The sequence below is a fragment of the Adiantum capillus-veneris genome, chromosome 8 (assembly GCF_014529385.1).
Source record: "Adiantum capillus-veneris isolate H3 chromosome 8, ASM1452938v2, whole genome shotgun sequence".
NCBI classification, from domain to species: Eukaryota; Viridiplantae; Streptophyta; class Polypodiopsida; order Polypodiales; family Pteridaceae; genus Adiantum; species Adiantum capillus-veneris.
The window spans coordinates 59,293,802-59,365,890 of NC_140938.1; the positions used below are offsets into that span (position 1 = coordinate 59,293,802).

At 41.8% G+C, this 72,089-nt stretch overlaps 2 protein-coding genes across 2 annotated transcripts; both read left to right on the forward strand.

The window, feature by feature from the left end:
* The first annotated feature begins 16,302 nt into the window (after nt 1–16,302).
* Nucleotides 16,303–18,617, forward strand: LOC147452203 (protein LEAD-SENSITIVE 1-like). The gene is made up of 2 exons (XM_086517976.1): nt 16,303–16,514; nt 17,772–18,617. The coding sequence occupies exons 1-2, from the start codon at nt 16,421–16,423 to the stop codon at nt 18,458–18,460; spliced, it is 783 nt and encodes a 260-aa protein (XP_086374102.1). The 5' UTR covers nt 16,303–16,420; the 3' UTR covers nt 18,461–18,617.
* Nucleotides 18,618–42,592: 23,975 nt separating this feature from the next.
* LOC147452204 (uncharacterized) lies at nt 42,593–50,077 on the forward strand. Its single transcript, XM_086519217.1, has 2 exons — nt 42,593–43,867; nt 49,928–50,077. The coding sequence occupies exons 1-2, from the start codon at nt 42,593–42,595 to the stop codon at nt 50,075–50,077; spliced, it is 1,425 nt and encodes a 474-aa protein (XP_086375343.1).
* Nucleotides 50,078–72,089: the final 22,012 nt, after the last annotated feature.

Genomic DNA, 72,089 nt, shown 5'->3' on the forward strand with positions numbered 1-72,089 from the left:
AGTTCTTCCACAGGACAGAACTTAACATATCTTTTTAGTCGTAGGGCTGTCTTTCTCATAGATTCCCCTTCTTTCTGTTTGAATTTGTGGATTTGTGAGACAGTATTATGAGCTATTTCCCTTTGTGAGAATTCCTCAATAAACTCGTCAAACACCTCCTCCATAGACTCAAAGTCTCTTCGCTCCAGAGAGTCAAACCACGTAGCTGCATCATCCTCTAGGGTTAGTCCAAACCCTGCAAATTGGGTAAGGAAGTCTAACACCTCTTCAGCTCTAATTACATGCACAAAGGCTGCTACATGATCCCTCGGATCCCTGTTTCCCATGTATTTCTTGTTTACCCATTTTTGCACTTGAGATGGTCTAATTCTACGATGGTCTACAAATCTCATCATTGGATCTCCATGTCCTAGTCGATATACCTCCTCTGGTCTTCTGTAGTGGCCAGGTTCCTCTCCCAGTGTTGCTCCTAAGCCATAATTTCTAATAGTTCTTGCAAGAGATGGTTCATCTCTTCGAACTCGTTCTATGGGTGGTCTTCCAGGCTCTGTTGACCCTTGAGTCTTTGGCTTACTCTCTCCTTGATACCGTGAATAGAGTGGTGGTTCTTGTAAATCCCTTAGCCCTCATGCGGCTTGATAACCATCTCGGTTTTGGTCTTGTTCTAATGTTGCACTCTGTCAAAGCCATGCCTGCAATGATGGCTGGGTAGCTGGTTGGTCCTGGTAGTTGAACGTCGGTTGTCGGGTAGAATGTGAGGTCGCATCATACTCTTCTGAAAATGGATTTGTCGATTTGCTAGGGGTGTAGGTGGCTCTTGGTATTTCCTCGGGGGCATATGTTGATGCTCCTGGAACCGTTGCCTTTTCTACCTCCTCTTGGAGAACACGTGTGTATTCTCGCCCGTACCTATCAACAAAAACAATACCGTTCCCCATAGCACTTTCATAAGAGAATAAGTAAAGAACCTTGTCTTTGCTTAATTCGTTTGGGTAGGGTTCTTTGCATCGGAAGTAAGAGACTATTCCCTCGCTCTCATGCTTGTAAATCCCCACATTCTCATTATAGGTTGAGACCCTGGTTGTTCTCTTATCATACATAAAAAGCGCTCCAGGTCGATCAATGTTTGGAGGCGGTTCTTGGGTTTTTGAAACCATTTTCCCTTTTGCCACGTTATCTCCATATCTGTTGTAATCCTCAGGGTTACTAACTATCAGATAGTGGTTCCCCTTTTCATCTCGGAATCTATCTCCATCATCATAGACTCAAATTATCTCCAGTCTCTGAGTCGGTCTTTCTTCAATACAAATACACTTGTCCTCGATAGTCAGAATAAACTAAGGCTCCCCTCGATTTTGTTCCTTCTAAGAAGATTATAGTGAACTTGGTATCGTTTAAAGGGTTTTGGGAGGTACTTCCTCCTAGCATTGGTCCTTCACCGTAGAAACCTCCTGGTTGTTGACTCCCCATCATGAAGAAGGACTTATCTGATGAAGTGTCAGTATCACTATCCTCCTCAATGATCGGTGCTAATGGGTCTAGTCTTGTCTGAGTTACACTCTCCTCAGTGGACGTGGTGCTTACTTGACTTTTGACACTTTTAGCTCCTGACTTAAAAAAGGCTCCTAACCTTAAATACATAAGAATCAAATCTGTATTGCAAACTTAAAGCTTACCTGGACTCCTTCTTCCTGTGTAGCTCTGTGATGATCTCCTTCTGGGATCTACATAGGTATGGTTAGTCTGTTCACAAGGGTTTTCCTTGAACCACGAAAAATATTTCAATTATGTACAACAACCACTTTTTTTTATGACAATTGGTCAGTCTTCTTGTGGTCCAATTTCAAATGTGAAATGATGGTTGGGATCTATGTGAAGAGTATGTCCTAGCAGTATAGTCACAATTTGCAAAAAATTGTCTGAATCACCCCTTTCTGAGTCTATCGCGATAGACTGACAGATTACTCAGCATAAGTCAATTTAAAATTGTGACTTTACCTTTGAGTTCCCCTTACTCTCTAGAGTCTATCCCTCAAGTTTTATGAAGTTTGGACGCTTGGTTTGGGTTTTGGGCCAATTTTAGTGTTTTTGTCAGAGCCTGATTCTCTATCTGGGCCTTAGATTCACTTTCAGTGATCTAAACACCTTGAAATTTGGTGTGTATGCTATTTAGGCTCTGCTTAAGCTCTCCCTAGGAGGAATTTGAAAAATAAGGTCCCTAGCCCCTACTTCCCGACTCTATCGCGATAGACTGAGGAATTTCTCCAGTGTTGGCCTTTTTCACAAGTTCTCCCCACTACTGGTTTCCCCACTCCCTGTATAGTGCATTGACAAGTTTGTGCACTGTTTGGACATTTGGTCAAAGCCTTCTTACCACACTGTCTCTGAATTCAGACTCTAACACCAATCTTGGGGTTTGGTGGTCAAGATGGTGTTCAAATTCACTCAATTTTTGTGAGCACCCTTGTATGGATGTGTTCAACCTGTGGTATAAAGGTTTTTTCCAGATTGTTAGTCTATATCCAAATCACTAGTCTATCGCGATAGACTCACCAGAGGGCAACTGGGATGTGATTTTTTTACTGTTTTTGGACAGTTGTGTTCCCTGTGCCCATATAAGTCTATCCCTTGAGTTTTACTAAATTTGGACTCATTTTGACCTTGGACTCAAACACTTGACAAATTTCACCTTTCTATGGAAATTCACAACTCAAATGCACTTAAAGTGATGCAACTTTGATGACACTTCAACTTAATCTTGTGAATATCAGTTGTACCTCATGACACAATCAGTTTACCCCAGGCTAGTGGTTATATCTCTTTTGGCCTCTCTAGGTTCACTTAGTGTTTTCTTATGGCAATCCCTTGTTTCTTTTTGTTGGTTTTGGTCGCAATTTTAACGTTTTCTCAAGCGTTGGATCATAAATTCAAATGTCTACTCTTTTCACACACTTAAAGAGTATATGGTGTGGGTTTTTCTTTCAAGGCAAGCAAACAGCCTTATTGTTTCTTCTTTTTGTTTGTTTTGCGTTTTTACAGCGTTTTTCTACACTGTTTCTACACAACCATAACAAGCACTCAAAACCATAAAACCATAACTCCACATTATCCTACCTAACTAAATCTAACTAGTCACAGACCCTCGGCAAGACACAGGCTTCCTAGCTATCCACTAGACCTCAGGATACCCTCTCCTGGATCTTGTTGTAAAAGTTTAAGCTCTCTCTAGTCGAAACTAAAGTAAGCTAACCATCACACGAGTGACATAGATCTCCCTACTTAAGGTCCTGTGTCCCCAGCAATGGCGCCAATGTTTTAGGACAACCTACTCCCCTGTTCATGCTCACAAGCACGACACAGACAACATACTTGTCATCTGGTGACACGACTAACCCGTAGGTGCACAAAGGCAATCTCGTTAGCTTGTCAGGCTAAGACCAACCTACACATATGCACTTCTATGATGCATTAATCATTAATCCTTGTTAACGTCAACCCACTCTATCCCTAAACGCCCATTGCACCGTTTGCACATCCAATGAACTCAGAATCGCTTCAAACTTGCTAGGCATTATCCCCTTACTAGGATACACTTACCTATAAGTCCAATCTCACCAGATTATAACCCTAACTACCTCGAATACAGTCATGATAGACTCACAGGTCATAACCTAAAAGTGTGCGAAACCTAAGTCTATGAACATCTATGCGTAGCTAGTCTCGCCCTCGTTCCATAAAGTACTTGATTGTTGAAAACAGACACTGTTTGTGCTACTTACAAGCAAAACAAGATCATGAAAGGGTCGCTCGCGAATAGCTCGAAGATGCGAATGCGTGGCGTGGGCGCGGAGCTCTCGAAGAGGCTACCGCGATGGTGTGGTCGCTTCGTGAATCCGGTGAGGGAGATGCACGTAGCGAAGAGGACAAGATCACTCTCTCTCTCTCTCTCTCTCTCTCTCTCTCTCTCTCTCTCTCTCTCTCTCTCTCTCTCTCTCTCTCTCTCTCTCTCTCTCTCTCTCAGACTCGTACGACACAGGATTAATCATTCAAATGTTATTTAAAAAATGGTTCTAAGGTGACCTTTATACTTTAGTCACCTTAGCTCAAAATGTACATGGGGTTTTAATTGAGTTCTACTCATCATAATTACAAAGTGGAAACGCATCTGGGTCTCGGCCGACTAATTAATCTTTACATAATCCAGACAAGTGGATCAAAATGATAAGACGTCTTTGACATAAAAATGGAATTTGATAGGCTTTACAAGGTGGGCTCATTACAAAAGTTGGACAAGTTGGGCTCCAACACCGACCTAAGCTTCAGGTGCTTGTTGTGCTTGATGACTAAGGTGCTTGAGGTGCTTGTCATGCTTGATGACTAAGGTGCTTGAGGTGCTTGTCATGCTTGATGACTAAGGCGCTTGAGGTGCTTGTCATGCTTGATGAGGAAGGTGCTTCAGAAGCTTCCTATGCATGTGGGGTAAGGTGCTTGAGTAAAAAAGAGACCCTACAAAGGAAAGGGAAAGCCCCAAAGTTAGGGGAATCTTTGACTTAACCTCCCACTCACCCAAAGGGCACCCTTTTCTCAAGGGGCACCTCGGACACGTGTCAGACTCTCCCTATGCTTAGCCACATGGTGTGCTTGAATGCTATTGGTTGGGCTAAAGAGGGGTCCAATGAGCTTCAAGTTCCATCCAAAAAATATCTAGATATTTTCAAGCTCTCTCTCTCTCTCTAAGGGGTAAGGAGAACACTTGTCCAAAGACTACCCATGTACTTGAATGCATGTTGCATGTGATTGGCTAGGGGGAGAGGGGTCCTATGAGCTTGAGGCATGAACAAAAAGTAGAACTCTTCCCAAGTAAGCAAGGGCTGTACTAGGGGGATATACAACTCTCACACACTCATTTTGTGGATTATTCTCACTTGGTGAAAGTAGAGGAACTCCACCTCCTTCTCCAAGCTTGTGAGAAGTGAGAGCCTACACCAACACTCTTGGCTATGGAATGCAAATCCAACCAAGAGCCATGCTTCAATGCTTAAGCGTGACATCTTCTCCATCTTCATTACTATGCTATTATGTATGCTAGCAAGAAGAGTGATGATAAGTGAGGAACTATTTTTTTCTACTATGGAATGTTTCTTCCTCCTCTTCCCTACCCTCATTCCCCGCTAGCTATCTCCACCTTCTAAGGTGTTTGAGGCCTTGGGACTGAGGCTTGGGATAGTTAATGCTTTCTACAAATTTTATGTTATGCTTGTGATGCATGAATCGTTCCATCTTCATTGCATCACCTAGATCACAAGGAACACAAAGATTGTATTGTACCAAGTCTCTCTTGATGGGAGAAACTATAATACAAATGCCTATTGGAGGGGGGCCCGGCTCCGTATGAATCCGGTCCTCAACTGTTGTCATGTTCTCTAAACTCTCTCTCTCTTTTGCAAAAGTATTGTTCATGCCAAGTTAACTAAGTACCATGTTTATGCTGCTACCATCAATTAAGTTCACCCGCTATGCTCCCCGGGGGGGTCACCTAGTAAAAACGTAACCTATCACGTGAGTTCAACAGAAGGGTATTTAAAGTTCTTGAAACTTACAGAAATATATATACAGAAGGGCATTATTTTTTCAAATTTGAAAAAAAACTTACAGATTTTAAAAGAAAAGGGTACATTATATTCCTAACAAAATTCACAGATAAGGGGTTTTACAAACATGTCTTGAACGCACATGATATGATAGTTTTACACATAGTGAACCCCCCGAGCTATGCTCACAAAGTAATCTCACAAAAGTGCTTTATCTAATTTCCTAATTCCACTGCTCTCAAAGTTCTTAGGCCACTTTTATTATAGCAGCAAACTCCTTTAATATGGCTAGTGACTTTACTCGCGATGATGATCCATGTTTGGGTCATTATCTATTGAAGATGTCATTGTTTCATTTGCTCTTCGCAACATAGTTTTCTAAAGTATGATATGGACAAGCTGATCGATTTGTTCATTGACTAGCATATTTTTTTGTGTGTACTCTGTAATATACATCTCCAAGTCCTCGTTGCTTTGGATGAGATCCCTTGTCTGACACTCTACGAAGTAAGAGTCTGTTCTATTATCAGGGGATAGAAGCTTGGTCTCTCTCTGAAAGCATACATGATGTAGCAAGATGTTATAGAAGAAGGCCTCTGTGTGGTGTCTTGGATGGTATTCGATGAACGTGAACAATCTTTTATGATGTTTGATGGCATTGCCATAGTTGTCCACCAAAGGTGTAAATTGTGCACTTTGTGAACATTTTTCGACAATGTGGTTTTTGTGGTACTCAAAGAATATCAAGTTTTCAAGGGTGGTTGGTCTAGCACAATAGAAATCAACAGGGTGCATCACAACATTGTGTGATTTGGACATGATATGTTGTCTGAGTTTTGGAGGCGATGAATCTATGTAGAACACAGCATCGCTTTTTGTTATGATTGGAATTTGTAAGCAGTCCCAATGCAGCTTCTGTGGCAGAAATTGACTTAGTTAAAAGAGCAGCAGCTATCAGTTGTAGTTTAATCTTTTTAAGTCCTTCCAAACCCAATTTTGTGGCTGCTTCTGTAGATATATTTAATGGTCCATTATCTTTAGTCTTCATTGTGTACTTGAGCAGATAATAAGATAAAGATGAATTTGTGACACATTGGATATTCATATGAGCGCCCCAAAGTAGAAGAACGGCTACATGGTAAGGAACCACATTTCGATCATTGTGAGTTGGTCAATAGTACATCCACTTCAAGGAATGGGGATCTAGAGCTGGATAAGGGTTTGGTTAAATGTCATATAGAAATTCATACTTGCATTTGTCATTGTTGCTGTGCACGCGGCATGCATCGCGACATACATGCATCTGTTTCTTGAGGATAAGCTCACGAAGTGTGCTTACATGCATTTCATTAGCAAGTGCAATAGGGATACGAGCAGAAATCTTTGATGCTCTTTGCTCGATGTTGTTTTCATCCACCCATAGGATGACATGGGCATGAAGAGATCCTTTGTTTTGAATCTTATACCGTACAAGGTGGTGATGAATTTGGCCTAGGATCTGGCTTCCTTGCAAGATATAGCGATTCATGAATTGTTTTAGTCGATTGTAAAAGAGCAATGCGCATTCAACTGGGCAATCTTTCCAAGAGAACTCTGCGTTGAACATTCAACCTATCCTCTCGATTGTACGGATCTCATTCCATTTTGTGGTGATCACTTCATCAGCTGTGAATGTAATGAATATGTTTGGAAAACCCCATACATCAACCATGGTAATCAAGTCCTTTAATGAATGTCTATGCCAGGATGGACTGCCAGCAATAGTCATTGAGAGGTTGAAGCAAAATATGTTCCTTATGGCTTCCTCGTCGTTTGCATTCTTGTGTGCTCTTTTGTACTTGTCAATATCTCTCTGCAAAATAGTAGTTGTTGTATTGTTCACGATCAAAATTGCCTGCTTCAGTTGGTACATCAGCAGGAGATATGGCTTGTACAATGTATACAAAGAGAATAGGGTGTGGATTCTCATTCGAATGTAGTCACTGAATCAAATCTGTCCATTGTACTAGCCATGTCCATAAGGAAAAAAGAATGGAAAAAGAGCTGACTTTATTATGATGTCTTTGAAATCTGATATCCAGCTTGGCAAGCCATTGTACATGAAGGAAGCAACACGATTGAGAAACATATCTCCATTGCGGAGCTGTATGGAACCAAACTCATGCGTATGTGGTATATTTGTGTCGTCTTGATGGCTCAGCCAATGTTTCCAAAATTGAGAAGCTGTTTTCATTCTGGGCTTGCTCCATCAAGTCAAAGGGTTGTACCTTTGAATGACGATGGATCATTTTGCCTAGAACCTCTTCAGGCAATATGCACAATCCTATTCTTTTGTGTGGTCGTTCGGCCATGCACTTATATCTCTGCAATATGGGATTGTTCTTGATATTGAAAGCTAGGACATCTAAAATGGTTGAGGTGGACAGTTCATGACTTGTAGAGTGTAGGCTAGCAGCACTTGACCAAGTTACTAGTGGGTTATCTAGCAATGACCTCCGCTCTAATGATCCTCGTGCTATTGCACGTGTAGTTTTTGTCACACTGATCAATACATCTATAATGCTAAGCAGCTGTGTGTATAGTTGTGAAGCAGAGAGAATACGTTGTATGTAGTCAAGTGCCTGGATGACAATATATCTTTGATGGAAATTAGTTGTTTTAGAAGAACTACAAGCCGTCCATGAGTATTTGACTTTTGCATGTTCCAAAGCGCTCAACAATAATACTGAAGTAAGTGCAGCAGGACTGTCTATTTCATTTGTCTCATAGCCTCGTTTGTCGTTGTACGTGAGATTTTCCGCCGTGCAATAGGGGGGACACAATTCTAGATTGCGATAAAGGATGTCACATTGCATGATCCAATCTTTATATAATGGAATAATTTCAAACCATGACCTAGCATATGGACGGTGAGCTGCTTTCAACTTGGTTGCAGTTCGCTCCCACTCTTGGATTCTAACCTTGTAAGCCTTGAGAACTTCATATTGACACCTAGTATGGGAGAAATGAGGACAAATATAGTATAGCATCAACTGTTTAGGTCTAAAGTAAAGATGCACAAAGTGCATTTACGATTACAATATACTACATGTGTTTGCTACTTATACATTTAATTATTTAATACACCACATGTTAAAAATGTTATTATGTGTTGCCTACCTACCTTATGAAAAGAGTTGTATGTATAATTAGCATATATTGTGAGATCCCCAACCCGTCAATACCAAGATTGGGATGGGATCCTTGACAGGTCTCTAGGTCTGATAAAAATCAGAGTCTCTAAACAAGAAAAATCCAAGGAATAGACCTTTACCATTGACAATGGCTTGGGTCTATAGCCTTAGAAGCAGACATAGTCCTGTCTCGCAACGGAAACAGGACAACATAAAGTCCGAAGAAACTATTTCGGCCCTATATCTTTCACAAATTGGGCTAAGGTATCCTCAACCAACGCTTTTTTCCCCCTAACATATGTGAGGGCACAGCCGCCGCTGGTGGACTCCTCTTCCAAGTGAAGAATTTTTTTAAATTTTATGGTGAGCAGGGATGGATAGTAACCTAACTTATCAGGTCCACCCGTCCGTGATTGACAACCTTAGTCAATCCCCACTTACCACCCCTCACTCACACATGATTCTTTTTATTATTTAATTACTACGACGTTCTTATCACAATTAAAATAATGATTCCTTTTATCCTTCATAATAGGATTTTATTAAAACAGCCCTTGAAAACAGTATTGAAAACATTCTTTTAGCAAACAGACATCTTTAAACTTAAGAGAGGGTACTGTCAATCAAAACATTGTCCATAATAACCATGACCAGTACTCTTTTTGTCTCAAGGTCACCTAAGGGTGAAAAAATGGCACCCATTTCTTGTTCACAATCCGGAGTAGATAAACCCTCACCCAAGGTTCCGGGTGCCCATACACCAAACAAGTTGCCCATACAACCGGGCGGCTCCCCTATGATAAAAACGGTATCCTAACTTATGTAGAAACATCAAGACATGACACGGAGTAGAAACTCAACGTTCATGGGGGTAACCGACTTATCTGTGGCTGGAAAGCCATCATTATCATCAAAATATACCAAGGAGTCGAAGGTGTCTTGAAACAAACTGTCTTAAGGATGATCCATCATATCTTTCCTAATTCAATCAGTTTTAACCCAAAAAATTCTTTTCTACTTTATAAACAAATGCACGTTGATTCTTGGAAGTTACCTTTCATTTTTTACCAACTATTCCTTTTCTGATTCTTACTCACTCCTTACGTATGCAATGTTAACTTATAAAAGAACTTAAACTATTTAAAGACTTAATTGAATAATGGGAAAACCCATATGGGATTGATTGGTCATCTGCTGCTACGTTAGCGCCTGAAGACACTTCTTCGTATACCTACTACTAGGCCCAGCTTCATCGTCGTGCGACGCTCTTGTTCGTTTTGGAGCTACGTCCTCAACATCAGATGTAGGATTTGCTCGGGTCCTTTTAAGTGCCATAACTTCTTATCCTTATAAAAAGGATGTCTAATCATTAGGTAAATTATCCAAAAGCTAAACTTAACCTTTGTATCCAATTTTATCCAAATCTAGGTCAAATTTATAGTCTTAATTGGTAAATTCTTGACCTAGTAATTTCTTATTTTCCTATATAGGTATGATAACTTTTTCCACCCCTTTCCTAAGGGTTTTCTAAGCTATCCCAATTTTCTTATAATTTTTTATATCTTTTTTCTAATTTCCCCATCAAATTTTATGCTTGGAATCTACTTATTTTGAGCTTAATATTTATTCTATTTATTTTCTCTTAAAGAATTCATTTCCTCAACTTTATATCACAGGTTTACACTTACTAGAATTTTCCTAAAAACTTTTGACCGCAAAGTTTATTTACTTTAATTGATCTATTGCTAAAAATAGGACTTTTGGTCAATTATAATTTCCTAACCTCACTAACTAACTATGGTATAATTACCACAAATAGATAAAAATATTTTTTACCTATGGTAATTATCTTAATATTTTCCAACTTGATTATATAATTTCTATCTTCAATTTTTAGCTAAAATTAGGATAATTTGACTTAAATAAATATTTATACTACTTTTCTAACCTTGACATAATTATCAAGGCCTTTTCATCATGTAATGTAGCTATAATAAATAGCATGTAATCATATAGCATGATTTACTAATTTTTCGCTTTAGTCTTTAGCTAGATTTAGTATAATTTGACTTAGATAAATATCTATACTACTTTTCTAACCTTGACATAATTATCACGGCCTCTTTATCCTATAATATAGCTCTGATAAATAACATGTAATCATATATAATAATTTATTAATTTCCCCCTTTAGTTTTTAGCTAGAATTAGTATAATTTGACTTAGATAAATATCTATACTACTTTTCTAACCTTGACATAATTATCACGGCCTCTTTATCTTATAATATAGCTCTGATAAATAACATGTAATCATATAGAATGATTTATTAATTTCCCCCTTTAGTTTTTAGCTAGAATTAGTATAGTTTGACTTAGATAAATATCTATACTACTTTTCTAACTTTGACATAATTATCACGGCCTCTTTATTCTATAATATAGCTCTCATAAATAGCATGTAATCATATAGCATGATTTACTAATTTTCCCCTTTAGTTTTTAGCTAGAGTTAGTATAGTTTGACTTAGATAAATATCTATACTACTTTTCTAACCTTGACATAATTATCATGGCCTTTCTATCCTATAATATTGCTCTGATAAATAACATGTAATCATATAGTATGATTTACTAATTTCTCCCTTTAGTTTTTAGCTAGAATTAGTATAATTTGACTTAGATAAATATCTATACTTTTTTTTTAACCTTAACATAATTATCACAACCTCTTTATCTTATAATCTAACTCTAATAAATAGCATGTAATCATAGCACATGATTTACTAATTTCCCCCTTAAATTTACTCTCAAAAATAGTGTTTTTCTACTAAGATAATTAACTAAACTAATTATCTGTGGTTAAGATAATTATCACAGGTTTTTTAAGATGTGATTTACTTTTGATAATTATCTCAAATCATTTTGAATTAATTTTCTATTTTCCCCTTTTTAATTTTCCCTAAAACAGTATAATTATACTGAGATAATTAGTTAAAATAATTATCTGAGGTTACGATAATTATCAAGAGTTTCATAAGATGTGATTTACCTTTGGTAATTATCTCAAAGAATTGTGAATCAATTTGCTATTTTCTCCTTTTAATTTCTCCTAAAAATAGTGTAATTATGCTGAGATAATTGGTTAAAATAATTATCTGAGATTAAGATAATTATCATGAGTTCCATAAGATGTAGTTAATATCTGATAATTATCCTAAAGAATTTTGAATCAATTTTCTATTTTCCCCCTTTTAATTTGTCCTAAAAGCAGTGTAATTCTACTAAGATAATTAAGTAAAATAATTATCTGAAGTTAAAATAATTATCACAAGTTTCTTAAGATGTAATTAACCACTGATAATTATCTTAAAGCATTTCGAATCAATTTGCTATTTTCTCCCTTTTAATTTGTCCTAAAAACAATGTAATTCTACTAAGATAATTAAATAAACTAGTTAACATCATTATCACGGATTAAATAAGATGTAATTAACCTCTAATAAATAACTCAAAGCATTTTGAAATAATTTACTATTTTTCCCTTTTTAATTTGTCCTAAAAATAGTGTAATTCTGCTAAGATAATTAGGTGAATTAATTATCTAAGATTAACATAACTATCACAGATTTTCTAAGATGTAATTAACCTCTAATCAATATCTCAAATCATTTTGAATCAAGTTGCTATTTTCCCCCTTTTAATTTGTCATAAAAACTGTGTAATTCTGCTAAGATAATTAGGTAAATTAGTTATCTGAGGTTAACATAATTATCACGAATTCTCTAAGATGCGATTAACCTTTTATAAATAACTTAAAGCATTTTAAATCAATTTGTCATTTTCCATATTTTAGTTTGTCCTTAAAAAAGTGTAATTCTGCTAAGATAATGAGGTAAATTAATTATATGAGGTTAATATAATTATCACGTGTTCCCTAAAATGTGAGTAACCTCTGATAAATAACTCAAAGCATTTTGAATCAATTTTTTATTTTTCCTATTTTAGTTTGTCATATAAACATTGTAATTCTGCTAAGATAATTAGGTAAATTAATTATCTAAGGTTAACATAATTATCACGAATTCCCTAAGATATGAATAGCCTCTGATAATTATATTAAAACATTTTGAATCAATTTGATTCTTTTTCCCTTTATTTTTCTCTCAAAAATAGTGTAATTCAGCCAATTTAACACAGCTCTGATAATTATCTCAACTTAATCTAAACTTAATTAATATAATTTCCATTAATTTATGGTTAAAATAGATAATTTCAGTCCTAATATGAAATAATAATAAATTAGCTTAATATCCCTAAGCTTAATCACAATAATCAGCAGAGAATATTTAATTAAGAGAGGATTTTTGAGTATACATAGGATTAATCTTTAATCTATTAAGAAAATAGGTTAACTTAGCTTTGCTAATTAAGAAGGATTAGGCTAATTACCGTTTAATTAACCAACTAGAGCTTGATCTCTAGTGATTTCTACGTAGCGGTCTCTCTAGATGAGAGAGAGAGTGTGCCAAGGCTCCGAGTCTGTCTGAAATTGTGAAGCAAGGGTCATATTTATAGGTTTCTGAGCACTCACAGGCTGGAAAATGGCAGTAACTTGCATCCCAAGCAGCCCTACAGGTCAAAAAATGCCCCTTGCTGCTAAATCTAGTCTGGGAGAGTTCATCATTACCCCACACAGCCCCTCAGATACACAGAATCGATTTCTACTAGTTTGTTGACTTTTTAATGATTAATTTTGAAAATATCTGCAATTTCTAGAACCTTAGGATAAAAAGTCTTTAGCAGTAATAATTACTCAAACCATTCAATTTTACTTAACTAATCAAATTCATAGTATAACATTTCAGAGCCCGTAACTTTTCCAAATTTTATCGGAATTCTGGAGAGACCACACTGTCAACTCTCCACCATACTTTTGTATGGCACTTCTGTATGCCGTGCACTATATACTTAACATCTTCAATTTATGACGCTTCATTGCAGGATGAAATGTTTAGCTATTCACATTCCTTTTCTGTAGCTTGAGTCAAAGATCAGCGTGTAGCTTGGACAATCCAAAAACATATGTACAACATTTCAGGTCAGTAAAGCACTTCATTTCAAATTGCAATCCATTGATGCTTTATCAATTTGCTTATTCTAGAATTTTGTACATTGCTTCCTTCAGTTTGCTTTATTTGCATGATGCTTTTAGAACTATACAATAGATGTCGATCAACATCTATATATGTAAGGTTTCCAGTTTCTGAAACCTTAAAGATTGTATAAAGCTTAATCAAACTGATATGATTAAGAAACGAAAGTTGTACCCTGCCCCGTAGCATTTATATGTTGCGCCAAGCAAACGCATAGTCATGGGGAGTTGGATAAAGACAATGAACCTTGCAGTGTAGTCCAGATGGAGTTATGCATGTGCAATCAAAATGTCCAATGTTGTGAGTATATGTTCTCCCTGCCAAACACAAAATACGCATTAGGATAAATATAGGGAATGTAGCATATTAATTAAGCTTAAATAGAGATAGATCTAATTTTATTGCAAGTATATGTTCTTCCTGCCAGATATTTCGTCTTTGTTTGTTACTCTTAAGAGTTGAAGACGAGAAACTACTTTTCTTTTTCGAGCCAATGTAGAATAAGTTCTCAAGGGAGAGTTTTGAAATCGCTGGCTGACATGGGGACAAGCAACCTTACCAAAATCTTGTTTGGAGTTGATGCCCTCATGTCTAGGAGATAAAGCAACCCCCACTAACATTCCTAAATGAAAAGGGTTTCAGAGGAATGGGTTTGGGTAAGTGCAAAGTATTTATAAAATCACAATTGGATCCCAAGCCCTTGCTTACAACTCCTTGATTAAGAGCTTTGTGAATATTTGCATATACTTTGTCCCTATTTGCATACATTTTTATTTTTCCAGGCATCTTATGATTCCTTGCTTACAACTAACGTTCACATGAGATCCACATTCTCGACACAGCTTATTGTATTTGACTGACAAGAAACGGTTCCATCTTTCACAAGCCATAGATAACCCAAAACCCCTGAAAATCACTCACAAGGAAAAACAAGACAATGTCACTGTTTGCCTCGTCGGCATATTGGAATCGGCCTTCTTTTGTAGTGAAGGCTCAATACCTAATTATAAGCCTACCAGGGCCTTCCCCACGTAGCGATCATAGCAGCTTTGTGTGCAACAAGACCCAGTGGCCAGCTGAACAGTATGTCTAGCCTTGACTACCTTAATCAACTCGTTTCTGCAGGAGCAACTAGTCATGGCTAGCATTATGTCGCTCCGAGTATAGCTCATGCAGATCTAATAACCCTGTGCCCTCGGCCATCCTTCAATGTTCATGGAAATGATATGCAGCAAGTCCCCATGCCTAATTCTCAAGACTCACACCAATTCTTTCCTGTGTTGTTTGCCCATGCAGCAGCAAATCGGGCAAAATCGAAAAGGAGTACCGGAGACCTTGCAAACCCTAGTTATATTTCGCAGATCATCAACCTGGAAGGTACTTCGGATGCTTGTCAAAGATCAGATATTTCGTGCGATCAATCCATGGTAGAGGTCTGTTCTAGTGCTACTGAAACAGGAGATATACTCTCAAAGATTAGATATTTCGTGCGATCAAGCCATGGCAGAGGTCTGCTATAGTGCTACTGAAATAGAAGATATACTCTCAAAGATTAGATATTACGTATGATCGAGCCATGGCAGAGGTCTGTTCTAGTGCTACTGAAACAGAAGATATCAGATTTCAATCGATGATCAATTGACATAATCTGGAGTCGAGTCACCAAACCTGCTGTTTCTGGGGAACCTACGAACTGGAACTGCCTGTCCGAGTGCTGCCTGTGGTACCTACGATCTACTGGACGTCTCTGTCTGCGAACTGCTTCTGGAGAACCTGCGACACTGTAGTGTACGTGCGAAGGTGTTGTACTTGGGGCGTTTTTATTTATTATTAAGCAGGTTTTTTTAGCTTTTTGCTAGCGTGAAAAGCTGCCAGTGAGAAGCTGCCACATGGTGGCTTGTGCAATCGGATAGCCTCCACACTATCTCGCACGGGCAATTTCAAATGGGATCTACGGTTGAGGTGATTCGGACGGTCAGATGCACATTTGTAAATTCGGAACATTTGATAAATTAGAGGAGAAAAGTAAATTCGGGTAGGCTTGTAAATTCAGGGCAGTCCGCACCCCATGTCTTGAAACCGCGACCTCCCCACTGCGAGCCATGTGCACTAACCGCTACGCATTGAAATATAAGAGATTCGAGTATGTCATGTTGTAAATGTGGGCCAACTAGTAAATTCGGGACAAATTTGTAAATTCGAGCACACTAATAAATTCGGAGCAATTCTCGAATCTGACGATCCACGATTGGTGCGCCCCGCTTTTTTCCTCCTCCACCATTGATCCCGTGGGGTGGGATCAAATAGGGGGAAATGACCCTTTGGCTCACCTAGTAATGATGGCATTCCTCTCCATCCCAAGTATGGTTGTGGTCTAAGTGGATGCTAAAATTATGGCGTAAGAGTCGCACTCACTTTCTCCCCATCGCTCGAACTTCTCGTGCAGAATACAAGGAAGCAGGTGAGCGAGCGAGAGAACGAGACTCGGAGGGAAGAATTTGATGGGCGTTCTTTCTAACCGCGTTTCGCGAGAAGAGCTGCAGGCCGGCGATCACGTCTACTCCTGGCGCTTTGCGTATTCCTATGCCCACCATGGTCAGTCTCTCTCTCTCTCTCTCTCTCTCTCTCTCTCTCTCTCTCTCTCTCTCCGCGATTTGCTTTCTCTGCGATCTGCGAAGTTTTACCCTTAGCGTGGGGTATTGATGTTTGGATCTGGACAGTCTGAAAGTGCAAGCGTGTTGCAAGTGCCGGAGAGTCCCTCTCTCTCTCAGACACACACACACACACACACAAACCAACACACGCGTGGAAAATGCGAAATGTATGTTACATATGTGCATGCACAGAAAGCATCGTCAACTAGTTTCTTTACATTGTTATGCCAAATGCATGTACAACATTCTTAATTGGTTTTCTTACACGTTGTTACGATATGGCTACATCTCTCGTGGAGCAGCAGCTTTCCAAGAAGAATGATTATATCAATTACAAATTACAAATTCTAGTGCCTAGGATCAACATCCGCAACTGTGCACAAGTTGTTATGCATGGCCTTTCCTATGCAAATATCTTTGCAGTTGTTGCGGGGAGAATCTTCACTGCCATTTATGTTGGATAATGGCAATACGTTGAAGGAGAAATCATCGTAGCATAGTGGTTGATAAATAAACCCGGGCTTTGATTCTTCGTGAAGGAAAACAAGGTGAAAAGTCACAATGGCCTGCATAAGAGGATGAGAAAGAGTCTGTGTTGCCCAACACTACTCAAAGCCCCTCTCTAGAGAAATAGGACAAATTAATGTTAACTATCTCTCACATTGGCCTACAGAGACGAAAGACAATGCTTAGCTAATGCCTCTCTTAGGCAGTGCTCATGCGAGGCTTAGTTATCCGTAAGTTCAATGATCACTAAATCTCTGTCATGCGAAGAGGGTGGGCTTAAGACAATTGTGCAAGGCTGTAGTGCGTTAGTTGTGAGAATACGTTGCCAAGTACCTTAACTCAAGGGACTTCAAAGGCAGAGCAGGTTGAAAAGCACTAGTGCGAACCTGAGGCTGTATTCAAATTCCCGTAGTTACATGTAACAGATAAATATGTCTCGTGCGAGCATGCTGCTATAAGAAATAGGAAAAAAAAAGTTTCCTTCATTGACAACCTTTATCCAATTCTCCTCAATTGCTCCCAAGACTTGAATGCTTTACTAGGGCTTTATGTAGGCCAAAATGAGACTTGTGTGCAATCTGTCAATGAAAATGCATGATTGAAGAAACAGCAGGTTAACGTTGCTTTCAATGTTGTGGGCATGCTAAATACGATACTTCAAGCTCTTTGTCATTGACATTGCAATTTGCAGGTATTTACGTTGGCGATGGGAAGGTGATTCATTTCACAAGAGGGCAGGGACAGGAGCTTGGCACAGGGACTGTTCTTGACAATGTGCTTTCAAGTTTTGGCTCGTCTCCTTCTCATGCTTACACCCCTTGTAACCAATGCGGATTGAATACTGACAGTAATGGGGTTTTGCTCTCTTGCTTAGATTGTTTTCTGTGTGGGTACCCCCTTTACCGCTTCGAATATGGGGAGAATACAGCTGTTTTTCTTTTCAAAGCTCGAGGTGGAACCTGCACCCTTGCGTTGGCGGATGCTTCCGAGGTGGTTCTTCATCGTGCCAAGTATCTCCTAGAGAACGGGTTCGGTGGGTATCACATATTTCGAAAGAATTGCGAGGATTTTGCAATGTATTGCAAGACAGGGCTTCTTATAGTGGACGGCAATTCAATTGGGACGAGCGGGCAAGCAAGTTCTTTTCTTGGGGCTCCGTTGGCAGCGGTAGCGTCTTCTCCTCTCAGATTTATCATGGCAGAGCCATGGGGGCTGGTTGCGGTGAGCGCAAGTATGTATTGCTTGAGTAGGTATGTTGCAGATTTGGGCAACCGCAGGGATGTTACAAAAGTAGCTGTGGAGGATTTGGTTGCACAAGTTATTCCCGAAGCTCTTGTCACTCCGCTAAGGATTGAAGAGATGGAGAGGAAAGAAAAGTAATTTCTCAACTGATTATTTATACATTGTTAAATTTCACTTAACATTGGTGGTAGCTTCTTGTACATACTAATTATGTCTTAGAGGGGATTTTCTGCTTGGCAACATCAAACTTTGTTTACATTTTTCTCCATATAGAAGGTTTTCAATAGAGTTGTTATGTTGCTTGAGTCAAATGCTGCTTAAATGTTGCAATTATGCCGAGGCCCTTGGGCACTTCATGGCGAGAGCACTCTAGATGAGTGATAACAAGGCATAGAGTTTAAGCACTAGGTCTAAGGTGGTGAAAGCACCTTTTGCTTTGCTGGACCTATCTATGGAAATGGGCTAATGTGTGAAATGGGGTTTCATTTATTGTCTTAAGACACATGAATGCCCAAAATTAACAATGGTTGTGTTCTCTTGTTGGTGCGTCCATAAGAATTTACTTTGCATTGTTTAAACTCTTTCTTGTTATAGCTTCTTGCATGATAATACTGTCATTACACACTTCAAAACATGGAAAGATGAGCTTATTCTCTTGGTGTTTTTTGAGGTAAGTTTGTAGGTAGGAAGTACATTAAGTGCTTGCATGAACATACAGGCGTTGCATATTTTAACATGAAAAGTTGAGCTTAAGCTCTTGATATTACATTGAAGTAAATTTGTGCACTTTCATAACACCGCCAAATTTTGTATGGCTTTGTGGCTAAACTTAAGTAATTTAGGTGAATTTTTCCATTCTAATAAGTTTCATATTCTTTGTAAAAAACATGATATGAGCAAGTGCAAGTGCTCTCTTGCACTTGTGTTATCAATTCTTTTACTTTTGGACAATTTAACCATGTACTATTATTGAAAATGATTATAGTGCACTTGTGCAAGGAAATCCACTTTACCTCAAGCCACTCTTTATTTTTGTTTCTTGTATAAGGTAAAGAAACATCCGGGGTTGTGTCATTGCACTCACCATCTTCTAGTCTTTCCTTAAGTGAACGCATACTTTACACTTTCTACCCTGAGATCATCTTGATTACCCACCTACATAAACTATCATCTATGAGCAGAAAAGTTGGCCTCAAACCATGTCTAAATCAGTACTAAAAAGTTCTAAAATTCTTGGTGATTGAAATACCATGGTCTTCACAAATTTCCAGCAAATCAAACATCTTCCATGTTGACTACACCATCTCCCAATGAATAAGTTAACATCTCCATTGAAGCAAACTATCGAAGGTATACACGTGACCACCTTCTATGTATTGTTTCATTGTAATCTCTTATTTGTGTTCTCTATGCTTGTTGCATGTTTTGTGTGCATACACCCCTTCCTTTACCCTCAAGTGAGGGATTGTGCCTGTGTGGCTAATGTTGAAGCTTGGAGGGAGCAACAAATTGTGACACAATTTGGTTCAAATCACAAATATACGGGACCCTCTCACAAATAGTAGCATATATCTCACTGCTCCCCTATCAAATAGTATATGGGACCCTCTCACAAATAGTAGCATATATCTCACCACTCCCCTTGCAAGTGCTTTGAGGTCAACTTTTTCATTAATTTTAACTTTTTGATGGATTTTTTGGCCAAGGGCTTGGTCGTGCTTAGGCTTGTCAAGCAGTGTTCAAGGTAGTTCTAGGGATATTTAAAACTCAAATAAGCACTCTCTAGTTTGCAAAATTGATTAATAACAATACCAAACTGTCAATCCACAACACTAAGGACAAATCTTGAATTTCAAGTATCTTGCTCTGAGCCAAGAAAAATCCCCAAGTACAACTCAAACGCATTCAACTAGCTCAATTTTGGCTTGCCTTTTTAACCTATAGCATCCACACAATTTCCACTTCATGGTTACCACCATGAAAATGGAGTGGTTGGTTTTCTTGATCTGATGAATGCTCACTTGTGAATGGGCCCTCGCTTCCCAACAATAAAATTTCAAATGCCAAAGCTTTGATGTGCGCTACAACAAAGGTTTTAGTTTAAACTTTCAAACCAAAGAGCCATACATTGCTGCAAAATTTGACCAAAAAAAAAAAAAAAAGCATTTCTATGTCTCTTCAAATTTGTAGTGTTGTAATGTATTTGCAATTATTAGAGACTCTAAAGACCCCATCAAGAACAAAAGAAATGTTGGCACTCCAATTATAAGTAGACAACCCAAAATGCTATAGCAAAAGAAATTAACGAATCCCAATGACGCAAACAAAGTTTAGGGTTTGGATGAAGAAAGCTATAATCTCTTATTATTGAGACTCCTCTATTTTAGCTAATGGCAACCATTAGCAGTTGCCAATATGTTTTTGAAAAAGGGATATGGGCCGATGCTTGTGGAGACACTGGGCTATATTGCATGTGAGGTTGTTTACAGAAGTAGCTCCATTGATAGTGCAAACATGTATAGCTTTGGAGTACTTGGCTCTTGAGATGACATACGACCATCTTGTTGTGCAGTGTGAAGAAATATAGTTTGCAACGAGGAAGACCAAATCGCCACTATGCATGGATGCTTCACCAAAGAGACCAGCTCCCTTGCACGAGCATGGATACTCTGCAAAAGAAGCAATGGAGACCTATCTTGCATGTGGCACTCATGTGTTGCAACCCTTCACCAGAATCTCGGCCCACAATGATGCAAGTATACCAAGCTCTCAAAGAAGATAATGTGTTGCTTGGCCCGCATCTTCTAGCAACAAGGCCTTTGTATCCTACATTTCTAGATTGGCCATCAACATCGACTGGATTGAGTGTTACAAATCTTCGGTCCAAGGTGTTAAGTATGGAGCCTCATTTACCTCTTGTAATCTCTGTGGTAAAAATGCACATTTGTAAAGCCCCCATTATGAGGAGAAGCCATTGTGCGTGAAGGAAAATCACTTGCCGGAAATCAAAATTTTCACGGCCAAAATTCAAGGGCAACTTTAGGGGCCTCGGGGACGGAAGCCCCTGAGACTTTTTTTTCCCTCGCCGGAATATTATGGCTGGACGGCGGTCGAAAAAAGGTCGGAAAACGACCGGTCGGTTGGTCGGTGGTCGGTAGTCAATGGTCGGTGGCCGGTGGTCGAAAGTCAATTGCCGGTGGCCGGTGGCCGAATTCAATGGCCGGTGGCCAAATTCGAAAGCAGATTTGTCTACACAAGGGCGGCCACACATGGGCGGATTGGAGGGTCCGATTTGGACTTATTCACGCAAGGACGGCTATACATGGCTGCCTCTCATGAGAGAGGGCAGCCCTTTTGGCCTATAAAAGGAGGCCATTTCTATACACATTTCATAGTGTGAAGTTGATGCAACAAGGTGAGTGTGAGGTGGTGAGAGTGAAGCAAGGCGGGAGCTCCATTAAGGGTATAATCCCTTTGTAAACTACTTTTTGTTTTGAAGTACTAAAGCCATTGAGTGGCTGCTTTCCCGTGGATGTAGCCCACATTGGGTGAATCACGTATATCGTGTGTATTCTCTTTCTCTCTCTACTCTATAATCTCTTGTGTGTGAAATCTATCTCTCTCCATTAAGTAATCTTACTCAAGTATCTATTTAGCTACATCATATTTTCTAACAACTGGTATCAGAGCAAGGTTTGCTCGTAGCTAAATTATCTCAAGAAAAGGATTCCTTGAATTGAGTGGGAGTTATGGCGGAGGAAGGGAAGCTCAAGATTGAGAAGTTCAACGGCAAAAACTACCAACATTGGAAGATGCAGATTGAAGACTATCTCTACGAGAAGGACCTCTATCTGCCACTAGGCGGTCTTGCAAAGAAGCCCGCAACAATGGCAGATGAAGCATGGATTGTCCTTGATCGAAAGGCACTGGGAACAATCCGGTTAAGCTTGGCGTCAACGGTGGCCTTCAATGTTTCGGAGATGAAGACCACGGAGGATTTGATGAAGTCACTTGACGACTTCTACGAGAAACCATCGGCATCCAATAAGGTATTTGTTATGAAGTGCTTGTTCAATCTAAAGATGGCAAAGAATGGTTCGGTTGTAGAACACCTAAATGACTTTAACACAAACATAAGTCAACTTCGATCGGTGAAAATCAATTTCGATGACGAAGTGCGAGCTCTCCTTATATTATCATCTCTACCGGATAGTTGGGACAGCCTTGTGATGGCTGTAAGTAATTCTATTTCTGACACAAATACTCTTAAGTTTGATGATGTTGTGGGTGTTCTCCTAAGCGAGGAAATACGAAGGAGAAGCACAGGAGAATCATCAAGTGTTGCCCTGGCAGTGGAAACAAGAGGAAGGCCTAAGGAGAGGTTCAAAAACCAAAAGGGTCGTGATCGCTCAAAACGGAGCAAGTCACGCACAAAGTCAGTTCTTGAATGTTGGAACTGCGGCAAGAAGGGCCACATCAAGAAGGATTGTTGGTCCAAGAAGAAGAAGGAGACCGAGTCTCAAGACAACAAGCCAACATCAAAAGCCAATGTGGTAGGTAAAATAGAGCAAGATGCTCTAATTCTCTCATTAGACAATGTATCTAATTCATGGATAGTAGATTCCGGGACTTTATTCCATGCGACACCACACAAGCAACATTTTCAAGATTACACCAAAGGTAATTTGGGGTATGTATACTTGGGAGATGATGAAGCTTGTGAGATTGTCGGCAAAGGTACAGTTTCTGTCAAAACTGCTATCGGAAATGAATGGAAGCTTAAAGATGTTAGGCATGTTCCTTCTGTTCGCAAAAATTTGATCTCTACAGGACAATTGGACGATAAAGGTCACAACATTGCATTCGGAAACAAACGGTGGAAGGTCTCAAAGGGATCTTTGGTGGTTGCCAAGGGAGAAAAGGTCGGTACACTTTACTTGTGTACTGTTAGCACGCAACCTTCAGCTTGTGTAGCAACTACAGAAGTTGATAGTGCGGTGTGGCACTATCGGCTTGGGCATATGAGTGCCAAAGGAATGCAAATCCTTCAAACAAAGAAGCTTCTACCAGGTTTGAAAGAAGTGGACTTAGAGTTCTGTGAAGATTGTGTTTATGGTAAACAAAAGAGGGTAAAATTTTAAAAATCAGGAAATGAAAGAAAAAATAAAAAACTTGAGTTTGTTCATTCTGATGTTTTGGGTCCTGCAAGTACACCATCACTTGGTGGCTCACTGTACTATGTAACATTCATAGATGATGCGACTAGAAAAACATGGGTTTATGTCATGAAGAATAAGTCCGATGTATTTTCCATATTTCAAAGGTGGAAAGCCTTTGTGGAGAATGAAACAGGTACCAAGGTTAAATGCCTCAGATCTGACAATGGAGGTGAATATTGCAGCCAAGCTTTTGAAAGCTTTTGTGCTAGCAACGGCATTCGGAGGCAAAGGACAACCCCAAGGACACATCAACAAAATGGGATTTCGAAAAGGATGAACAAGACAATCATGGAGCGAGCACGAAGCATGTGGTTACATGCAGGCCTACCGCTTGAGCTTTGGGCGGAAGCTATAAGTACGTCTGTGTACTTGATCAACTTGTCACCTCAACGGCATTGGATGGGGGAGTTCCAGAAGAGGCATGGACAGGTAAATCGGTGAATTATGCATTTCTCAAAGTGTTTGGGTGTGAGGCTTTCATGCACATAGATAGAAGACTAAGATCAAAGCTAGATGCAAAGTCCAAAAAGTGTTTCTTCATTGGCTATGGAGAAGGTGACTTTGGATATCGCCTATGGAATCCTAAAGATGGTAAAATCTTAAGGAGTAGGGATGTAATTTTTAACGAACAAAATATGTACAAAGATTACTTGGAAAGAAAACAAACAAAAGAAACAGGTGATGAGTACATGGAGCTTGAGGACAGTAAAGACTCAAGGACTGCAAACGGTGACAATGTGCAACAACGTCAACCAAATCAGGAGCCTCAACCTATTCCTCGAAAATCTACAAGAGCAAGTAGACCTCCAAAAAGGTTTGTTCCTTCCTTCAACCATCTCTTGATCTCAGATTCTGGAGAGCCGGACTCATACGAAGAAGCTATGCAACATGAATCCAAAGAAGAATGGACGAAGAGCATGCAAGTGGAGATGGACTCACTACATCGCAACCAAACATGGGAGTTGTTTGAGTTGTCTAAAGGTAAGCGGGCACTTCAAAACAAATGGGTGTACAAGCTGAAGGAAGAAGAAGGTGGGAAGAAAAGATACAAGTCTAGGCTTGTGGTAAAAGGGTTTTCTCAAAAGAAAGGTATTGACTTCAATGAAATATTTTCTCATGTTGTAAAAATGAACTCAATTAGGCTTGTCTTAAGCCTTGTGGCTGCTCATGATTTAAATCTCGAGCAAATGGATGTAAATACGGCATTCCCTCACGGTGACTTAGAGGAGGAAATATACGTGCTTCAACCAAAGGGGTATGAAGTAAAAGGTAAGGAGAAAATGGTTTGCAGATTAAAGAAGAGCTTGTATGATTTAAAACAAGCATCAAGACAATGGTACTTGAAGTTTGATCGATGGATGTTGGATCATGGATTCACAAGATGCAACTCGGACCACTGCGTCTACACGAAGAATTTGGGGGATGGAAAATTCATCATCCTAATGTTGTATGTTGATGACATGTTGATTGCAAGTGCTAACATCCAGGACATCAAAGACCTAAAAGAGGAGCTGTCTAAATCTTTTTCAATGAAAAATTTAGGTGCTGCAAAGAGGATACTTGGTATGAAAATATCAAGGGACAGGACGAAGAAGACAATAAAGCCATCTCAAGAGGATTACATCAAGAAGGTACTAGAAAGGTTTGCAATGCAAAATACAAAACCAGTTTCTACACCTTTGGCTGGTCACTTTAAGCTAACTAAGGATATGTGTCCAAAAGAGGAGATAGCCTATATGTCTAAAGTTCCATATGCTGCAGCGATAGGTTCTCTTATGTATGCTATGGTCTGAACAAGGCCAGACATTGCACATGCAGTGGGAGTTGTAAGTAGGTTCATGGACAACCCAGGTAAAGAGCACTGGCAAGCTGTGAAGTGGATACTTAGGTATCTAAAAGGGACAATAACAAATGCTTTGTATTTTGGAGGAAGTGATATTTTTCTAGAAGGGTATGCTGATGCAGATATGGCAAGTGACAAAGATACTCGAAGGAGCACTACTGGCTATGTCTTCACGGTTGGAGGCATAGCAGTAAGATGGGCTTCAAAGATGCAGAAAGTGGTCTCACTTTCTACCACGGAAGCAGAGTATGTAGCAATGACGGAGGCAAGCAAATAAATTTTGTGGCTTCACAGATTCTTAGAAGAGCTTGGATTCAAACAAAACAATTGTGTGTTGTACAGTGATAGCCAAAGCGCTATCCATCTTGCGAAGAATCAGTCTTTCATTCAAGGACAAAGCACATTGAGATGAGATATCACTTCATACGCACTCTTTTGGAAGAGGGACAGCTAAAGCTAGGAAAGGTGCATACAAGTGAAAATCCTGCAGACATGTTTACAAAGGTGGTCAACAAGGAGAAGTTGAGCTTTTTCTCATCTTCAATCGGCATTCAAGGATAAGAAGCCAAGATGGAAAGCAGTCACATGTTTGGAGATCAGTCTCCAAGTGGGAGATTGTTAAGTATGGAGCCTGATTTATTCCTTGTAATCTCTGTGGAAAAAATGCACATTTGTAAGGCCCCCATTATGAGGAGAAGCCATCATGCGTGAAGGAAAATCACTTTCCGGAAGCCAAAATTTTCATGGCCAAAATTCAGGGGCAACTTTAGGGGCCTCGGGGACGGAAGCCCCCGATACTCTTTTTTCCCTCGCCGGAATATTATGGCCGGACGGCGGCCGAAAAAAGGTCGGAAAACGACCGGTCGGTTGGCCGGTCGCCGGTAGTCAATGGTCGGTGGCCGGTGGTCGAAAGTCAATTGCCGATGGCCGGTGGCCGAATTCAAAAGCAGATTTGTCTACACAAGGGCGGCCACACATGGGCAGATTGGAGGGTCCGATTTGGACTTATTCACGCAAGGACGGCTACACATGGCTGCCTCTCATGAGAGAGGGCAGCCCTTTTGGCCTATAAAAGGAGTCCATTTCTATATACATTTCATAGTGTGAAGTTGATGCAACAAGGTGAGTGTGAGGTGGTGAGAGTGAAGCAAGGCGGGAGCTCCATTAAGGGTATAATCCCTTTGTAAACTACTTCTTGTTTTGAAGTACTAAAGCCATTGAGTGGCTGCTTTCCCGTGGACGTATCCCACATTGGGTGAACCACGTATATCGTGTGTATTCTCTCTCTCTCTCTCTACTCTATAATCTCTTATGTGTGAAATCTATCTCTCTCCATTAAGTAATTTACTCAAGTATCTATTTAGCTACATCATATTTCCTAACACAAGGGTGGCCCCTTGTGGAACGCATCCAAATGAATGGGTGTGCGCTATGACGATCCACACTTACAAGGATGTATTATATTTAGGTGTCAAATTCAAAAGAGCCATAGCTCTTAGGACTCTTAGGCTCTGCGTTCTTCATGCATACATATATACATACATATATCTATATATATATATATATATATATAGATTATAGATTAAAGATTCATTATATATATATTTTTGCCTCTCTATAACTGAGGGTATTCACAACACCCGTGTCCTCTCAAACAACACCTTCAAAATATACAATTTACACTAGACAAACCTCATTTTCTCTTTACCCTGTCCACACTCATTACAAGATCGCCATTGCAACTCGTCTCGGTACTTCCAAGATACACAACCACTCTATCTCACTCTCTTTATACAAACACCACCGATTCGGGGGGGCACACATATCCACACTACTGACACCGTAAAACACACCAAGAGCAGGAGAAAGAGAAGGGGAAAGGGGTGAACCACACCCAAAAAATGCAATGATGACTGCGCTTGCTTCAAAAATATATTTACAACACCTCGAGTGCCAAATCTATGGCTAGCTCCAAAAAACACCTCCTTGCGGCTCCATAGGAAAAAAAGCTATGTCCAAAAAAAACCCCTAATGATTGAAAAACCTCCTTTTATAGAGATGCCTATACATTTTTATCACCTTTCTCCTCATTGGTCCATGTGCCGGGTCCATTTAGCAACTTGAAGGAATCGATGCTCTCTAGCAGGATCTTCAAATCAATCTCACAACTTGAAGGATTCAATGCTCTCTAGCAAGATCTTCAAATCAATCTCACATTCTCATGAGCCAGGGGGCATTAGCGCTAGCGTTAGTGCTCCCTTTTGCCTTCAATTATAAAAAAGGGGGTCCCTTCAAGGATCCTGTTCGAGAATACACCCTTACGAGCACCCAACAATCAACCACCACAATGGTAGTCAGCACTGCTCACCACCAATGCACGCCACAGGTTGCCAAAGACTGTCCGGCGGTGCCGCCCAATGCTAGTGATGCTCGCACGCCCACCATGGAGTTTCCTCTCTCTCCCTTTGATGTCTAATGGGAGGGCAAAGCCCCATTAAATTTACTCTTCTCTCTCTGGTTCACACCCCCCATGTGGGTTTTTGACCACATGGCACCTCCCCATCATCAAAGCCTCAAGGTTTAGAACCCCCCCCCCCGCCCACAATATGCTTTAAAAAAACCACTTTCGCATCAACTCAAGAACACCCCCATTTCCCGCTCATTAATCCAATGCCCTGGCCGTAAAGTCCTACCAAATGTTGGAAACCCACTTAGATTTTGATTCCACCCATTTGTATCGCATTTCAACTTTTCCATGGCCCAAAATGGTAGGCCCCAACTTGGCAAAAAATATTTTGCTCCTCTTTACTCAGGCCCTGCACTTGAATTCAACTGGGCGTATCTTGGTGCCCATGCTCCCGATTGATGAGCCGTCACTTCCAAATATACTCTCCTCTCTCTAGTGCACACCCTTATGTGGGTTTTTGATCACGCCACATGGCACCTCCTTATCATCAAATCCTCAAGGTTTGGAAACCCCCCCCCCCCCCCCCCCCCCCCCCCCCCCCCCCCCCCCCACCACCACAATATGCTTGAAAAAAACCACTTTCACACCAACTCCAGGATGCCCCCATTTCCTGCTCATTGATCCAATGCCCTTCCGTAGAGTTCTACCAAACGTTGGCAACCCACCTAGATCTTGATTCCACCTATTTGTATTGCATTTTGACTTTTCCATGGCCCAAAATTGTAGGCCCCAACTTGGCAGAAATTCATTTGCTCCTATTTCCTCAGCACCTACTCTCAAGTTCAATTGGGCGTATCTTGGTGCCCATGGTCCCTATTGATGAGCCGTCATTTCCAGATAGTTTCATACATTGTATACTGTTGGAATTAGGGTTGCAGAGAAACACACACAGCTTGGAGAAGACGAAGGAAGCTCAAGGCACACAATAGAGAGTGTGTTACTTAGTGTGTAATGGAAAGATTCATAGCCCTAGAGTGATGGGGGATATATACAATGCACGGGGGAAAAAACCTCCTAAAGAGGGAAAAAATGCCCCGGCGGTCCTACTGTGTTCACACACATCACTACCACATGTATATGATAACAAATTCCCCCTGGAGTGATGCGGTGAACGAGAGCTGGCACATGAGTAAAGGGAAGTGCCATGCCCTGAGGACAGGATCAGTCCACAAAGGGGAGTAAGCCCAAAGCTTTGCGGAAAGCTTCAAGCTTCTCACGAGACAATGCCTTTGTGAAAAGATCTGCAAGGTTGTCCTGTGTTGGCACATAAACCAAGCTGATCTCTCCTGCTGAGAGCCTCTCCCTGACATAGTGGTAATGCACCTCAATGTGCTTTGTGCGAGCATCAAAAACTGGGTTCCTCGCAACTGCCAATGCGCTCTGACTGTCAGTGTAGATAGTGTTGGCAGTGTCCTGTCCAACACCCAAGTCAGCCATAAGGCGTCTGAGCCATACACACTCAACCGTAGCTGTGAAGACTGCCCTGTACTCAGCCTCACAACTCGAAGTGGCCACAGTAGGTTGCTTCTTGCTCAACCATGATATACATGAACTGCCAAGCATGAAACAAAAACCACTTGTGGACACTCGCGTGTCAAAACAACCAGCCCAATCTGAGTCCGAAAAAGCATGTAAGTCTGGCGGCAATGATCCCCCCTTGGGATAAAACAAGCCAAGATGTAAAGTGCCACTAAGGTAGCGGAAAATCCTCTTGACAGCCTGCCAATGCTTAGACCCTGGGCTATGCATAAATCTGCTGACCTGCGAGACTGCAAACTGAATATCCGGCCTCGTGTTGCATACATAAATGAGGCAGCCAACAGCAGTTTGGTAAAGAGTGACATCAGCAGGATCGCCAGCATCATGTAGACTCAACTTCAAACCTGTTTCCACGGGAGTGGCAATAGGTTTGCAATCCTCAAGTCCAAATTTACATAGCAATGTCTCTATGTAACTTTTCTGACACAAGGCAATACCACCATCACACTGCTTAAACTGTATACCTAAGTAATGATGCAACAGCCCCAAATCTTTCATCTTGAAAGTAGCATTCAAATCAGCCTTAAATTCAGCAATATGTCTCTCATTTGGTCCAGTGATCAGCAAATCATCAACATAAAGAACCACAATGAGAAATACATCATCCTCACGCTTTACATACAATGTGCTTTCTGTTGGACTGTTACGAAAGCCTCTTTTAACCAAATGAGTGTCAGCTTTCTCATACCAAGCACGAGGAGATTGCTTCAACCCATACAAAGCCTTCTTACATTTGCACACTTTGTCCTCTTGTCCTTTTATGACAAAACCGCGAGGCTGCGTTACATAAACTTCCTCAAATATGTCACCATTCAAGAAAGCAGTAACAATGTCTGATTGATGTACATCCCAACCAAAATGAGCTGCCAATGCACATAGAAAATGCACAGTAGTCATACGACAAGTGGGAGCAAAAGTCTCTTCATAATCTATGCCTTTTTGTTGTGCATAACCCTTTGCAACAAGTCGAGCCTTATGGCGATCGATCTCACCATCCAGCTTGCGTTTCAACTTGTAAACCCACTTCGTACCAATGGCCTTTTTGCCAGGAGGCAAATCACATAAAGTCCATGTGTCATTCTCTATAAGTGCATCATATTCTGATTTCATGGCAGCAATCCAATTTTCTGAATTCTGTGCTTCATCAAAAGACAGAGGCTCCTCAACATCATGTAAACTAGACACAGCCAAAGCATAACAATCTGATGCATAAGATGCATGGCGAGAGCCTGAACGAGTACGACTAGATAAAGGTGCATCCAATTTACTGTCACGCAAAGTGTGCACCAGCCATTTTGGCATACCTCTAGCCTGCTCATTTTCAGCCCTTTCCTCATCAAGTACATCATGTACATCTGCATCAGTAATAGGCTGTTCTAAAACATTTTCAGAAACCCCCATAGGCTGTACATTTGCCTCATTGGAGCTTACATTCGTATTTCCACCACTGAAAAGAGGCAACAAAGTGTCATAAATGTCCTGTGAGCTTACATTACTGTCTCTAGTACATGACAGCAAGGGCTGAACAGAGTCTTCCACAAACACTACATCCCGTGAAACCAGAATACGTTTTGTTTGCGGATGATACAACCTGTAACCTTTGCTTTCAGCACTATAACCAACAAAAATACATTTGACAGCCTTATCATCCAATTTTCTGCGCTGCACTTGTGGCACCAAAGCATATGCCAAACAGCCAAAAACACGCATGTGCTCAATAGAAGGCTTTCTATCATGCCATGCTTCATATGGAGTAATAGACTGCAAAGCTTTCGTAGGACACCTGTTAAGTAAATAAGTGGCACACATGATGGCCTCAAGCCAAAAAGAATGCGGCAAAGCTTGACTTTTGACCATACATCGTGCCATTTCCGTTAGTGACTTGTTTTTCCTCTCAGCAACACCATTTTGCTGAGGTGTATAAGGCACTGTACATTGGTGTTTTATCCCACGACTAGCCAGAAATGCATTAAATTCATGAGACATATACTCCCCCCCTCGATCGGAACGGAGGGTGCCCATAGTACATTTTGAGACATTTTCAGCCATAGCCAAAAATTGTTTGAAGCACATAAAAACTTCGGACTTCGCTTTAAGCGGAAATACCCATGCATGCCTGGAGTAATCATCAATGAAAGTCACGAAGTACAGGTAATTGCCCAAGGACGGAGTTTGCATGGGCCCACAAACATCACTATGCAATAGTTGCAACCTGTATGTGGCCCTAATTGAACCATCCTTTGGAAACTTAGAACGTTGCATTTTACCCAGAATACAGCCTTCACAAACATGTTTGATAGGTGCTTCAAGAGGCGGCAAAGAAGCAACCATATCAGATTTCTGCAAACGCAGCAAACTGGCAAAATTCAGATGACCAAAACGTGCATGCCAAAGTTTTGCATCTGAAATAGCCCTTGAATCTGCAACAGCATTTGCAAAATTTTGTCCACACTTGTCATACAAAGTGAGCTTATACAGCCCACGACACAAAAGCCCAGATGCAACAATTTCATCACCAAAACTGAGATCATGAACTGTACATCTGTCATCCACAAATTTGACTACAAGTCCAAGTCTAGCAAGTGCGGATACAGACAAGAGATTCTTCTTGATCCCAGGTACATAAAGTGCATCAACAAGTGTGAAGGAACTGCCATTAGCAGCAGTGAGCACAATCTTTCCAACTCCCTGAACTGGATAAGAGGCGTTGTTGGCACAAGTGACTGAATTCCCATGAGGGACAGACTCGAGAGAGGTAAACAATTCACGATGTGAGGTAATGTGCTTTGTAGCACCACTGTCGAAATACCACACATGTGAATCTGCAGCAACTGACAAGCATGCATCATGGACAGCAGGATTGTAAGTGCACTCTGCGCTAAAAGCCCATTCTGCATCAACATCAGCATCGCAATCTCCTTTCACAGAAGACTCAACAATGGCTGCATTTGTAGTGGAACCAGCATTTGCAGTGGAACCACCCTCTTTCTTCTTAGCCTCTTTGGCCTTCAACTTAGGACACGACTTGATCAAGTGATCATTGGCTTTACAATAATGGCAACACATCTTCTTTTTGCCCTTATCACCAGAATTGCCAGACGAAGTGCTGCCAACAGAAGCATTAGGAACAGAATTTTTGCCACTCGCAGCAGAACCATAAGAAGTGGCTGCATTACTGTTACCACCCTTTCTTTGAGAAGCAATAAAAGCCTGTTCAACTGCACGCTGCCTAGTCCTATTTTTTCTAGAAAGTGACTCTTGCAACATCAATGTGCATAATGCATCAAACTTGACAACTTCAGGATTTCCTTGGGTCATCGGTCTCCAAGTACTAGCAAAAGTCTGGTAGGAATCTGGTAAGGCATCAAGAACAGTCTGCACAAGGGAACTGTCCGAAATGACTTCACCTGCAGAAATGAGTTGCTCATTGATATCCTTGACACTAGCAAGGAAAGTGTCCATATCATCTTCCTCATGCATAATCTTCGACTCTAGCTCTTTACGCAGCAAAGCAATTTTAGCCTCATTGCGGCTTGCATAAAGACCTGCTAGAATATCCCAAGCCTGTTTTGCAGATTTTGCTGAACGGATGTGAGGAATAATGGTGCGCTTCACAGACAAGGCAATCAATGCATGAGCCTGCGCATCCTTAACATCCCAACGAGCTTGTTCTGTCGTAGGCAAAACAACTCTAACAGCTGCAATCCTTGCAGCAAGACCTACAACATCCTCAACATCGCCTACATCTTCAGAACCAGGACGTACATCAATGCCCTGCACAATGTTCCAGACACCTTTTGACACAAGAACATGTTGCATCATATAAGCCCACATAGGGTAGTTGTCCCCATCCAACCTGTCCTCAGCAGCAAACATCTTGAACACATCTGTGTTGTTGTTGTCAGCCATGGTAAATGCTGCACCTGATGTGGAAACTGCTCGAAAATAGGAGAAATGGAACGGGAACAACTTGTGCTATATAGCACAAACCGTAGAAGACTATAAGGCACCTGTTATGCAGAAAACGGCACTGACAAAAAATCTACACAAAATGACGAAATAGCCTGTGTAGTACTGCCTGTAGTGGAAACGGAGGCCGAAATGAGCCCAAATCAAAATTCTGAGCAGACCGAGCTCTTCGAGCTCGCCCAAAATATTTGTCGACCTGCGAACGCTCGCCAAAGCTCACTGAAATCGGAGAAAGTGAGCAGGCGTGTGCTGGAGCAGCTGGCGACTAAGCCCGGGAGGACGTGACCTGCTCTGATACCAATTGTTGGAATTAGGGTTGCAGAGAAACACACACAGCTTGGAGAAGACGAAGGAAGCTCAAGGCACACAATAGAGAGTGTGTTACTTAGTGTGTAATGGAAAGATTCATAGCCCTAGAGTGATGGGCGTATATACAATGCACGGGGGAAAAAACCTCCTAAAGAGGGAAAAAATGCCCCGGCGGTCCTAGTGTGTTCACACACATCACTACCACATGTATATGGTAACATATACCACCCCCGTCGCGAGTCCAAAAATAACCCTGATGGCATGCCTACTAAGGCGGTCAAAACTCATCACAAATTGGCCTCGCGCAAAGCTTCATCGGCTCATAACCTGGCCTGAACTCTAATTGATGATATGAAAAGATTGGCATGCAGCATAATGTTGTTGGGGTATAAAGCCCAATGTGGTCGCCGAGGTAAGTGGGCGGGCCGCCAAGTATGTACACATATTCTTTTAATAAGAACTATGCTCTAGACATTACAAAAGAGCGAGTTCACCATATCGTCGTGCTCTTCTTCTCGCACTCTCTCTCACGTCGCACTTCCGCTCGTACTCCTTCAACTGGTATCAGAGCTCAGATCGAAGCTCGGGGCAGCATTTGCAAGTAGCCAGAGTCACCTGCTCATATTGGAGTGAGATTTGACAGGCGAAGACACGGCCCCAAATCTTGTGGGCGAGCTCGAAGGGCTCAGTGTTCTCAAAATTTCATTATGAGGTCATCTCGGCCACCGTTCGGCTTCGACAAAGTTCTGCGCAGGCCATTTTCGACTACGTGGTCTCGGCGGGTGCAGATCCGACTCTGCAAATTAGGGGTTTCGGCCTACGACTACAGGTGCTGAGGATATCGGCACTCCCAGAGTGTTGATTTGTGGCTGTCTACACATCGAAGGACGGCTCACAATTCTTGGAGGCGTGTCACATACGACACGGGCGCATCTACACACAGACTGTAGGCGACATCCACTAGTTCATCAGGTAGCTTGTGTTTGCTGCTTGATATTCCAGATTTCATCCTGACATTGCAAGTACTTCCACATGGGATGTATTGTCAGAGATGATGTATGTCTGATGAGGGTTTGCTGGCTGTGAGTCATGTAGCAAACAACCGCCGCAGCGGTTACAACATATAGTGGGAAATTTGTGGATGTATGACTTTGTGGGAATTCTATGTATTGTCAGATTTATTGCAGCCTTTGTTGAGGGTCGAATGAGGTTTTATTGAGCTAGGGGATTCTCGAATGTTGAGATCCTTTCGGTGATACAGGTCTTGGAGCGATCCCTCGAGCACCCTTAGATAGGCAGCTAAGATGTATTGACTGTGAGTTAGACAGTTGGGATTGCATCTTTGCTTTACTGCCGTTGAGGCATTGTCGCAGTCTATGCTTACAGGACAGTGAGAGACAGTACAGGTGCAGGACAGGTTTACCCGTAGCTTACAGTGTTAGAGAGACAGTGTTTTTTGAGCTGTTTTTTGGTCTGTTTTTTAGTACACCAGGGCCATTTTACAAAGGAGACTCTGCCAAAATTTCAGCAGAATCTGAAGCTTTCTTGGTTCATTTGACAGGTTGATATTGGTTCAGAGGTCAGTTTACAGGGGAAACTCTGCCGAATTTTTCCCAGGAAAGTAAACTACTGTGAAGGGTAGCTATGGCTGGATCACATGACACTGCTCTTTACAATATCAAGAAGCTGGATGGAACCAATTTCCCATTGTGGAAGAAGCAGATTTGGCACATGTTGGTACAAAAGAAGCAAATAAAACCTATAAAGCTCAAAGGGATAAAACCACAAGATATGGACGAAGATGAATGGAGCGAAATGGATGAATTCGCACTTTCTACCATTATGCTGACTTTGGTAGAAAGCGTTTACTTCAATGTAGCAGACGAGATGTTGGCTTATGAAGCATGGACAAAGCTGAGTGATCTTTATGAGAAGCAGAGTGCAGCTTCACAGGTATACTGGCTTAAGAAGCTTGTTGACTTGAAGATGAAAGAAGGGACACCTATGTCCAATCATCTGAATGAATTCAACACCATCTACAGTCAGTTGTCAGCTCAAGGTGTCAAGTTTGATGAACCTGTTAGAGCTATGTTCCTGTTGATCACATTGCCGGAAAGTTGGGGCATGTTTCGCACAGCTTTGAGTAATTCTGCACCTCCAGATGGTTTGACCATAGCAGGTGTAGAAGGCAGTCTGCTTACTGAAGAAACCAATAGAAAGACAATGGACAAAGGCAAAGGAACAGCCTTAGTTGTCAGGGGAAGGACCAAAGAAAAGTACAAAGGTGGAAAGAGGAATCAATCTCGTAGCAAGTCCCGCAGTGCTAAAGGCAAGAGTGACATAGAATGCTACCATTGTGGCAAGAAGGGTCACATGAAAAGAGACTGCAGAGAATGGAAAGCAGAAAAAGGCAAAGAGAAAGCTGAAGACCATGGTGAGAAGAACAAGTCCTTAGTGAAGATTCAAGAAATAAATGTGACAAACAATGTTGCAGAGGATGACAGTCTAGTGTCAGGAGACATCTACTTCTTGAAGAATACCATGGACTCAGCTCTTCTTACAGCATCTGATGGAAATGCACTGAGTGACTGGATTATAGACTCAGGGGCATCACTTCATGTGTCTCCAAACAAGGAGTGGTTTACCTCTTATGTGACCACTAAAGATCATGTTCGGCTAGGCAATGGGCAGACATGTGAGATCTTAGGTGTTGGAGATGTTCAATTGAAGTTCCAGAATGGCTCTTCTTTCACGCTAAAAAATGTGAGACATGTTCCCGCAATTACAAAGAGCTTGATCAGCACAGGTTTACTTGATGATGTTGGCTATCCAAGGGTTCTATGACTGTAGCACATGGAGTAAAGTCTGGAGGACTTTACATGATTTATGTATCAAATGTCTCTAAAAATTTAATCAATGTAACCGAGCAGCCGAACGTTTCTTTGTGGCATAGCCGGTTAGGACATATGTCCAAGAAGGAAATGGAAATCTTGTCTCGTTCTGGTTATTTGCCTAGATTTTCATTTAATGATTTTGAATTCTATGAACATTGTCTGTATGGTAAGCAAACACAGCAGCCACATAAGCATAGAAGCAGTAGAAGAGATACACAGTTGGCACTTGTTCATAGTGATTTGTGTGGACCTATGCCTAACCTATCTCTAGGGGGAGCTTCTTACTTTATGACATTTATAGATGATTACTCGAGGAAAGTATGGGTTTACTTTCTCAAGCACAAGGATGAAGCGTTTACTGTTTTGAAAACGTTTGTGACACTTGTGGAGAATCAGAGTGGCAAGAAGCTTAAATGCTTACGCACTGACAATGGTGGAGAGTATGTTTCAAAGGCCTTTCAGGAATTTTGTGAGTCAAAAGGTATAAAACGTGAACTTACTGCTCCTTACAATCCTCCTCAAAATGGTGCTGCTGAGAGGATGAATAGGACCATACAAGAGAAGGTCAGAAGTATGTTGTCTAATGCACAGCTGCCAAATGGGTTTTGGGCTGAAGCTGTATCAACAACTGTTCATCTTACAAATAGATCTCCTAGCAAGGTTTTGCAGAAGCATTCAGTGCCAGAGATGGTATGGTCAGGCAAAATGCCCTCATACAAGCATCTCAGAGTCTTTGGCTGTAAGGCATATACTCACGTTCCAAAGGAATTTAGGAACAAACTCGAGCCAAAGAGTAGAAAGTGCATCTTTCTAGGCTATCATAATTCTGGTGAGATGGGGTACAGACTATGGGATCCCGAATCCAGAAAGGTTATCCGCAGCAATGATGTTCACTTTAATGAATCCAAATATCATTCTAAACCAAAGAGGGTTGAGGAGATTAGAAGAGTTGTCTTCCAAGAAGATGGACCTACACGTGCAAGACAAAATGTCAGGGCTCAAGAGGAGCAGGGACAGGATAGATTGGAACCATAGGTTGTGGCTGAGCCTGAGCCACCTATTTTGCGTAGATCTGGACGTATCACGCGACCTCCTGATCGGTTTGTTCCATCTATGAACTATGTCATGTTGACTGATTGCAATGAGCCTTCATGTTACAAGGAAGCAGTGCAAATGAAGGACTCCGGGAATTGGCAATTGGCCATGCAGTCAGAGATGACAGCTCTGCATAAAAACCAGACATGGAAGCTAGTTAAATTACCACAGGGCAAAAAGGATCTATCTTGTAAATGGGTTTACAGGTATAAGATCACCGCTCATGATAGTCAACCAAAGTAAAAAGCAAGGCTTGTTGCCAAGGGCTATAAGCAAGAACAAGGAATTGAATTTGATGAAGTATTCTCTCCGGTTGTCAAGATGACTACATTGAGATGCTTTCTTCAATTGGTTTCCATATTAGATTTGGTGTTGCACCAGATGGATGTCAAGATAGCGTTCTTGCATGGTGATTTAGATGTGGAAATTTATATGCAGCAGCCAAAAGGGTTTGTTGAGAAAGGCAAGGAAGATTTGGTATGCCAGTTGTTAAAGAGCCTTTATGGCTTAAAACAATCACCGAGGGCATGGTACCATAAGTTCCACAAGTTTATGCTTTCTCAAGGCTACAAACGTAGTGAGTTCGATCACTGTCTATATACAAAGAAGGCTAAGGATGGCAGTTGGCTGATCCTTATTTTGTATGTGGATGACATGTTGATTGCTGGCAAGCACTTGGAAGAAATTTCAGCTTTGAAGTCAAAGATGGCAAAATCGTTTGACATGAAAGACATGGGTGAGGCAAGTCATATACTTGGTATGCGCATTGAGAGAGACAGATCAAATAAGTTGATTTGGTTATCTCAAACAGAGTATATTGACAAGGTTTTGCAACGTTTCAATATGGAGAAGGGAAAGGCATTGAGTGTTCCATTGCCACCATATGTGAAACTTAGCAAACAAGATTGCCTGTGTCTGACGAAGAACAGGCTGAAATGGATAAGATTCCATATGCGTCTGTAGTGGGTAGTTTGATGTATGCAATGATTGCTACTCGCCCAGACATTGCATTTGCAGAGGGAGTAGTAAGTCGATACATGTCAAACCAAGGCAAGAAACATTGGGAGGCAGTGAAAGGAATATTGAGATACCTGAAAGCTACAAAGAGTATGCGTATATGCTATGTGAGTCAGGAGCTAAGTGTAAAGGGTTTTACAGACTCAGATTATGCAGGTGACTTAGACAACCGAAGGTCTACGTCAGGGTATGTCTTTACATTGGCTGGTGGAGCAGTATCATGGAGTTCTAGATTACAAGATTGTGTTACTCAATCTACTACAAAGGCTGAATATGTTGCAGCATCAGAGGCATGCAAAGAATCAATTTGGCTTAATCGACTAGTAACAAATTTGGGAATCAAAGAAGAGATGCCTTTGTTATATTGTGATAGTCAGAGTGCTATACAATTGGCTCGCAATCCAGTTTATCACTCAAAGACAAAGCATGTGGATGTCAAGTATCATTTCATCAGGGAAATGCTCGAGGATAATCAAATTCAGCTTGTCAAATTTCACACCACAGAAAATCCTGTTGATCTACTTACAAAAGGACCTCCCTCAGAGAGCTTTGCGCATTTTTGCAAGCAGTTAGGTGTAGGGTAGTACATCACTTCTCTACATCTCTTGTATATTAGCTTGTATAGTAGCTTCTCTCACACTTAGAGTACCACATTGGACTTTAAGTGGGAGGTTGTTGGGGTATAAAGCCCAATGTGGTCGCCCAGGTAAGTGGGCGGGCCGCCAGGTATGTACACATATTCTTTTGTAAAAACCTAATAAGAACTCACTATGCTCTACACATTACAAAAGAGCGAGTTCACCATATCGTCGTGCTCTTCTTCTCGCACTCTCTCTCTCGCGTCGCACTTCTGCTCGTACTCCTTCAAATGTGAGCACTCAAAACCTAGCATCATCACCTACACTTCAAGGCTCTACCTCACCTATCCACCCGGCGGGGATTTGCAAAGCACCTCCACATTCAAACTGCAATATCTTTCTCTTCATATCCAATTGAGGAATCGTCTAGACCAGCTTGGAGATAACTTCAAGGACCACCTTTATAGCACTTTGGACACTTTGGCTAGCCACCTTTGATAGGCCCCATACCAAAGCATCTTGGCCTGAAACACCACATAGTGCATACACACCTTCAATCACCTGTCTGCCCTGGATCTTCTGATTTTGTTTCCCCTTTGGCTTGCACCTACAAATTCCCATAGTATTGCTTTATCCTTCTCATAGCACTAACTATCTAATTTGCACCATCACTTTCCAACCCCCTCATTGAACATTTCATGTTCAACCAAAAAACACTTATTGAACTTGAAACTACAACCTAGCAAACGACTGAGTAAACTAAAAGACTGCAACTATATGGACAAGGAATTTACGAGGCTCTATTCCCATTGCATGCTATCCTTCTTCAGGTTACTTTCCCAACCCCTTTCACCAAAATTTGATGCACATGCACATCTCGCACTAAACCCCTGTTAAAGTACAGTTTGAGTCGCACACCATTCACCCTATGCCAAAGAAGCTTTCCATTTGTTCACACCAACTGATATGTCTCATTCGGAAAATCCTTATGCACCTTGTATGGACTTGCTCACTTCTTCTTAAACTTCTTTTGGAAAGTGAAGTCAAGGTAGCTTTCATATTTCATTACTGGGTCACCTTACTGTATCTTCTTGTTTGGAAGTTTAGGTTGAACTTCATAACCTTCTTCTTTTACTGTTTCACATAGAAATCTTCCGCTACCTCTCTGTTTGTTTGCAAGGCTTCAAGATGAGCAATCTGGTCCTACAAAAAATACTAGTGAGTGGCATTGACTTGCCACTTACCCTTCAATGCTCCTAGTTGTGCATGCACTGGTAGTACCACTTCTTTGCCATAAACCAACTCAAATGGAGTAAAATTTGTGGCCACCTTGTAGGACGTCCTATATTCCCACAAGCATTTTTTAAGATTAGTTTCGCACTCCGTCTCCTATTTGAACACTTTTGATGATCTACCCATTGGAAGTCTCCGCTAGACCATTGCATTGGGGTTGATAGGGTGAGGAAAACTGATGTTGAATGCCTAGCTTCTCAACTAATGCGTGCACCAAATTGCTTTGAAAACATTGACCTCTATAAAAAATGATCACCCAAGGCACTCCAAAATAACAACAAATACAATCAAAAACAAAATGGGCCACTGTATGAGCATTCAACTCTTTAACCTTCTTGGCATGGAACCACTTGGTGAGATAGTCAATGGCTACTAAAATATACTTCTTACCGCTCATCAACTTTGGGAGTGGATCAATGGCATGCAGACCCCACTTCTCAAAATCATTTTAGGGGCTATGATACCTCCCTGTGACTCGTCTATCAGTCATCTTTTTCCCATGGTCTGACATTCGTGGCGTGTCTTGCACCAATAGTGCACATCCAGTACAATAGAGGGCCACCAAAAACCAGCACCCTCCTTAGCACTCTTCACCTATTAGAGTAAACCTGCAAGCCTTTTGATTCATGGCATGCTTGCATCCCAAGGTGCAATAAAAGGTGGACTTTGAAAGCCCAAAACATTACAATGGTGCAGGGGCAATTGCACGATCCAAGAGTAGAAAGATCAAGCAGGGTATGATGGGCTATGACATGAAGGTTCCTACTCAATTACAGAGTCCTCATGATGCAGTGTAGGATGAGAATCAAGAAAATTGAGGTATGGATATTGTTCCACAACACTAGGTACATACAATGTAGGATTGTTTTGAGCAAATGCAGGAGTTATGTTTAAGCGTGATGGACATGAGACGGCCCATAGGAGGAAAAGGCAGTTGGCTGATGTTATAACTGTGGAAAAGAAGGTCATTATGCTCCCGATAGTCCACATCCACCTAAGGAAAGACGGGGTATGTATCTTCTGCTGTTCAACAGAGAAAGAGGGCAAGGACAATTTAATGGGTAGATACAGCAACCAATCCAAAACCCTATGCCGCTAGTTGCACAAAATAATGGTGAAGTCCCTAAAGTCAATATCATTGGTGTGTAAAATCAGTGTTGGTGTAAAGGGGCTGCACCTTTTCCCGGGGCCAGCGGCGGACGCCGCCCAGATCCTTGAAATATCCCTGGTTACCCCAATGATTTTCCCTATTGCAAGCGGCGTTGAGGGGGACCAAGAGGTCATGATCCTACGATACGTAAAAATCCCAGAGGCAGAAAGGAGGGCTCGGCAACGGGATCCTAAGCGGCGCGTGAAGATCGTGCCCATCCATTTTTCCGCCGCCTTCTGCATGGGATTTCATTAACCGGGCATAAAAGCAGGTGGAGGTAGATAACTAATGGTTGATAGAACAGAAGGGGGGCCACTAGCTCAATGCTTGATCCCCCTGTCGTATTTAGAGTTTGAGTTGATCAGCGACCTTTTGAACTGCGGGTGCCACCTGTTTTTCCAGAAGGGTAAACAGCGTCTCCCGGCAGAAAAGGAATGAAGGGTGATCAGAGAGGATTTGGTAGGAGAGTGCGCGGTAAGGGCACCACATCCCAGAGGGTCTATAGGGCTGGATGTGAGTTCGCTCCCTCATGGAATTGGCCTTATAGATGTTGATGATCCCTTTGTTGCGCACGCTATTAGAGACTACCTTGGGAATGACGATTCCTTTATACAGGAAAGGACTCCCTCGGGCGGCCTCCATCTTTGGGGGTGGGGGATTCCCCTCTGGGAGAAACCTATGAAGGGCGGTTTGTGTTTAGCAGGCGCCCGTGTAGAGTATTTTTCCAGTGGGATAATAACAATATTGGGAGAGGGCCGTGAGGTCTATAAGAGGGCCCCCTTGGCCGGATTAGGCGTGTTCCCGCGTCCTCTCTGGCCTGCCCAGGAGGGCTGCGTAACTGAGGTTAGAGCGCCTATTCTTAAAGGGACCTGGTGGAACAATCTTTATGGGCAGGTAATGGGTAACCGGGCTATGCAAAAGGAGACCCTCCTCTTTCAAGCTCGCTATCTTTGCGATCCCCCCTTTGAGAAGGAAAAGGAGCTCGATCTCTTGAGAATCCTTGAAAAACGAGCGGATGAGCAGGCAGGCGAATATGGAGGAGATACGGCTGAGTTGGACCTCGAACTGGACGCCCACATTGGGGCGTTACTGGCCGATCGGTTTAAGGATACCTGGGCCTACCTGCTTCCGGACGAGCAGTGGTATGAGTATAAAGATCAAAGGTGGGATAGTCCGCCCGGATGGGCTTACGAGATACTAAATAAGATAGAGGAAGAAATGAAGGGAATGGGGGCTGCGTTCACACGACCCCAAAGGAAGAGAATGAGCTCCCAACATCTTCTTAAATCAGTAGAGGAGCGCCTGCGCCGGCTCCTTAAGCGGGCCAGGATGGTTGATTCAGGGCTCCCCTTTCTCAACGGAGTACTTGTTCCTCACGAGTTAGCGCCGTTGTTACACCCGCCCAGTCCCTTGTGGGTCTGCACGAGCTATGCGGGTATTGAGCTGGATATGTGTACACCAATGACCCCCATCCAGAAAAGCTTCCTCCTTACCCTGATGGATGGAGACGTCCTAAAGTTAAACTTGTTGAGAGCCTTCCTGAGGCTAGTCTTCACATTAGATACCCGCGATCAGTTTAGTCTCTTTCTGTGGGGGCCCGTGGCCACGGGAAATTCGACCCTAACTGCGCTATTGGAGCACATACTAGGGGAGACGTGTGAGAGCCTGGACGTGAGCCGGATAGCAAATAGATTTGAGCTAACACTGGTTGAAGGTAAGAACTTGCTGCTCTTCCCAGATGTTACTCGACAACCGAGTAATGTGGCTGCCAGCATACTAAAAAGGTTTCTCTCCAACGAGAGGGTAACTGTGGAGGCTAAAGGGAGGCCTGCTATGTCGGTTAAGGCCGGCGCCCACTCACTTTTTACGGCCAACTGGAGGTGGCCTGACGTGGATCGATCTAGTGGGGGGAGGAGGCGCTTCCTCTTTATACAGACACCCAGAACGGTTACGCGCCGCAATCCATTTCTTATTGAAAGGCTCAACGCGGACCCTAGCGGGCTAGTTAATTGGGCCTTGGGAATGCCGCCTAACAAGACCCGGATAGGTCATAGCGTGGAAGCCCTTAACGAGTTAACAGGAGGCGGGGCAAACTGTTCAAGGCTTATCGAGTGGGTGACAAAAAAGGTCAGATATGACCCGGGGGCCGAAATACCACTAGGAGCAAAGAAGGTGCCTATTCCCGGGTCTCTCTACGAGGTTGTGGCTGAGCCTGAGCCACCTATTTTGCATAGATCTGGACGTATCACGCAACCTCCTGATCGGTTTGTTCCATCTATGAACTATGCCATGTTGACTGGTTGCAATGAGCCTTCATGTTACAAGGAAGCAGTGCAAATGAAGGACTTCGGGAATGGCAATAGGCCATGCAGTCAAAGATGACAGCTCTGCATAAAAACCAGACATGGAAGCTAGTTAAATTACCACAAGTCAAAAAGGCTCTATCTTGTAAATGGGTTTACAGGTATAAGATCACCGCTCATGATAGTCAACTAAAGTACAAAGCAAGGCTTGTTGCCAAGGGCTTTAAGCAAGAACAAGGAATTGAATTTGATGAAGTCTTCTCTCCGGTGGTCAAGATGACTACATTGAGATGCTTTCTTGCATTGGTTGCCATATTAGATTTGGTGTTGCACCAAATGGATGTCAAGACAGTGTTCTTGCATATTGATTTAGATGTGGAAATTTACATGCAGCAGCCAGAAGGGTTTGTTGCGAAAGGCAACGAATATTTGGTATGGCAGTTGTTAAAAAGTCTTTATGGCTTAAAACAATCACCGAGGGCATGGTACCATAAGTTCCACAAGTTTATGCTAGGATGGCAGTTGGCTGATCCTTATTTTGTATGTGGATGACATGTTGATTGTTGGCAAGCACTTGGAAGAAATTTCAGTTTGACGTCAAAGATGGCAAAATCGTTTGACATGAAAGACATGGGTGAGGCAAGTCATATACTTGGTATGCGCATTGAGAGAGACAGATCAAATAAGTTGATTTGGTTATCTCAAACAGAGTATATTGACAAGGTTTTGCAACGTTTCAATATGGAGAAGGGAAAGGCATTGAGTGTTCCATTGCCACCATATGTGACACTTAGCAAACAAGATTGTCCTGTGTCTGACGAAGAACAGGCTGAAATGGATAAGATTCCATATGTGTCTGCAGTGGGTAGTTTGATGTATGCAATGATTGCTACTCGCCCAGACATTGCATTTGCAGTGGGAGTAGTAAGTCGATACATGTCAAACCAAGGCAAGAAACATTGGGAGGCAGTGAAAGGAATATTGAGATACCTGAAAGCTACAAAGAGTATGCGTATATGCTATGTGAGTCAGGAGCTAAGTGTAAAGGGTTTTACAGACTCAGATTATGCAGGTGACTTAGACAACCGAAGGTCTACGTCAGGGTATGTCTTTACATTGGCTGGTGGAGCAGTATCATGGAGTTCTAGATTACAAGATTGTGTTACTCAATCTACTACAAAGGCTGAATATGTTGCAGCATCAGAGGCATGCAAAGAATCAATTTGGCTTAATCGACTAGTAACAAATTTGGGAATCAAAGAAGAGATGCCTTTGTTATATTGTGATAGTCAGAGTGCTATACAATTGGCTCGCAATCCAGTTTATCACTCAAAGACAAAGCATGTGGATGTCAAGTATCATTTCATCAGGGAAATGCTCGAGGATAAGCAAATTCAGCTTGTCAAAGTTTACACCACAGAAAATCCTGTTGATCTACTTACAAAAAGACTTCCCTCAGAGAGCTTTGCGCATTTTCACAAGCAGTTAGGTGTAGGGTAGTACATCACTTCTCTACATCTCTTGTATATTAGCTTGTATAGTAGCTTCTCTCACACTTAAAGTACCACATTGGACTTTAAGTGGGAGGTTGTTGGGGTATAAAGCCCAATGTGGTCGCCCAGGTAAGTGGGCGGGCCGCCAGGTATGTACACATATTCTTTTGTAAAAACCTAATAAGAACTCACTATGCTCTACACATTACAAAAGAGCGAGTTCACCATATCGTCGTGCTCTTCTTCTCGCACTCTCTCTCTCGCGTCGCACTTCTGCTCGTACTCCTTCAAATGTGAGCACTCAAAACCTAGCATCATCACCTACACTTCAAGGCTCTACCTCACCTATCCACCCGACGGGGAATTGCAAAGCACCTCCACATTCAAACTGCAATATCTTTCTCTTCATATCCAATTGAGGAATCGTCTAGACTAGCTTGGAGATAACTTCAAGGACCACCTTTATAGCACTTTGGACACTTTGGCTAGCCACCTTTGATAGGCCCCATACCAAAGCATCTTGGCCTGAAACACCACATAGTGCATACACACCTTCAATCACCTGTCTGCCCTGGATCTTCTGATTTTGTTTCCCCTTTGGCTTGCACCTACAAATTCCCATAGTATTGCTTTATCCTTCTCATAGCACTGACTATCTAATTTGCACCATCACTTTCCAACCCCCTCATTGAACATTTCATGTTCAACCAAAAAACACTTATTGAACTTGAAACTACAACCTAGCAAACGACTGAGTAAACTAAAAGACTGCAACTATATGGGCAAGGAATTTACGAGGCTCTATTCCCATTGCATGCTATCCTTCTTCAGGTTGCTTTCCCAACCCCTTTCACCAAAATTTGATGCACATGCACATCTCGCACTAAACCCCTCTTAAAGTACAGTTTGAGTCGCACACCATTCACCCTATGCCAAAGAAGCTTTCCATTTGTTCACACCAACTGATATGTCTCATTCGAAAAATCCTTATGCACCTTGTATGGACTTGCTCACTTCTTCTTAAACTTCTTTTGGAAAGTGAAGTCAAGGTAGCTTTTATATTTCATTACTGGGTCACCTTACTGTATCTTCTTGTTTGGAAGGTTTAGGTTGAACTTCATAACCTTCTTCTTTTACTGTTTCACATAGAAATCTTCCACTACCTCTTTGTTTGTTTGCAAGGCTTCAAGATGAGCAATCTGGTCCTACAAAAAATACTAGTGAGTGGCATTGACTTGCCACTTACCCTTCAATGCTCCTAGTTGTGCATGCACTGGTAGTACCACTTCTTTGCCATAAACCAACTTAAATGGAGTAAAATTTGTGGCCACCTTGTAGGACGTCCTATATTCCCACAAGAATTTTTTAAGATTAGTTTCGCACTCCATCTCCTATTTGAACACTTTTGATGATCTACCCATTGGAAGTCTCCGCTAGACCATTGCATTGGGGGTGATAGGGTGAGGAAAACTGATGTTGAATGCCTAGCTTCTCAACTAATGCGTGCACCAAATTGCTTTGAAAACATTGACCTCTATAAAAAATGATCACCCAAGGCAAAATGGGCCACTGTATGAGCATTCAACTCTTTAACCTTCTTGGCATGGAACCACTTGGTGAGATAGTCAATGGCTACTAAAATATACTTCTTACCGCTCATCAACTTTGGGAGTGGATCAATGGCATGCAGACCCCACTTCTCAAAATCATTTTAGGGGCTATGATACCTCCCTGTGACTCGTCTATCAGTCATCTTTTTCCCATGGTCTGACATTCGTGGCATGTCTTGCACCAATAGTGCACATCCAGTACAATAGAGGGCCACCAAAAACCAGCACCCTCCTTAGCACTCTTCACCTATTAGAGTAAACCTGCAAGCCTTTTGATTCATGGCATGCTTGCATCCCAAGGTGAAATAAAAGGTGGACTTTGAAAGCCCAATTGGGTGTGTGATGATTTGGTGTAGCATTGCTCCCAATTACACAAATGCAGTGCTCTTTTTCCTTGATTAAAACCCTAATGAACGCTTCAATTCTTTGTTGTAGTCATTTCATGGAAGGTACAGATATTCATTGGAGAATCCTAAGTGATTTTTTGAAGAGGGGAAACCTAATTGGGAGCCTCATAGCCTCGAACATGTAGTGGAAGCAGCACGACACTACGCTATGACCTTGAATTTGAATGGATGTATCTCCTTGCTTAGATGCCCAAATGAGATCATTCTTGGCTCTATAACTTCACTCTTAGCTTGAGAAACAATGGAACCATCATTGATGTGGAACTTTGAGCCCTTTTTTGGTATTTTTGGGCTTTTTTGGACCATTTAATGACTATTTTTACCCCATTTTAGTCCACAAATGTTCTTTTTTGTCCGTAAAATGCGCAAACAAGCTGGGAAAGTCCCTAAATTTGTGGGAAATTCCCATTAAGCTCAAATTTCATATTGAAACTCATTTTCCCACTTGGAAATCATTTTGGACACGTCTTTTATGCCCACGCATAAAACCTGCTATTTCTAGTCGAGACCGCCCGCATAAAACTTTCTAGACAAAACGAGCGTGCCACTTTGAAACACATGACATTTGTACATTTGTAAAGCAAAGTATACATATTTTAATATGATAAAACATGCAAAACTGCCATGTCCTAGGCCCTGCCTGGCTGGCAAGGTATGTATACACCTACAACCGTGGCATCAATTTTCACATATATCACACTATGTACATTGTAGCATTTGGTTCCACACATCAAAATCATTAATTGTGAGGTAGATATCTTTTGTTTCACATCATACATGTGCCATGGCACGACATCCATCCCCTTTAAACCTGCACATCCTCCGACATGTGCTACACATATCTTTTTGCAAGTTCAGTCTCCATTTAAGTCAACATACATGTCAATTTCATTATCGCTTTCAAAAAAATCTAAAACATTTTCCTCTCTTTCTTCGGCCTCACCCATAACTTTTTCATCAGAGCCTTCATTTTGACTCTTTTGTGAACCAAGGGATCTATATCACCTCTTATTTTAAATAACTTGATTCTTTTCCCTGTGATGGGAATCTTCATTTCTATCCCATCCAACTCATGCAAGGTATAAGTTGCATTTCCATGTACATGCTTCACCACATAAGGACCAAAACATCTCTTTGAAAGCTTTCTTATCGTTGAATGATGGTTTTCAAGACTGTTGTCATACACCAACACCCAATCACCTTCTCAATAGGGTTGAGCCTATGTCTCTTATCAAATTTGTCCTTATTTTTTAACCTTTCATCTTTCAATCATTCTACTGCAATCTGAGGCCTTCTTTCTTGTAATTGTTGTATGCGCAAAGCAAAGAAGGTCTTCTCTACTCATTCCTTCCTCCCCAGGTAATAAGTCCATGTGAGAATTACATCCTCAATTGGCATTACAAGTTTCTGACCATACATCAACTCAAAAGGCATATAGCCAGTAATTGAGCTATGAGTTGTACGATCAGCCCATAAAGCATTAGTAGGCAATAATCTAGGCCACTCTCCCAATTTTCCCTTGCAAGCCTCAGCCAAAGTTTTAATGATACAAGGATGCCCACGATCTGATTTTCCATTTCCTTCAGGATTGTATGCAGTAGTGAGAGCAAGTTTAATGCCCTACCTAGAGGAAAATTCCTTTGCTTTGTCAGCATCCAACTCACCCTTGTCTGTTATTTTTCCAACGCAGCCATAATGGCTAATTACATTATCCAAGAGGAACTTACATAGCCCTTCCGTGCCTTTTGTTCTTAAAGCACGACCTTCAATGAACCTTCAACTTGGTTGGTTAATTCTTCACGTTCAAGCACTATGTATCTCATTTTCCATAAGCCCAATGGCATAATAACCAAATATACTACCCACTTATAATGTATGGCCAATGGGTAAGTAGGGAGCAACCCATCATGATGACGCACATTTGAATACATTTAATAGGTTTTAGCAGACTCCACAAACGATACATCTCTATACATTCCTTTCCACCAATACTTCTCTTTCATTACTACCATGAAAATGATGGAGTGGTTGGCTTTTTTTATCTGATGAATGTTGACTTGTGAATGGGCCCTCGCTTCCCAACTATAAAAATTCAAATGCCAAATCTTTGATGTACACCACAACAAAGATTTTAGTTTAAACTTTCAAACCAAGACTCATACATTGCTGCAAAATTTGACCAAAAAATGAAGGCATTTCTATGTCTCTTCAAATTTTGTATTGCTGTAATGTATTTGCAATTATTAGAGACTCTAAAGACCCCATCAAGAAAAAAAATAAATCTTGGCACTCCAATCATAAGTAGACAACCCAAAATGCTACATTAAAAGAAATTAATGAAGCCCAATAACGTAGACAAAGTTCAGGGTTTGGATGAATAAAGCTATAATCTCTTATTGTTGAGACTTCTCTATTTCAGCAACCATTAGCAGTTTCCAATATTTTTTTGAAAAAGGGATGTGGACCGATGCTTGTGGGGACATCGGGCTATATTGCACTTGAGGTTGTTTATACTAGTAGCTTCACTGATAGTGCAAATGTGTATAGCTTTGGAGTACTTGGCTCTTGAGATCATATACGGCCATCTTGTTGTGAAAAAATTTAGTTTGCAATGACAAAGACTGAATCGTGACTATGCATGGATGCTTCACCAAAGAGACCAACTCCCTTGCACCAGCATAAATAGTCTACAAAAGAATCAATGGAGACCTATCTTGTTACCATATACATGTGGTAGTGATGTGTGTGAACACACTAGGACCGTCGGGGCATTTTTTCCCTCTTTAGGAGGTTTTTTTCCCCCGTGCATTGTATATACGCCCATCATTCTAGGGCTATCTATATTTCCATTGCACAATAAGTAACACACTCTTTATTGTGTGCCTTGAGCTTCCTTCATCTTCTCCAAGCTGTGTGCGTTTCTCTGCAACCCTAATTTCAACAATTGGTATCAGAGCAGGTTGCATCCTCTCGGGCTTGGTTGCCAGCTGCTCCAGCACACGCCTGCTCACTTTCTCCAATTTCAGTGAGCTTTGGCAAGCTTTCGCAGGTCGACAAAAATTTTGGGATGACTCGTAGAGCTCAGTCTGCTCAGATTTTTGATTCGGGCTCATTTTCGCCTCTGTTTCCACTACAGGCAGTACTGCACAGGCTATTTTGTCATTTTGTGCATAATTTTTGTCATTGTCGTTTTCTGCATGACAGGTGCCTTACAATCTTCTACGGTTTGTGCTATATAGAACGTGTTGTTCTCGCTCCGTTTCTCCTATTTTCGGGTAGTTTTCACATCAGGTGCAACATTTACCATGACTGACAACAACACAGATGTGTTCAAGATGTTTGCTGCTAAGGGCAGGTTGGATGGGGACAATTACCGTATGTGGGCTTACATGATGCAACATGTTCTTGTGTCAAAGGGCGTCTGGAATATTGTGCGGGGCATTGATGTACGTCCTGGTTCTGAGGATGCAGGCGATGTTGAGGATATTGCAGGTCTTGCTGCAAGGATTGCTTCTATTAGATTTGTTTTGCCTACGGTAGAACAAGCTCGTTGGGATGTAAAGGATGCGCAAGCTCATGATTTGATTGTGTTGTCTGTGAAGCGCACCATTGTTCCTCACATCCGTTCAGCAAAATCTGCAAAACAGGCTTGGGATATATTGGCTGGTCTTTATGCAAGTCGCAATGAGGCTAAAATTGCTTTGCTGCGTAAACAGCTGGAGTCGAAGATTATGCATGAGGAAGATGGTATGGACACATTCCTTGCTGGTGTCAAGGATATCAATGAGCAGCTTATTTCTGCAGGTGAAGTCATTTCAGGCAGTTCCCTTGTGTAGAATGTTCTTGATGCCTTACCAGATTCCTACCAGACTTTTGCTAGTACGTGGAGACTGATGACCCAAGGAAATCCTAAAGTTGTCAAGTTTGATGCATTATGCACATTGTTGTTGCAAGAGTAACTTTCCACAAAAAACAGGACTAGGCAGCGTGCAGTTGAACAGGCTTTTATTGCTTCTCAAAGAAAGGGTGGTAACAATAATGCAGCCACTTCTTATGGTTGTGCTGCGAGTGGCAAAACTTCTGTTCCTAATGCTTCTGCTGGCAGCAATTCGTCTAGAAATTCTGGTGATAAAGGCAAAAAGAAGATGCGTTGCCATTATTGTAAAGCTAATGATCACTTGATCAAGCAGTCCTAAGTTGCAGGCCAAAGAGGCTAAGAAGAAAGAGGGTGGTTCCACTGCAAATGTTGGTTCCACTACAAATGCAGCCATTGTTGAGTCTTCTGTAAAAGGAGACTGTAATGCTAATGTTGATGCTGAATGGGCTTTTAGTGCAGAGTGCACTTAAAATCCTGTTGTCCATGATGCATGCTTGTCAGTTGCTGCAGATTCACATGTGTGGTATTTCGACAGTGGTGCTACAAAGCACACTACCTCACATCGTGAATTGTTCACCTCTCTCGAGTTTGTCCCTCATGGGAAATCAGTCACTTGTGCCAACAATGCCTCTTATCCGGTTCAGGGAGTTGAAAATATTGTGCTTACTACTGCAAATGGCAGCTCCTTCACACTTGTTGATGCACTTTATGTACCTGGGATCAGGAAGAATCTCTTGTCTGTATTCGCACTTGCTAGACTTGGACTTGTAGTCAAATTTGTGGATGATAGATGTACAGTTCATGATCTCAGTTTTGGTGATGAAATTGTTGCATCTGGCCTTTTATTTCGTGGGGTATATAAGCTCACTTTGGATGCAAGTGCGGACAAAATTTTGCAAATGCTGCTGCAGATTCAAGGGCTATTTTAGATGCAAAACTTTGGAATGCACGTTTTGGTCCTCTGAATATTGCGAGTTTGCTAAGTTTGCAGAAATATGATATGGTTGCTTCTTTGCCGCCTCTTGAAGCACCTGTCAAACATGTTTGTGAAGGCTGTATTTTGGGTAAGGTGCAACGTTATAAGTTTCCAAAGGATGGTTCAGTTCAGGCCACATGCAGGTTGCAGCTTGTGCATAGTGATGTTTATGGGCCCATGCAAACTCCATCCTTGGGCAATTACCTTTACTTGGTGACTTTCATTGATGATTACTCCAGGCATGCATGGGTATTTCCGCTTAAAGCAAAGTCCGAAGTTTTTATGTGCTTCAAACATTTTCTGGCTATGGCTGAAAATGTCTTGAAATGTACTATGGACACCCTTCATTCGTATCGAGGGGGGGAGTATATGTCTCATGAATTCAATGCATTTCTGGCTAGTCGTGGGATAAAACACCAATGTACAGTGCCTTATACACCTCAGAAAAATGGTGTTGGTGAGAGGAAAAACAGGACACTTACAAAAATGGCACGATGTATGATCAAAAGTCAAGCTTTGCCGCATTGTTTTTGGCTTGAGGCCATCATGTGTGCCACTTATGTACTTAACATGTGTCCTACGAAAGCTTTGCAGTCTATTTCTTCATATGAAACATGGCATGATAGAAAGCCTTCTATTGAGCACATGCGTGTTTTTGGCTGTTTGGCATGCCACAAACACAGCGCAAAAAATTGGATGATAAGGCTGTCAAATGTATTTTTGTTGGTTATAGTGCTGAAAGCAAAGGTTACAGGTTGTATCATCTGCAAACAAAACGTATTCTGGTTTCACAAGATGTAGTGTTTGTGGAAAATTCTGTTCAGCCCTTGCTGTCATGTACTAGAGACAATAATCTAAGCTCACAGGACATTTATGACACTTTGTTGCCTCTTTTCAGTGGTGGAAATACGAATGTAAGTTCCAATGAGGAAAATGTATTGCCTATGGGGGTTTCTGAAAATGTTACAGATCAGCCTATTACTGCAGATGTACATGATATACTTGATGAGGAAAGGGCTGAAAATGAGCAGGCTAGAGGTATGCCAAAATGGCTGGTGCACACTTTGTGTGACAGTAAATTGGATGCACCTTTGTCTAGTCGTACTCGTTCAGGCTCTCACCATGCATCTTATGCATCAGATTGTTATGCTTTGGCTGTGTCTAGCTTACATGATGTTGAGGAGCCTCTGCCTTTTGAAGAAGCACAGAATTTAGAAAATTGGATGGCTGCCATGCAATCAGAATATGATGCACTTATAGAACATGAAACATGGACTTTATGTGATTTGCCTCCTGGAAAAAAGACCATTGGTATGAAGTGGGTTTACAAGTTGAAACGCAAGCCAGATGGTGGGATCAATCGCCATAAGGCTCCGACTTGTTGCAAAGGGTTATGCACAGCAAAAAGGCATAGATTATGAAGAGACCTTTGCTCCCACTTGTCGTATGACTACTGTGCATTTTCTATGTGCATTGGCAGCTCATTTTGGTTGGTATATACATCAATCAGACATTGTTATTGCTTTCTTGAATGGTGACATATTTTAGGAAGTTTATGTAACGCACCCTCGAGGTTTTGTCATAAAAGGACAAGAGGAAAAATTGTGCAGATGTAAGAAGGCTTTGTATGGGTTGAAGCAATCTCCTCGTGCTTGGTATGAGAAAGCTGACACTCATTTGGTCAAACGAGGCTTTCGTAACAATCCAACAGAAAGCACATTGTATGTAAAGCGTGAGGGTGATGTACTTCTCATTGTGGTTCTTCATGTAGATGATTTGCTGATCACTGGACCAAATGAGAGACATATTGCTGAATTTAAGGCTGATTTAAATGCTACTTTCAAGATGAAAGATTTGGGGTTGTTGCATCATTATTTGGGCATACAGTTTAAGTAGTGTGATGGTGGTATTGCCTTGTGTCAAAAAAGTTACATAGAGACATTGCTATGTAAGTTTGGACTTGAGGATTGCAAATCTATTGCCACTCCCATGGAAACAGGTTCAAAGTTGAGTCTACATGATACTGCCAACACTATATCTACATTGACAGTCAAAGCGCATTGGCAGTTGCGAGGAACCCAGTTTTTCACGCTCGCACAAAGCACATTGAGGTGCATTACCACTATGTCAGGGAGAGGCTCTCAGCAAGAGAGATCAGCTTGGCTTATGTGCCAACACAGGACAACCTTGCAGATCTTTTCACAAAGGCATTGTCTCGTGAGAAGCTCGAAGCTTTCTGCAAATCTTTGGGCTTACTCCCCTTTGTGGAATGATCATGTCCTCAGGGCATCGCACTTCCCTTTACTCATGTGCCAGCTCTCATTCACCGCATCACTCCAGGGGGGATTTGTTACCATCTACATGTGGTAGTGATGTGTATGAACACACTAGGACCGCCGGGGCATTTTTTCCCTCTTTAGGAGGTTTTTTTCCCCCGTGCATTGTATATACGCCCATCACTCTAGGGCTATCTATCTTTCCATTGCACACTAAGTAACACACTCTCTTTGTGTGCCTTGAGCTTCCTTCGGCTTGCATCTGGCACTCATGTTCTACAATCCTTCACCAAAGTCTTGTCCCACATTGATGCAAGTATACCAAGCTCTCAAAGGAGAGAATGTGCTACTTGGACCACCTCTTCTAGCAACAAGGCCTTTGTATCCTACATTTCTAGATTGGCCCTTGTGGAACGCATCCAAATGAATGGGTGTGCACCAAGAAGATCCACACTTACATGGATGTATTATATTTAGGTGTCAATTCAAAAGAGAAATAGCTCTTAGGAATCTTAAGCTCTGCGTTCATCATGCATACATGTATACATACATATATCTCAACATATATCTAAATTATAGACTCATATCCATGTGCATGTGCATGTGTGTGTGTGTGTGTGTGTGTGTGTGTGTGTGTGTGTGTGTGTGTGTGTGTGTGTGTGTGTGTGGATAGTTTCACATGCTTGTTTACTTGTTGGGACATTGGTTGCTTACGGCGAGCATGCTCCACTTTGCATTGGATGTGATAATGCATGTTTGATAATCACTAAGAAGGTGTTCATGGGTTTTCCCTCAGTATATACGGCTTGGCATGCAGTCTCTAACTTGGTTAGTGTCTTGCCTATATAGGTTCTTGGTTGTGATCTATTATTTGAGGGGGCATGTGAGGACATATCATCAAAACATCAACATATGATTTTGATATAGAGTTCCATCTTTAGCAAGAACTTCTCATAATTTGACAACATTTCTAGATATCTAGTTGTACCTTCTGGTAGAGTAAGGCTTGTGCTCATGTAGTGAAACTGTTGGTGGACATGTACGTGCCATGTGTGTATTGCCTGAAATTCATGATTGGATGATATCGAGATACCAATCAAATGAGTATGGTAACTACCTCCACCAATTCATTCGATGTTTTCATGCTCACCCACCAGTCTGCTCTTGCATGGTCTGCATGCCCAACTTCACAGATTTTCTCCACTAGCTGCTTACTTCAGTGTCCTTTTGCAATGTGTGGTCATATTCATAGTAAAAATCAAGAAGCTTTCACCCAACCTCACTCCATGCTTTGCACTCCGATCCTCTATAGCCATACCTCATACAAAAAAGAACAAGCAAAAATGGCCTTGAATACCTAAGGTTATTTTGCAACTCTATATTTGCATAGACACTTGTGAATGCACACATGGAAACACGCACACACACACACACACACACACATACTTGGTATAGATTGTACATTGAGCCACCAATGCAAGAACGGAAGGAAATGCAGAGCATGCAAAGGAAATCCAATTTTTGAACGTTATGTCCACATGTTGTTTTCTTGAAAAGGACATTCAAGGTGCAAAGCATGTAGAAGGGAATCCAATTTTTGAATGTTAGTTCCACGTGTTGTTTTCTTACAAAGGACATCCCATAATGGAGAAAGAAGAGGTAAAAGGAAAGGTGAAAAGGATAGGTTTGCGATACAAATAGCAGTTTCATGGAGGGAAAGGAACATTTACTTAAAGATTATTTCCATTTTCAAAATCCAAAACTATTTTTTAGATGGAATGATTTTGAAAATTCCATAATGGAAGCTTTCCTCCCATTGGTTCAGAGCATTCTCTCTCTAGACGCTAAAAGGCAAAAAACTAACCTCAAACTTTTTCTAAGATTTTTTCCATTTTCAAAATCCAAAACTATTTTTCAAATGGAGTGATTCCAAAAGTTCCATAATGTAAGCTCTCCTCCCATTGGTTGAGAGCATTCTCTCTTTCTAGACGCTAAAAGGCCAAAAACTAACCTCAAACTTTTTCTAATGTTGTTGCTCTCAGCTGAAACATTGGTGTCCCATTACTATGATGTCAATGGCCTATAAAATTATTTCCAAATGCATAGCCCTTAGGCTCTCTCCCCTCCTAGACAAGGTCATTACTCCCCACCAACATGGGTTTATCAAGGGAAGGTCATGATACCATTCTAGGAACAATGGTCGGCATAGAGTATGCAATCACTAAGCAACATTGTATTCTACTATAGCTGAATTTGGACAAAGCTTATGACAAGATAACATGGTCATTGATCAAAGATCTCATGAAATCATTGGGCTTTAGGCACCGGATGTGTCATTTGGTTAGCACCCTTGGGGTTGATAGCCAATTCGAGCTCTTGTTCAATGAGAGGATTGTGGGTGCATTCAAAGTCAAAAGATTGATCAAGGAGGGTTGCCCAAGCTTCTCTAATGTTCACCATTGGATTGCATCCATTGGTGGCATTGCTCAAAGACAACACCACAAGAGTGGATCCTTAAGGTTTGGCTCAACCCAACAACAACCAAATTCTTGCGAAGCTATATGGGGGGGATGATTCCCTTCTCTTACTCAAAGCTTTCCCCCAAGTGATTAGGAAGGATTTGGAGATTGTGTAGACATTTTCTGTAGCATTGGGTCAAATTATATTAGTAAAAAATCTAAATTCATCTCTCTATCATAAAAATTAACTCGTTTGACCTATCAGTGTGGTCCGGAGAGGTAGTCTCAAAAGGTAAGAAATTTCGACACTTGGGGGGCCCTCTGGGGCTGGATGTGACCCACAAGCAAATATTCCTTTGGGTCTTGGATAAGGTAAGAATCAAGATGTGAAGGTGAGAGTATGTGCTTCTTCCTTCCAAAGCAAAGTGAAAGTTTTCCATTTGTTTATGCTCCCTTGCATAGCCTTCAATGGTCCACTACTAAAGTTCGCCAAATGCAAATGGAAAGAGTTCCTAAAATTGGTGAAAAGATTCTTATGGAAAAACAACACTAATACTCAAAGACTTGGTAGTGAGTAGGATAGAATTTTGATGTAAGACCTATAGAGCAAGGCGGTATCAAGATCCTTAACCCTAATACTCATGCAGAGGTCCAGTGGTGCCAAGTTTGTGGTAGACATTGATGGCCGGCTTTCGAAGCCGTGGCCGTGATAACTAGTCCCAAGAGGGAAGCATTATAAAAAAACCAGATTAAAAAAACGCTTTTCTTTCTTGTTGTTGCAAACTGCCACTGCCACCCCCTCCTCCTTGTCTCAGCGTCCACATAGGGACTGTCCCTCTTGCTTGGCATCTTACTCTCTACAAAAGTTATAAGCGCGCTACACCGACGCACCAGTGAAGCCTACGATTCACCGACAATTCATCCACGATGCAATTCTCTGATAAAACAACCCGTAGGACAATCTATTTTCCTTTTTTCAACCAAGCTTTGTAAAAAAACCATTTGTATATTGCCACCTCTCTCTAGGTGATGGTCACAAAGCCCCACCTAGGAGATATCATTTTCAAATTCTCCTAAAACAAAGCAGGGGTCAACCATCTGGGACCCGGCTCCTTGCTTTGTCTCTCCTGATTAGGGTCCAAGCCTAATCATATTATCCTAAACTAAGCAAGCGTGCACCTATAAAAGAGCACTGAGAGGTCACTATCAGGGGGGTCAACACTTGAGAGGGAAGCTATGCACACACATTGACTCCAAGCTATGCACAGGAGTGGGAATTCCGCACACGTGAATTTTTCCTAGAGAGCGCACTATAGGTTCTCTCTCTCTCTCTCTCTCTCTCTCTCTCTCTCTCTCTCTCTCTCTCTCTCTCTCTCTCTCTCTCTCTCTCTCTCTTTCTATCACAACGGTCTCCACCTTGTCGAAATGAAGGTTTCTGTAAATAGCAACTTGCATCAAGTTTTTCCCTCACATCTCGAGGGGTTTTCCTCATCTACGTCTACGTCTCCATCTCTCTCTCTCTCTCTCTCTCTCTCTCTCTCTCTCTCTCTCTCTCTCTCTCTCTCTCTCCCAATGTGTTGTGATTAGTGTTAATTGCATTGCTACTGTCCGCCTCCTATCCGCTCAAAGCTAGGTGGTGGTGTCCCTAGTTCACTCCCCGTGATGAGTTCGGCGTGCACGGTCCTGGCGTAGAGGCCGCTGGGGTCCGTTTTGTACTTGTGCTTGTCATTTGGTGCCCCCACGGAGGAGGGCTTCTTGGAACCCTTCAGTTTACAATGTTGAAAATGATGCACGTCGTCGACCATGGATGAGTGGCTGCGGGAATTCTCCAATTGGAGAACGGAGGAGGAAGAAATTGAAGAAGCACTAACAGTCTTTGTCGAAGTGCTACTACGGGAATACACCGTTATCAACATCCAAGAAGTAAGTTCTCCATCTCGCATCTCTCATTCCAACCGTAAATCAAGAGCCACCAGAGGGAGGGCAGCAGGCTACTCTCATTATCGTCACCCACCGCACTCTATCAATGAGTGCCATCAACGGAAGTAAAGGAGAAGCAAAAATCCTCTACATCAACGTCCACTGCAAAGAAATCATCCATATTAAGAAAGGAAAGAGTTAGTGAAGCCTCTCTTCCCAAATGAATCTGAAAATAAAAGTGTAGCCTCTACTCTTAAGTGTCCCAAAGGGGTTGCTCGTGCCAAAGGAAAAGGAGGGCTAGGCCAATCCTAAATCACATGACCCCCAAAGAAGGAGACACACCTTCCATGCAAGTGCTTCAAGTTCGGAAAGCAGAAACGTGCTTAGGCTTCCAAAAATAAGGTCATCCGAAGCAAAGCGATAGAAGATCGCATATCGATTCACGACGCGCATGCGAGTACTGCCAGTTCACTTCGACAACCCCGAAGCAGAGGTGATAAGAAGGTTCCCATGCCCTAGAGAAGAGTAGTTTGGCTACCGTCCTCATTGTTTTGGAGGGCGGCAGGTAGAGGGCCTTCCTCCTCTCCCCGTACAACTCATCTTGAAGAAACTTTCTACCACGGGTGAAACCCAGTGGGTTGGAGATGAGCTACAATTAAATGGTGTGAAATTCATGCAACGAGCCGATTACGGCAACTACTTGAAATTATTGCTAGCTAAAAGGTTAGGAGTGGTCAAACACGTCGCCACCATCACTCCATACATGTTGAGCAATGAAGGAAAGGTGGAGCCTATAAAGAGCGATAACCTCTTGTGGATGTGCCGACTTGTCAACATCGGCATGGTAAGGGTATAAGTGAGCTACACTCTGTGCATCATGGATAACGGACCAACCACTTTTCCTTTTAGGTTTTTGCAACACATGCACATACATATATGTGTAGATAGGAAGATCTTTTATCAGGATAAGATTGTGTATTTGTTTGGTGTTGCAGTGCTAGGAGAGAATCTTAGCTCCCTAAATCCCATTATCCTCCCCATGTTGGATTACCATCACTCCTTTAATGTTTCAATTTTTGTCTTGTTTTGATCTATCCACCCAACCTTGTAAGAAAGCCGCTATAAGCTGCTAAGTCATTTGTGTTTAAGAAAAAAAGTTGAAAAATCATGTGTTGCAATGGCAAAAGTTTCCTTCCCAACCTTCACGGGTAAGGTGGGGGAAGATGCTTCACATTTCCTAAATAATCTTGAAATAGCATGTCTCATCTCTGGAAGGGATGACAATGCTTCACATCTCGCTTTGGAGAAGGCACCACATCAAAGAAATTGTGGAAATTGTTGATGGAGTTGAAGTAAGGAAGTATGGCTGAATATGTAGCATACAAATCAAAGTTTGTTGATCTATGGGGACAATGGGTTGCATCGCTGAGGGAGGGCAAAGGGACACCCGATTTCCTAAAGAAAGACCGGTTTGTGACTAGTTTATGGGGCCAATTCTTAAAGAGAAGGTGAACGGAAGGTTTCCTGCTACATATGAGGTAGAAATTGAAGTAGTCCGCCTTAAAGATAAGAAATTGTGTCTACAAGCCATAACTACTGAGGAAGAGGAACCGGGTAGGGCCAGACCACACTTAACCGCACCTGCAGTAGTCATTCAGAGGAATCAATCACATGAACCGGTTGAGGATCAACAAGACGTGCTAAACCGAATCACCAGCTGGTTAGAGAATCTTTCAGTATATCTAGTGCAGCAAGTGCATGCAACTGCCAAAAATCCAGAGCAAGGAAGAGGGCAGCGAAGACAGAATCAGGACTACCATTGTTACAATTGTGGAGAGGATGGCCATGGCATGTACTATTATCCTCATTCAAGAAGGCAGAACTTTAATAGAGGAGTAAGGCAAAATCAGATTTCTCCACCAAGGGTGAGACCACCACCTCCCAGGCAACCAGAGTTGATTCCACTGGTCCAAATCCTTCGACCACCCGTACAACCACCACCACCACCACCGCAACCTCTCATTCCACCGCTACCTCCATCACCTGCTGGAAACCAAGTTGTAAGTGTCATCAGTATTGAAGCTAAAGGAAAGGCAAAGGTAGAAGAGCGTGTCAAAGAAAAGGACAAAGGAAAATAAAAAGTAGAAGAAGTGGATGCCATGGGAGTGAAGCGTGCTAGGCATGAAGAGGCGTCTCCAAGGGAGTAGAAGATGAAAGGAAAAGGAGAGTCTAGCAAACATGCGTCTAAGCCTCAGCGGAAGATCGACATCATGGATTTTTTGTTGGGCAAGTATGTTAAACCATATGACCTAGTTCAAGATGTTTTGACCTAGTGCAGATTTTTTGCTGCTCTGGTATGTTCTAAGACAAAAACGAGCCCATCTGCTCAGGTGACATGCCGGTCGGAGTGACAGGAAAACTAAAACTAGGAGAGTATGGCTCATCGTCATCAGCCATGGCTAATCATACACAAACAACACCCACAAAATACGTTGGTTTATAGAAGAAATGCTTAATCAATACAAATAACAAATCCACGAAGCTGCTACACAAATGAATGAATCTAAAGTGTATTGTAGACTAATAAAAAGAGTTTTACAAAAGATTTTCTAGCAAAAATCATTAGTTAATCTCTCATCCTCTATGAGATCTGATGCACCAAAGATGTCTATCTTAATCTATACTTCTACATCTTCGTCATCGAACTCTACTTCTTCGTCGCTCTCAGCTTCAGTATTTGACACCTCATCTCTAGGTTCAAACAATTGCTCACTGTTGACATCCACCTCAAAATCTAAACTTAAAGTTTCCGTCAGTCCTGTGCTTTGTTCATGAATTACCTCTTCAACCTCAACGTCCAATCCTTCACACACTTGCTTGCTACGTGGAGCAACTTGAACGACATAGAGCCAGCAGGGTTTAGACAGGTCATTCTCATCATTTTCTGTCCATAGTGGATCGTGTATGAACATAACTTGTTCACAATGCTGCGGAAGTATGAATGTATTCCGTGCATCTGTCCACACCCGCCTAGAGTTCACTTGAATCAATCCACTCTTGTCTTTACGCACATTTGCATTAGGGCCACTAGTAATAACTTTGAACCACTTGACATCAAAGATAAACATATCAAACTTTCTAAAGCTAATCTTCAAGATGTCTTGGATGTAACCAAAGTATTCAGGCTGGCTAGTCTCTATATTCTCATCCCTGGCACTACTCCTAATTTCTTGGACGAAGCTTGCCCTAACACCACTATCGAAAGTGACCCTTTGTTCGTTGATCCATTGCACTTTGAAGTGTTTCCCATGCAACCACAAAGCTCCATATTTGTGATACTACAGCCACAAAATTGAAATAGACTAAAAGTTATTAAAGCAATGTGATCATGTGGAGCTCGAAAAGGAAGTTGTGAAATATACATGCCAATTGCAACCCCTTGACATCTCCTCTTTCTCTTCACTAATCAACACTCCATTCCTCTTTGCCTTTGAGATTGTCGCATCTAACCACTGCCCAGTTGGAAAGTCAGGTAATTTTTTAGATGATTTGGAAAAGGAAGGTTTCTAGTGGCACGGTTCCGCTTGAATTGAAGGCGATCTGTTAAGCATTGTTGCTTTTCCCCTTCATACCTCTCTAGCCACTTTTGCATGATGTCTGAGTTGAGAAGGCAAAATCTCATAACCTTTTCTCGCATTATGATGTCCATCTTCCTAACAATGCCTTGTCTGTGCGGCTCGTCCCCTGTCACCTTGATGTTGACCTCAGTAGTCCACATTTGGGGCATTTCTCGGTCAATTGAGACCAAAAATTTACTGATGAGGACAAGAGACTCTTGTACAAGCCTTCCTTCGGCCATGCTACCCTCGGGGAGAGCCCTTTGACGAACAAACCCCTTTAAAGTCTTCATAAATCTCTCCAAGAAGAACATCCACTTGCTATGGACCACCCTTGCAACTGCAACTTCATGGACCACATGCACAAGTACATGCATTTGAATGGTAACAATGTTTGTTGGAAAGTACTTCTCCACCATGCACACTGCTTCAATAGCATTTAAGCATGCTGCATCGATGTTGTCTTCCCTTATCTCTTTTGAACTGATCCAGTGTACCAACTCACTGATTTTGTAGATTGTTCTTCTAATTTCATCTATCAAAAAATCCTTTATGGCAATTGGTAAGATGAACTGTAAAAATTTGTGCCAATCGTGGGACATAAGACCACTGAGATTGTCATCTCTTGTAAAAGCCGTTTTCAAACTTCGCATGCACCCTGTGAGAGTCTTGAACGAAGATATAGTCTTCTTCACTTTGTTGCTCTTCTGCATGACTCAGAACCCATGGACCTTTTGGTATAGCAAACTTTCCAATGGGTTTAAGTCAAGGCCACATCTCTGGAATTCGACCCAGAGCTTGCAGCTAATCTCTTTGGGCCTTGCTCTCCCTTTTTCCAGTGATGGTTTTCTATATAATCTCCTCCACATTCTTAAAGGTGTGCATTGAGTCGAGCAAATGATTAATCAGCAAGTCACTCCAATACGGGAGTTCATGGAAAATAGAAGTCTTTTCATTCCAAGTGGCATCCAATCTCCCCTCTCCAGCCACATGTTTTTCCAATCTCTCGCTTTCAGTGGATGCATGTCATGTTTGCATACGTTTGGTCCACGTAGCTCATGTCCTTCAGGAAAAAATCTACCATGCTCCTCGTAAACTGTCTTGCTCAAATGCTCAGAGTGGCAGAAGCCAAGTCAAGGACCACATTTTGGACATGCATGATTGCTCGAGTAACTCAAGCCTGAAACGTCACAAAATTAAAATATAAAAGCGTTGGCATAGCCAGGAATCACATGTGTGTGAGGGTTTTAAAGGCACTTACCTGAGCACTCACCGAAGCCTGGCCAATCGTGCATGGTCCACATGAGAATGCCTTGTACATGTACATTCCATTGTCCGATTGGTTGGGACATATCAACCACATCCATTCATGTCCACAAGATTTGGATCTATTCTATAAGTGGCGCCATATAGACATCCATGTTTGTCAGGACAAGGGTCAAACCTAAGGACTAGGGTGGTCATGGACTTCGGCCAGTGGTCGGGCTAGACACTGTGGATAGGGGATCCGTCTAGGGCAAGGGGCTAGTAGCCCACCTATATTATGGGGGGTTGGGAGGAGGATCCTATGTCTAGCTTTCCCTAGTCCTTATACTGGTATCAGAGCCACTCGGGGACACACAAGCGTGGAGAGCCACCTCTATTTTTAGCTTGCATGTGCATAAGGTGTGACGCTTCTCTACACAGGAAACTCGACAGAGCTTGGGGGTGGGCAACCCGGCTTGTGAGGAGGGAGACCAACTGTGGTACCTGCACAAAATGGGGCGTTTTTGGCCTTAACAGGTGCGCGAGCCCGTGTTGGAGACAACCCGTCTCTGTTGGCAGGCGTAACCAAACGCTCCCCTCGGCATGGCAAGCTTCTCTCGTTCTCGACGACTCCTGAGCAGGACGCCATTGCGCTGTGGCTTCTTGTTCACACAATGCCCTAAGATCAAAACCTTTGGGCAAATTTGTTATTGACTGAGGGTGCATGCCCACCTCGGCATACACCCATACAAGCCGAACGGGTTACGGCATACAAGCCAAACAGATTTCGGCATCATACAAAGAGAGGCACGGCCCTCGATTCTCGGTATACCGTTCAGCAATCCAGGAGTGATTGAGCTGCAGATTTTTGCACTTAATTATTATACGACAACATTTTCCGCTTTGAACACCAAGATCAACATAACTTCGTCGAAGGGTCAAGAACTTCTTCGACAGGACATAAAGCTTTGTCAACGAAAACTTGTAAGTTTTCAAACAAGTATCCAACATCACAGATTTACGGGTTGCTTAAAGCTTTGACGACCAATGTAATTAGCACGACTAATTATCGGCTAAGGTGCAAACTACGACTACGCGATTATTTTTTGGAATCAAGGCAGAGTTAGCACGACTAATCACCGACCTCTGCTACGAGTTTTTGTGTTCGATACGACTACGAATCTTTCTGCACTCCAAGGTATTGTTTTCTCTTTTGTTCGCACAACACGTTTTCGCCATGAGCACGGAAATTGATGATCAAAACATGGACTTCGAAAACTTGGAGTCTGCTCCACTTGTGGATGTCGTGTGGCCAGATACTCTCATGGAGGGTACCCACGTGGAAACAGGGACGGATGATGCATACCCAGGTAGTCTATCTTTCTCTCCGCGAGTATCTACACCTCCTCCTCAGAGCGTGTTTGATATTTTGGAGGATGATAGTAACTTGCCAGATGCCAAGGAGTTTGTCACTCGACAAGACTGGCAAACTTTTGATGCCCGATTTCGCAAGTCGTCTGTACGGGTCCAAATATTGGCTACGCAAGTGAAAAATCTCACGCAATTAATTTACAAAATGCTACCAGAATCAAATTCCCACTTGCTAGCAACCCACGGGGTTGTCGACCCACCAGTTATGACCAACGAGGTCCAACATGCCCAACACAATTCAGTTGTAGGAACAGATCCGGTCATGACCAACGTGGTCAGGAAGCAACTATCACAATCGGACTTTCGACGTGCAAAAAGTAAAAAATTATGCTTTATTTGCTTAGGAACGCATAAAAAAAAGCAATGTCCACATGTCCGACAACGTAAGCATGATGCATTAGTTTGTGATTCGACATAAACTCCAGTTTTTCGTGAAGGGCACAATAGTTACTATCTTCATACGTGCATGTGGCTTTTCAAAATATTGTTCATTTTTTTAATTGGGTAGTATTATGCCCCAATTTCTTTTCTGATATAATCATTTTTGGTACGACCACTTTCATCATCTCGGCTTATACGATCAGCCGACAACATTATGAGATCCATACACGATCAGTGCATTAGGGTGTATATGATATACGTGTCACAATATTGTTTGTTGTGCACAGCCAAATGGTTGACCAATTTCACGTGACGCACGGCTTCTAATTCATGCTACCATTAACTTGGCGTCAAGTGTAGTGGCAACCAAGTTTAGGGCATCCACATTAATCAGGACATCATCTCACCGAATCCCTACCAATCCAGTCGATGCAAGGCACTTCTGGTGTTAACTTTTACGTTTATAACTGTCACGGTAGCCACGGGCTTCCACTTTTGTATGCAAGGCATGGTACCCAGGTGGTATACAGTATGCTCTCTCACAGTCACTCTGTCAAGGACAATATTAGTTATGAATCATTTTGAATTGTTTAGGTTGCTATCCAAACACAACACCACTAAAAAGAACCTAAAACTTGGACTTAATTCAAAGGCAACGTGCTATCATTAAGTCACAATGGTGTCATCACAACCACATACCAGATAAGTCAATAAAAGGGCAAGGACCAAGGGCCAATGATAAGCCATATTTAAGTCATTTTCGTACAGTCACGATTCCCTACACGATAAGGGCAACAAGGTGTGACTTGTGTGTTTTCTGTTACATCTCTCGAAGCCAGATTATTGCATGCTTATAGGATAAGCTACACGCTACGCATAAGATGCACACAAGCATGGGTGCAAAACATACAAGGCAGTAACTTAAGGAAAGTTCCTCAGCCCAGCATGCTCTCTTTCTCTCTCTTTCTTATTTCTCTCGAAGAATACTGCATACTTTCTAAGAAGATTTTGCTACATGTTTCACTAGTGAGTCCTCCTGAGAGCCACACACGCTGGCTAAGAGCCATTGTTAAATCTAGGGTAAGACCCAATTGTTGGTATTTATTGGATGATTGTTCTCAAGATCGAATAGCTCTACCCGGTGGAGTACACATTGACGTTAATTGGCAAGGAAGAGTCCTGTCATTACGAATGTTTAGAGTATCATGTTGCACTACATGTTTTCAGTGTGGTACTCGAGTTGAGTTTTAGATAACCTTAAACTCCCATCAGCTGATCTCTACCATGGAGTATAGACGCAGCAATAGGTTGAGATAGCATGGTTGTCCATAAGAGCTAGCCATTTCACTTGTGTGGATATCCAGCTCTCTCTATAGCACTACAGATTGCCTATGGACATGCTGTTTTGGGGTAAGACCCGGCCAGTGATTGCTACATCTCCCCATAGGCATTGAGGATCACAGTTTGATCTACTCTCGTTATACTTTCAAGGAAATAAGCCCGCAATATAGCATACGGTAGCGGACGAATTCAACTTCTCCAGTTTATTCCAATCATTATGTACACGATTGACTACGTTGGTCACTATTACCTGCTAGTTGAGCAGTTTTTACAAAGAGTCTTACCAAGGGGTTTGACTACGTAGATTCTAATCCACGGATATGGATTGCAAAGGCAACACCCAGGGTTCCCAGTGCAATGTTGTTTGTTTTTTTCAGGTAGGGGACGTGCTCCTCTCCACTTGAATACGGGTAAGTGAACATTACGTTCAAATCTCCAAGTACGCATCTATTGATTTGGTGTTATTCTATTTTTAGTATGCTTTGCTTGGTTTTTCAAAACGTATAAGTACGCTTGAATGTTACAGATCCATGCCAAGGGCATGTCGGCACACAATATTTTGGGCCAAGAGTCCAATCTATCTTTCTGCCTTATGCTCTTACGAACCTACTTGTAGGGTTCAATTTGGCACATGTTGTCACATGGGATACAACATGGTCTAGGAACTCAAGGAGTTCGGTTTAGCCAGTGTGGAGCAATGATAATGAGGGTCCCTCTCACTCGCGTCGCGGACTGCTCATAGTTTCCTCCACACACAAGTACATCTTGTACTTGATGGATGTCGCTTTTTCGGCCATCCTTATTTGAGACATGTTCCACATGTGGAGAATATGATTCTCTGGGACTGACACTGGCGCCCGATTTTTAATGATGTGTCGCGACGAAGTCCCTACATGCTGGTTGCATCCATTTATTAGACCATTTGGAGCACACCATATCAGGAACAATTTCAATGGCCAGAAATTGTCAGATACTAAGTACAGACTTGTTGTGATTACAAGTGCTGTGAAACCACCTTAACGGAGGGTCGTTTCTACATATAGCAAAGTATGCTATGTTCATGAGAATGTCTCATGGTTGGTACCCAGGTGTGACCGGGTTGTCACATTCTATTATGGTCCAGCTTTTGTTGCAAGACTTTCACATATGTATCGTGGAAAGTCTCATCATGAAATTGGGGTTCGGATATATTTGTGTTAAATGCATGCACACTAGGTGTTATGGGCCCTAGTGTTTAACACTGAATTATTTGGAGCGGCATGCTAATTCATGGACTTTTTTGTTTCTACACTTCAAGTGCAACTTTCCATGCAGATTTATGAGTTTACACCCTACCGTACAAGGTAACGGCTACGTATGGGTGTTTGTAGTTGGTTGGTTTAAACTCTATGAGCTTACTCCACTCCAAACCGCTTTCAACCTAGTTCGTTCTCTCCACTCCATATCAAATATATAGTTGGATACTCAATGATTGAGTCCTCGTTTATCGACAGTCGTGGAAGACTGTCTGTAAGTGGTTGGGGAAAAGCACCTCACTCTTATTGCTACTCGTGCTGGATGGGCACCTTACAAATATCTCTTTTGCTAAAGGATCTGCTAAGAGCATACGTTAGCACAACGCATTTCTGAATAGATGATTTTCTCCCTATTCTAGAATTTGCTTAAGTAAGGTTTTCAACTTTGAACACCTGTTGTGGTGGGGTTGGATATTGTTTCAATAGTTTCATAAGTCAAGGACTTACCAGGTGTGCAGACAAAGTATGTGCAACCTTCATTAGGGATGAACATGTAGTTCTTTGTGTTCCAAACTATTCAAAAGTCTGACAAGAGGACACTCCCTATTCTATCCCTTAGTAGCTATGAACTTTTCAAGATACTCACATGAGTAGGAAATCTGGCTCACAACTGCATGGAACGTTACGCCAAGGTTTTCTTGCATTATTCCAGTACCTTCAGAAGATCTGAAAACTGGTTATGCCTTTGGATAGCTCTTGGTTGTGGTTATTCCTTTCAAGTACTCAAGTAAGTTACAAATTGAGTTACCAATTCGATACAAGTGGTTGCAAAAGGACAACAATGTTGAAAATCAAGATATTGCTCTTGGTTTCATTGAACCTCCTCACTGCACCAATTATAGGACATACAGACAACTAGCCCACGTATGGGACGTCAATAAGGAAAACATCTTTATTCTTAAGAAGATATTACTACTTGTGTTTTCGAGGATGAAAACTCTTTCTTAAGGGGGGAGTAATGTCAGGACAAGGGTCAAACATAAGGACTAGGGTGATTATGGACTTCGGCCAGGGGCCGGGCTAGACAGTGTGGACAGGGGATCCGTCTAGGGCAAGGGGCTAGGAGCCCGCCTATATTATGGGGGGTTGGGAGGAGGATCCTATTTCTAGCTTTCCCTAGTCCTTATAATGTTCTTTGCTTTGTACTTTCCTGGGACAATCAATGACAACAACAGATGGCCCTTCTTGATAGTGATCCATGGTGGAAGATTATAATTAACCAGACAAAAAGGTTACGTGCTCCATGACAAACTTCGTAATCCGAATGGGTTTACTCCGTCCATTGCCAGACCAAAGCGGATACATCGAGGCTTGTTCTTAAATGTAGGCCAACTTTCCTCTATGTAGTTCCATGCACAAGAGTCAGCAAGTACCCGCATCACATCATCTGTCAATCTAGTATTTGAGTGCCATGTCATCAAAGCGACTATGGACTTGCACCTAAACATGCTATTTATTCTTGGAATGATAGGAAAGTGTCGAAGGATCTTTGTAGGGATACGTTTTCCTTGTGTGTCCTCCCTGTACCTGTTTGATCCACAATTGGGACACTATTTCAAGTTTGCATACTCATTGTGAAAAGGTATACAATCATTAGGACATGCATGTATTTGGTGATAATCCATGCCCAAATTAGTAAGAAGCTTTTTAGCATCTGGACGGGTAGGGGACATGTAATTCTCTTCTGGCAAGATTTGTTCATTGAGAAACCTTTCATTACATGAACAAGCCAACCCTTTGATCACTTTATATGAACTGTAATTTGCACTTTATCATGCTTAGGATACAATGTATTTACCTGAAAAGCTCTGTGAATAAGGCGTCAGACCAACCGTAGACAGCAGACTGCAAATTATGCATTGCCAACGCGGTATGGAGAACTGAGATTTTTGCACCAGTGTAGAGCGGCATGCATACAAAACTTTGCATCATCTCGCCCTCTTTATCGTTGCTATCATGCCATCAATATGAGCGGGATGGCTGAGGTTGGTCCACAATACTGCGTTCAATGTTGTCACCTTCTATGTTGGAATCCATCTCTACTTCTTGAAATGCCGCATCAGGTATTAGTTGGGAGGACTCAGTTGATGGCTGCTCGTTTGAAAATCGTCTTCTCCGGGATGAAGTTGGAGCAATATCTACTTGCGGAGTTTGACCTTCAATCTCTAAACCATGAGATTGATAATGCAGGTCTTGTAGTTGCTTTATCGGAAAGAGACAGTGATTGCGTATGTGTTGGTCATAGATTTTTTATTTTCGAAAGATCTGATGTTTATAATGCGCACAAAGACACGCCATCCTATCATCCATACTTTATCTACCAATGATGCAACAATAATTAAAACACTCTAGTTGTTATAACTACACACTACTAGGTATATGACAATACATGACAGCCTCACATTCTCTAGCTAGGCCCAATCCCCACACACCTCGGTCCAGAGGTGCACGGAGATTAGGACCACAGGGTAATAATCTCATCTTTATTGATCAATGACTATATATTAAGGTTCTTGAAGTCTGTGTGCACTTTTGAAGTCCGATTGCATTTTTTCAACTATTTGCTGCTAGCTCTAACAATCTCACATTCTCTAGCCAGGGTCTGATCCCCGCACACCTCGGTCTAGAGGTGCACGGACTAGAGGTGCATGAAGATTAGGACCATAGGGTAATAATCTTGTCTTTATTGGTCAATGACTATATATTAAGGTTCTTGAAGTCTGTGTGCACTTTTGAAGTTCGATTGCGTTTTTTCTACTATTAATTTGTCGCTAGCTCTAACCTAACTTATAATCTAACCTAACTTATAACATAAACCTAACGTAACTTAATGTAACTTAACTTATAACATAAACCTAACCTATAACCTAACCTAACCGAAGTCCGTTTGCATTTTTAGAAGTACACAAGTCATCTTCGAAGTCCGTTTGCATTTTTTCTACTATTAATTTGTAGTTAGCTCTAACCTAACCTATAATCTCACCTAACCTATAACTTGAACCTAACCTAACCTAATCTACATAAAAACAACACAATGGTGAGGTGTTTGGCAAAACGGCAAGCCATACAACTTGCCCACAATGCATATGCAATGTCGGCAAGCTCTATGGTTTGCCAATTTATCAATTAGGGTTGCGAAACGATTTTAGGACCTGAAAATCGCTCGCAGACATATAGACAACACAATAGCAAGCCGTCGACAATACGGCAAGCCATAGAGCTTACCCACAATGCATATATATGCCTTATGCGCAAACTTTATGCTTGCCGTATTGCCAAACAGATTGCCATTGTGTTGTTTTTAGGAACACGAGGCAATTTTAACGCTTGGAAATCGCTCGTGGACATATAGACAACACAATGGCTAGCCTTTTGGCAATAACGGCAAGCCATAGAGCTTGCCCACAATGCATATGCATTGTGGAAAAACTCTATGGCTTGTCGTATTGCCAAACGGATCTCCATTATGTTGTTTTTAGGGCTGCTTAGCTACTTTAGGGCTTGAAAATCACTTGCAGACATATAGACAACACAAGGGCTACCCTTTTGGTAATAGGGCAAGCCATAGAGCCTGTACACAATACATATGCATTTTGGGAACGCTCTATGGCTTGTCATATTGCCAAACAGCTCGCCATTGTGTTGTTTTTAGGGACACGAGGTAATTTTAGCGCTTGAAAACCGCTCGCAAACATAAAAACAACACAATGAAAAGTTGTTGGAAATACGGCAAGCCATAGAGCTTGCCCTCAATGCATATGCC

What these genes read in the sequence shown, in the direction of transcription:
- LOC147452203 (XM_086517976.1), top strand. Translation starts at nt 16,421, where the DNA reads ATGGGCGTTCTTTCTAACCGCGTTTCGCGAGAAGAGCTGCAGGCCGGC. An exon ending in GTATTCCTATGCCCACCATG is followed by an intron (nt 16,515 to 17,771) that starts GTCAGTCTCTCT and finishes TGCAATTTGCAG; the next exon opens with GTATTTACGTTGGCGATGGG.
- LOC147452204 (XM_086519217.1), top strand. Translation starts at nt 42,593, where the DNA reads ATGGGTAACCGGGCTATGCAAAAGGAGACCCTCCTCTTTCAAGCTCGC. An exon ending in TACCACTAGGAGCAAAGAAG is followed by an intron (nt 43,868 to 49,927) that starts GTGCCTATTCCC and finishes TCTCTATTTCAG; the next exon opens with CAACCATTAGCAGTTTCCAA.